Genomic DNA, 68,524 nt, shown 5'->3' with positions numbered 1-68,524 from the left:
AAATCTGATTTAGGAGCTCAGAGTTCGAGCTCTGCAGGAACTGATGGATAAGGAAAATAAATTTAAATTTGGCAGCTGACTGTGCATGTAATATTCTTTTTTTTTAAACGTTACCCACAGTGGTTTAATACCCCAGTGTTAGTCTGGGTCTGCAGTGTAATGGCGTCCCCTGCTTGGACAGGCTTTTTCAGATGGGCGGAGACCTGGAGGACTTAGAGGCGGCCCTTAACAAAAGCAGCCTATCGAGAACACTGGGCTCTGGATCGTGTTCTGCCCTCATCAAGCTCCTACCAGGCAACAGAGAGCTGCTAGTCTCCCACGTCACCTGGAACAACTACCAGTCCATGCTGAGGATCATGAAGAAGTACTCCTTTGCCTTCAGGAAGTCCCCACAAGGTGCCGCCACTGGGGTGATGGTGATCTGTCCATCTCTCCGTCCGATTCCAAATCACTTCTTTCAGTTCGGGGCTGCAGGGGAGCCGTAGTCTGTCCTGGCAAGCAATGGGTGTGAAGCGTGGTGCACCCTGAGCCCTAATGCACGGTGACGCTCACTCACACTCGCACCATGGCCAGTTACCCTTCTAGCACATCTTTGGACTGTGGGAGGAAACCCACGTGAACATACGACCACCACGCAGACAGCACCCTCACCTCAGGTCTGTAAGTGAGCCCAGGGCCCCAGTGCTGTGAGGATGAACACTGCACCGCTGTGAAAACAAGTCCTTTATTTAGTGTGTGCGGTGGTGAACACTAGATCCCGTCACACAAGCGCTTAAACACCATCGCACCAAACCCAGCCACGATGACGGTGACTCCTCTCTCAGCCCAAACTTACCGAATCCAATTAGCACCAACTAGAAATACAAAACGAGTATTTTTCCTGATAAGTGCTGCCACACGATTCAGCTTAATCATACCGGGCCATTTTCAGATGTGTGCGAAGTGGGGTCTGTATCAAGAGGTTGAAATGTTTAGCGTTTTTCTTGGAAAGCTTAAATGTTTATGACTGTAAAAGGAAACTGTAACTTTTTTTTTTGTAATAATGTGACATTAGAAATCTTAATGCGAGTCACAGTTTGGGGGGGGGGGGGACCACCCAATAAGGATTTTGTTTTCAGAAATATGCAATTTTCTCTGACAAGATGTCTTCTTTTTTGTCCAGTTGAAGATCCTATTCCTGGTGGGACACAAGCGTTCTCCTCTTATCCTGGCTCCATCTTTTCTGGAGATGACTTCTACATTCTGAGCAGTGGACTGGTGAGTCCCTAGGTGGAGGAGGAAACCGGGTGCGAGCTATCTGTACCATGTGGTCTGTGGATGTTGTCATATGCTGTTGCCATCTTCTCCATGGTTACTAGTACTGTGTGTAGTGGCGCAAGCGTCCGCTTCTTCCACTCGAGTGTCGCAGGGGAGCTGGGGTCTGTCCCAGGCTGCAGCCTGAATGGGACACCAGTCTATCCTGGGGCGCACACCGACACCAGTGACCGTTTTCCCAGAAGCCACAGTTCTTGGAGTGTGGGAGGAAACCGGAGCACCTGGAGGAAACCCACCTGAACAGGGGGAGAACACGGAAGCTCCCGGCAGATTGTGCCCCAGGAAAGGAGCCCAGGGCCCCAGCTCCATGAGGCAGCAATGCCAACCACTCCACCACCCTGCCGGCCATGTTACTAGCGTCTTAATCGCTGAAACAAAGTCGAGGCATAATTCAGGAGGCTGTCCGGCCGGTGACAGCAGAGCTGGCCAATGAGCTTCTGTTCTCCGTCTGTCCCCGTCAGGTCACCATGGAGACGACCATTGGCAACAGTAACCCTGCCCTGTGGAAGTACGTGATGCCTGAGGGGGCGGTGATGGAGTGGCTGCGCAATATGGTGGCCAATCGGCTGGCGAGGAATGGCTCGCACTGGGCTGCGGTCTTCAGCAAGTTCAACAGTGGGACGTAAGAAAGCTTTTCAGAAAACCTGCACTCGGAGAAGCAAAGCTTGTTCTCTGTGCTCTCCTTCTATCCCCGCCTTTTACTTGTGTGTTGGCTCAGCGCACGTTTTGCAGTATTGAGGTAAACGCTTACTTTTGAGTACAGGGCCTGTATACAAACAAACGTTCCCTCCAAGAGTTCTTTGTGATTTCACAATTGGGCCACGGTGTGCATCTCTATAGGAAACGCATCAGTATATTTATTTCTTGTGTGAGAATTACATGAGGGTCCCCACTTGTTTTAATTTGGGTTGACTGATGTATTTCCCAGCGTTCGGTTTTAGGATGGTTACAAGTATTTTTTGTCATGAATCGGGTGATGCTAATGTCACCCTGTGTCATAACTCATCTTGAATTGCCCCACTTTATGATTTACTCTTCCACTGAAGAGAATAAAATATCCCAGATATCTGTTGCCATATTTTTCTGCAGCTGCCAGATGCAAGAGATTAGTGATGAGTGTCACACAATCAATTTGTCAAATCCAGTTCTGTCCTGTGCCCATGTTCCCATTCTTTACACAGGTACAATAACCAGTGGATGATTGTAGATTACAGTCACTTCACCCCTGGGAAAACGGACAAAGAGAATCTCTTAACAGTTCTGGAGCAGATTCCGTAAGTGTGTCCTTGGTCTAAAATAAGAGCTTTAGTCCCTTTTAAGTTGCAGTCATGTCGTGAAAGCTCTGTGGTTAAAATTAATGAAAATGTTAGCAATAAACTGACTGGTTATCAGGGTATAATGGATTCTCAAGTAGGCTCTCTGTGGTTTCCCAGGGTGCAATTCTTATTGCTCATCTTTTGTTTCTGCAGAGGTCTGATTGTGACTGAGGACAAAACCAAAGAGTTACTCCAGAAGAGTTACTGGGCCAGCTATAACATCCCGTAAGTACCCCGCAATATGCATGAATTAAAGTAACGTCTTGCAGAAATGGAGGACTGACACTCTACATAAAATAAACATGTCTGCTTTATGGCTCAGTGAAACGGCACCATGAGCAAAGCTTCATACTGGGCAGTTCCAGTCTGAGGAACCCTTTTCAATTTCCAAGCACGTTGTGGACCATTGCATGGAACTCTGATATTTTTTCTCTCTGGTATTTAGAGGAATTATCCTTGTAATTACCTTGTTATTATCAGACTTCTTTTTTTAAAGGAAATCGATATCCATTTTGTGTTCTGCAGCTACTTTGAGAAGGTGTTCAATGCCAGTGGCTGCCCAGCTCTGGTCCAGAAGTATGGAGACTGGTTCTCCTTTGACAAGAACCCACGGGCTCAGATCTTCCAGCGGAACCACAGCCTTGTGGTCGACATGGACTCCATGATCCGCCTCATGAGGTGTGTGTGTATGTGCTGGAGGTGCCAGACTGAACAGGATCAGATTATAGGTTCATATTGGAACCTTTAGAATTAGGAGTGACCCAGAAAGAGTTTCCTTTACAAACAAAACACATGGGTGATCCATGCCCTTATTATTAAAGGGGAACTGCAGCCCCAATTTCTCAGTTATTAAGTCTCGGTAACAATGAATTAATTGATGTTGTAGAAAAAAATTACAGATTTCAAATTAAGCACAAAGTCGTGAACTTGGTGGAAGTTCTGTAAGTTGCTATGTTACAAACTCGCATTCAGGTTTGCACTACTTGTGACGTGATGTTGCCCTTCCTGCTTACTAGTTTCTGTAATCACTGATGTCATGTGATGTACGAGCGACTACAGGTTGTGCAGCAGACACTTCACTGGAGAAATGTTCCCGCATAATCTGCATGTAGAGTTAACAAGTCGCCTTTGTTGGCAAACCCGTCTTGAAGTCGAGAGCAATAGTTCTATTGCATATAAGATTAGATCACTTTATGAGCCATATACAATTTCTTGCATTAGGAATTTATTTATCGCATACCCCAGCTTGCTCTCCATGAGACACACAGACAGGGAGAGAAGTTTGGGGTCAGGGCACAGGGTTAGCCATTTATACGGCGCCCCTGGAGCAGTTGGGGTTAAGGGCCTTGCTCAGGGGCCCAACAGAGTAGGATTCCTCTGCCGGCCGCAGGATACGAACCAGCAGCCCTCCAGCCACAGGCGCAGATCCTGAGCCACAGAGCCACCGCACCGCCCCGGCTGTATTCACAAGCCTGCTTGTTCACAATGTAGTAAGGCTGCATTACATCGCCAGAAGTCTTGTTGCCTCATTCTGAAGCGCAGGACACAGCCCTGCGCATACCTGGAAATTTAATCTATTTTGTGATGTAGAAGTGATGCACAGATGAAAATGAATTGCATAGTATAACATAACAGGCCCTTTTAGTGTAAATGACACTTAAGCCTAAAGAATGAGGGATGAGTAATCCATCAAGTGACCTTCTGTTTTTGCTGAAGCACCAGCAAGAACAAAAGGAGAAACTGAGCTTGCAAAACAGGTAAAGCAGTTCCTCAATAAAGTCTTGAGCTCAACTGAGAAAGCATATTGACTCCAAATGAATGAAATGGCAGGAAGGTTAATTAAAAGAGAAATTGGTAAGCTTTCTTATGATGGCGATGCTCGGTAAAGCTTAATGAAAAAGTTTATTTAATCGTGTTGATATGCGTGTCAGTTGTGCTGAACTGCTTGCTCCTGAGGTCGGAGCAGTGGTCTGTGGCAGTCAGGTGAGCCCAGGCGCAGGTGAAGCTGACAGGACAGAGGACAGACCAACAAAACCGAAAAACAAAACGGAAGTTCATAGCCGGAGGTAGACGGTAGAATGCCCAGGGGACGAACCTAGGCAAAGTCAAAACATAGCGAAGTCAAGAACCAGAGGACAACTAGAACAGAACCAAAGAAAACACAGAGGAGCGCCAGGATGATCTTCGAAGTCCGGTGGTGAATCCGGGTGGAATAGATCTTCTCCCGGAGCGTGTATTGACAGTGCTAGATGAGGGGGTGTCAGTTGCCGTGGTAACTAACGCGCCTCGTGGTGTTCTGGCGTGAGCGAGCGTTGCAGGTTGAAGTTGGTCACGATGGCGAAGGGCTCTGTTCTTCCTGCTGCCTTCCCAGGTACAATAACTTCAGGGAGGATCCCCTGTCTCGATGCCAGGGCTGTGACCCCCCCAGCAATGGAGAGAATGCCATCTCCGCCCGGTCGGACCTCAACCCCGCCAACGGCACGTATCCCTTCGGGGCCCTGAGGCAGAGGCCTCACGGCAGCACCGACATGAAGGTGAGTCTCGAACCCTTCTTCGCGGGCTCTGGTGTACAAGCTGAGACACACCGAGCACACAAGATGGCTGAACGCCGTAGGAAGGGTGGTTTGTCCTCAGTGCGACTCTCAATGGGGTGAACGCATCTGGGTGACTTGAACAGGGTCGTTTTAGTAAATCGGTGAGAGAAGGACCACATAGGCAGTACGATCAGTATTTTTGGCGTAAACGATGCCTCTGGTAGTCCTACCATAAAAAGATAAGCACATTTTGAATTATGATCAATGTGTTATATTTATTCAATTTGAGAAACAAGCGGATTATAACTGCATGAAATTCTATTTTTTATATAACATAAAGCGATCATTTTAGCACAACAAGCTGTAAATATATTAGCCAGTAAGACGCAGCAAGACCTGGGTATCTGCAAGGGTTTGGTGCCTTGAAGTCTCAGCAGATGGGGATTTTGAGTTTGTTTCCCTTATAGGGAGATTGAGTGTGGTTCAGTGGCTGATTAGTCATATATTTGCTGTAACGGTTAACTATTTCAGAAATAGTGCTGGTATTAGTAGTTAGTATTTTAAATGACAATTGAAGACTGGAAAATGGATACCATAGTTTTCCCCCATGTAAGTTCAGGTAATTGCATTTATTAACTTGCAAACAGAGATTTTACTGTGTAATGAAAACTGAGCTGTAGTTGGCTTTTCCTTTTCACCAAACTCATCTCCTTTTTTAAGCACATACTCCTGGTCAGGGTGGTAGTGGTACTGGTTAACAGCGTATATCTGACGTACCGTTGCTGCAGTTCTAGGGAATGCTGTACAAGACGTGATATACACCTTTTATTAGTTCAGGTGGGGAGCTGCGTCAGCATGCGTAGGCTGCAAAGGAACAAGTAATAGGTTAATTCCATGCTGAAAAAAAAGAAAGAAAACACAACATTTCAGCCGTGGTGCCTTCTTCAGGTGTCAATCATCTTTTATTGCTAACTTCTCTCTTATTCTCCTCGGACTCCAGATAATCCCAAATGGCCCTCAACAGATTTGCGTGAGAATCTTGTGATTGGCTGTTCCAAGTACTTTCAGCACACCAGCTTCTACTATCTAAATACTAATTAGACTCTAAGTGGCTTTTGGATCATGGTGTCCAAGTTCAATACGTCTGCAGAGAGGTACTTCTGTTTTGCATGACCAGAATGGCTGTGGGTGGTTTCTGTTAGCGTGGCTGTCCAGGCGGACCATACCATCCCAATGTCGTCAGCTAGACAAGTCAGGGAGTCTTGGTCCTACACCCCTGTGGTTAGGAGCAGTGGAGAATGTAAAGCTCTGATCTCTCTCCTGCTGCCCACAGGTGACGTCCTACGCCATGTTCAGGGATTACAAGCTGCTGGCGGCCAGTGGCCCCACGTGGGATCAGGTGCCTGCCTTTCAGTGGAGCAAGTCTCCCTACAGCGGGCTGCTGCACATGGGACACCCTGATCTGTGGGCCTTCCCCACCGTGCCAGTCGGCTGGAGCTGAGAGTGCCGCGACGGCACCGTCTTCTCTCTGGGCGGGCGAGCGAGCGAGCGAGCAGGATTCCCTCTCCGTCTCTCTCTGGGTCACACCTGGGTGGCTTGGTTCAACTGGACACCCTAGAACAGGGAGGAGGGGACTGAATTTAAAAAAATGCAAAGTACAAGAGATTTCAGAATTTCTTAGTTTACCCTTAATTACGTGTCCTATGAGGACTATATGTGGCTGTGTGACTCCGATTTGTTTTTATGTAAAACATCTATAAGTGATTCATTCACTTGTAGGTGTTTTTTAAGTATACGTATTCACTTTTAGATGCTTTTTAGTATACTCACTCCCCTTCCTCACTCTCTGGTTTGTTTTTAGCAATTCCAGTTTTTGAATGAACGTCAAAAACACAAATTTCATTATGAGTAATTGTTGCCATGGTGGAAACTAATGTTTTTGATATCAATTGCTATAAACATTGCTATAAATCTCATGTTACAAATTTGTCACATCATCACAAGCAATTAAACTGTTATTGCAGAATTGCAATCAATTATCCACCAGCCTATTTTAAGAGTTACAAATAAATTCCTGAAAGTAGCAGATCAGCTTAGGTTTGATCTGGAGTGGTGTTACTATGTTGCTCCAGTAACCTAAGCTCATAAATGGCTGAATGATGATAAATTGCAATCTTGGATCAAAGGCATGCCAGGGATAAATTGCATTGGGGCTATTTTCTTTGACTTGTGTTTGGTGGTAGGTGAAATGTACTGACTGCCAGCTCCCAAGAGAAACACAGGAAACGTGCTGCCACTGGATGGCAGTATTTTTCCACCATCTTCCATCAAGATATTAAAATGCTTCTTTGATCAGTCTGTCTCCTGTGTCTGTCCATACAGGCCTAGTACAGGCCTGCTGCTCCCTCTGTATCTGTGAAGGAACTGGCCAGCTGCCATCACTGTGGTCTGAAGGCCTAGTTTCTCTCTTACCAGGCTGGAGGTCTTTCTGTGCCCTGATATGAAATGCTTAGCCAGGACGCCCCTACTCTTTTCAAGAAACACCCTGGGATTTTTAATGACCACACGGAGTCAGGACCTTCCTTTTACATCTCATCCAAAGGACAGTGCCTGTTCCATTCAATTAATGTGCTTTGAGACTTTTATTTTTTTAAAATAAATAAATTGGAATTTAATAAAATGGAATATATGATTGTATGCAGATATTTAGTAGGGAAAATCAGGACTCTTCAAATCAAGCTCTTCATGTTTGTTTCATTCATTTCAGGTTGGTAAAGTCCAGAGTGAGGTATGTTTAGCACAGAGGAGGTAGACGGCAGATCTTGATGTCCCTCAAGGATCGTCACAGACTTTGTTAATTAACAAAGTTAACAACACCAGCAGCCATATCACCCTGCAACTCACAGCTGGACCCCCACTGAAGCTCAGCAGGTGTGAGCCTGGTCAGTACCTGGATGGGAGACCTCCTGGGAAAAACTAAGGTTGCTGCTGGAAGAGGTGTTAGTGGGTGCTCACCCTGCGGTCCATGTAGGTTCTAATGCCCCAGTATAGCTTATTTCAGTATAGTGATGGGGACTCTCTATGTTCATTTAAAATCCCAGGGTGTGTCTCAAAAAGACCTGTGCCAAATCCTGGCCAAATTTCCCATTGGCCCTTACCAATCATGGCCTCCTAATAATCCCCCTCTGCGAATTGGCTACATTACTCTGCTCATAGCTGATGTGTGGGGAGCGTTCTGGCGCACTATGGCAACCATAGTGCACCAATTCATACAGGGGGGATTATGGGAAATTTAGCCAGGATGCCCCTAGAGTCCAAAGGACAACTCTTGTTGCGGTCTGCCGAGGTGTGACGCAGTGGTGGCTGGGCATGGGTGCATTGGCTGGGTGGGTGTGTGATGGGTTCTGGCTGCTGTGGGCGTTGGGTAGTGTGTGGGGGTTCTGGGGGCTGTGGGGTGTGTGGGCATTGGGCAATGTGTGGTGTTCGTGTGTGTGCAGATGGGGCTCTGGCCTGGCAGGTTCGGACTGTGGACCCTGTTGGCCCCACTAACACCTCTTCCAGCAGCAACCTTAGTTTTTCCCAGGAGTCTTCCATCCAGGTACTAACCAGGCTCACACCTGCTTAGCTTCAGTGGGCTGCCAGTTGTGAGTTGCAGGGTGATGCGGCTGCTGGCTATTTCTTAACTTTGCACTAATATTGTGTAATATTTGTACAATATTGTGCCATATCGTTTAAAAAAGGTGGTTATATTTGTTAATCAGTTTTAATTCATTAAAAAACGTAATGCAAAAGCTTATTTCAGAGCAGTACGATCCATTAAGAAAAGGGAAAATAATATTCATTCCCTGACCGGGAATCGAACCCGGGCCGCGGCGGTGAGAGCGCCGAATCCTAACCACTAGACCACCAGGGACGTTGGTAATAGCTTTATGAACAACGTCAACGACCAGTGCACCTACCTCGGCCCCTCCCTGCAGAAGTGATCCGTCCGACACAGAGCATCATGATGGTCAATGGTTTCGGCTGTTAATGAAAAGCGCCTAGAGGTTTCTGCTAGCGGCGGCGAGTAAGATTCGGGGTGTGACCGACTGTCTTCTTTCTGCGCTCAACAATGCAAGCAGCGACGTCCCGGGTTCGTTTCCAGGTCAGGGAATGCCTCCTTTTTCAGAGGGACCACGAACATTTGGTGGACCTGACGTACTAATGTATCGCGACATACAGCGAATGAAAAAAAAAGGTTTTTGGTTGTAAATGACAACTACATCGAGGTTTCTGCTAGTGGCGGCCAGCGAGTCTGAAGATGTGACTAACGGTTTTCCCTCGGTGACAAACAGCACCGGCACCGACAGAAGAAGGAACGAAACAAGTAAGATGTGACAGTAGCACCTTTAGCTGTTGCTCTAAGAGAATGCAAAAGGTGCTTTTATCTCGTATGAAGAGAAAGTAAAAGGGTCAGAGGTTCCACCGAGATTTGAACTCGGATCGCTGGATTCAAAGTCCAGAGTGCTAACCATTACACCATGGAACCACGACACTCGTTTCTTCAGTCCACAATTTCCCACTGGAGCACCTTCAACGTGTTTTATGATCAGTCCACAACTTGCTTACCACGCAGAGCAACTTGCCTTTGAATAACGCCCTTCGTCTTACGACTTCTAAAACACTTCTGACAAAATAAAAAGTTCTCCTCAGAGGGACATATGTTGCGCACAAAGTTTCCAGGTGAGGGCGTCAGGGCGACTGTGGCGCACTGCACAGAGAGGCGCACCGGCTGCATCATGATCTGCCCGACTTGGGAAATCTCTTAAGAAGCGAGTCCACGACACACCAGATTCGGGGTAACCGGTCGCCCCCACACACCTGTTGACATCTAATAGCAGGGCTAATGCTTACAGCTTCCCTGGTGGTCTAGTGGTTAGGATTCGGCGCTCTCACCGCCGCGGCCCGGGTTCGATTCCCGGTCAGGGAATGTATACTTTTTCATGTGCACTACGTTGCTATTGGATAATGTACATATTGACGTATCACTACGCATAGTCAACGAAAAAGAACAACGCCTGTTCCACGGACGCAGACATAACCTGCTCTTCTCACAGGAGTATTCCGCCTATCCAGTACAGTATGTCCTGACGTTACATGTTTTTCGCCGGATGGATACGGATAATGTTAGATACTGATGACATTGTGGGTAATGACTGTTTATGCATTAAAAGCACACATATAAAGAGCAAACTTTAGAAGATTACCCAAAAAGGCTGTATCACTTCTATACAAGGCATAACAGTCGTAAGCGCCCTCAATTTCTACAATATACTGACTTGTTCACTGATGAGAATACTTAGAAAATGCAAGCGAACACTAGGCAATTTATCACAGAACATTTAAATATCGATTTTATATGAAGATCTAATATCTCGTTGAATTGCGAATGAATTAGGTTAAGATGTGCGTTTACAAACAAAAAACCTCAGGTTCCACCGAGATTTGAACTCGGATCGCTGGATTCAGAGTCCAGAGTGCTAACCATTACACCATGGAACCGCTGTGCAACTCCGCCTGAAACTGCTGATCTGTAAAGAGTCTAGTACTAGCACTGTCTTCACTTTCTTAGAACATTTCAATGACATTACTATCGTCCCAAACCATCCTTGGAAACAGCTTAACCGACTCTTCATTTTCGAAACCGACTGTAAAGTATACAATTATTAACATCAGCTCCCAGTGAGCAGATACCTTACAAGACACGCAGCACTACTAGTTATGGTATATAGCCCCTTCAAAGAATGCAATACGAGTTTTAGAGGTCAAAATATGACCGACTCTTCAATACAACTACAATTTTTTAAAAAATTATACCGTGCAAAGTTCATCATGAAACCTCGAGAAACGGATGAAGCCGTGCAATGAACATGATCACTGCTGTTTTATCGAAGTTTTACTTTTTCTGTGGTTTGTGCTGGTTGTTCATTGGGTATGATTTTATTTGGGAATTACTGTCGATATATTGCACATTTTTGTACAAGCATAGTTTGACAACTACACCTCGGACACGTCAGAGAGCTCCCAGCGAAAAGCCAGTGTGTCGCCTAATAATCCCTCCGTGCGGAAACAGGGCGGGGCTCTACAGTTCCTTGAATTTCCTACCAGAGATAATGGCGTCTCCCTGTGCAGTGTTGAAGGCAGATGAGAGAACTTTGCCCTTAGTAAAGGGATGTGAAACTGCATGATAGTTCTCACTCAACATGAATAGCATGTTCTTGTATGGATGATCTTCTGGCTCAAGAAATTTGGATGCACCTTTATTTATCCGCTTCAAGATCACGGGCCGAACATTACGCACGGGAATTTACGGAATTCACAGACACGTAATAGTTTTTATGTTAAACCAGCTTGTCAGGTTTTGTTTGTATCTTGCCTGAGTTCAAAACATATGGTAATTTATTTTCAGATACTGGAGGCCTATCTTTGCAGAAACACAGAATTTAAAATAGAAAAATTAACTGTGTATTTTGCCTTTAATTTTAAAGATTAAGTTTTTGCACGGAGGTTATACTGTTATCAATTGCAATACGAGCTTTAGCTAGTCTGATTGAACGATACTATTTTGTCCGCTTTGCTAGAAACTGCCGGAGTTATTCGTGTTTCCAGTTTATTTTAGGGTGTGGGGACGCTTAGTCATTATATTTTCTTGTAGGAAAACATTACCCTTGAGATTAAATACGGTGTTTTTCGCCTCTCCATTTCCTGAATCCTGTAAGCACTTCGAAGTAAACATTACAGTTTGGTTCACTGATGTACTGTAAGTCCAAAAAAGGGCATCAAGAGGGAGGGACACAGGAGAAACTATGATAAAATAAATCTCTAAAATATCCGAAAAGATAGATAAACCTTTAAGCACGTTCACTTAAACTCAGTTAAGTAGTAAATTAAACTGAAAAGACTGGTTTGTCTTGTTTTTGGGTGGATGCTCTGTCTTGGTAGTTGCGTTGTAGCACCATAGTTGTAGCAAGAAAGAATCCTGTGCCTGTGGTCAGATTTGCTGGTCTTCCCTTATTCTCAGCTATCATTAGACATAAAAGACATAAACAGTCTACTGTCACGGCATGGAAGCTAAACGGTGTATGCACAGGGTTCAAGGGTATCGACACTGTGCTTACTCGCCACGCAACACTGTTTCGGAAGTTTGAAGGAGTGTTGTTCACCTTATCCAGGTCCGTAATACTCGGATCTTAACTATATAGTACTCAGCTGTGTGATTTTCGTGATCTGTCAATTAGCAGACCCCCAGTGACGGCGTCCCCAGTGGGTGGAGAGCTGTGGCTGTGTGTGATTCTGAGTGTGACAGAGTGACAGCTGGGGGGAGCTGTGACCGGTGTCTTTGTCGGGGTCGGTGTGTTCCTTTTCTCTTTGTCTGTCTGCTTCCCTTCTCTTTTAATCAAGGCCCCCAAGCCTTCCTGGTGCAAACAGCAGGATAATTCTCAATCAACGAATACTGAACGCCACATTGACGCTCATTAATTACCACACAGTTGCTGAACAGATGTAACTCGACCAGGGACAGAGAAGAAGCTCTAGAACAAAGGAGGATGGGACGTTGTGGTGTTACTACTGTGTAGTGGAAGTCAATACACCCCCCAAAACCTGCCCTACACCCACATGTGCTCCTTGATGATTCCATGGTGTAATTGGGGATAAGAGGCACATTACCACCCAGGAACATCTCACAGCAGTGTTGTTGGCCTGTGTTCTGTTGACAGGTGGCTGTGCCTGTTGCCATGGTAGCATGGCAGCCCTTTGGGAATCTCCGGAGATGTACGGAGGACCAGCCACCAGTTGTCATCTTCTTCCTCTGCCTCCTCTCATTGGCTGTGACGTTCATCGGCTTTGGAGCTTACGCCCGATCACACGAGGTCAAGAACCCTGACATTGTCCAGGTCAGCCTTGCTCAACCCCCCTCTCACTATAGAAACAGTGGGTTTGTACTATGAGTACGCAGGACATGCATCTGTCACATTACTCCCTTTACACCTTTCTCTGCATGTGCTTTTTAAAAATATGTTTAACGTTTAAGGGTTTTGATTAAACAAGTTGAGAGCAAGACAACACACAGAACAATCAAACTTTATAATGTTGCTTGCTATGTTTGTGTTTTTTTACATTTGGGGAAAAAAATGGCCATCTATATTATATATCATTCCGAGTTTGGAACTGTCTGTAGTTTAATCCTCAGCTCTGCAGTGTATGAGGGCCTACAGACATGCTGCTCTGACGTGCCCACCCGTCAGAGCGACTTATTCATGCGTGGCTGTTCCACAAGGTCCACACTGCCTTGCGGGAGAGACGATACTGATTGGAGGAGTGGCACGAGTCTCGCTGACATCGCTGCACGCTTGCAGGCTTGCGGGCACAAGGGTTTTCACAAGAGTGGGAGCAGAGGTTAGCACTGCTGCCTGACAGCGCTGGGGCCCCGAGTTCAATTTGAGTCCTGGGGTGTTATCTGGATGGAGTTTGTCTGTTCTCCCAGTGTTTGCATGGGTTTCCCCCAGGTGCTCCAGCTTCCTCCCACTGGTAAGACATACTGGTAAGGCAGTTGGCCTCTGGGAGAACTGGCCCTGGTGTGAGTTTGAGCGTGCCTGTGTGTCTGCTCTGAGATGGACTGGCGGCCCTGTCCCGGGTGCATTCTGCCTTGTGCCCATTGCTTGCTGGGATGGGCTCTGACTCCTCTGTGACCCTGTATTGGATAATGGTTTAGTCCACAAAAGGAAGAGGTGCGATCCATTTCTCTGGTGTATGATTTTTTTAAACCCCTGCAGGACTGGAACCAGGTGTTGGGCTCTCTTGCAAAGCTGCGGTTCTGTGTGCTGGAGAACGGGACAGACATCTCGACGGCGCCTCTGGTCACTGGGGAGACACACGCCTCTGCCCCTTTGGTGCAACACGAGACGCATGATGGGCATGTAGGCAACCCCTCCAGCGATCCCTTGACTTTGACCCATCTGTCCATCCTCGGTCAGCTGGACTGGGCCCCACAGAGACGGGACCAAGACCCCGTCTACCTCTGGGCCACTCTCTGGGGAAAGCAGCTTGACTTTAAGGGTGATTATCCATCTCCGCTCCATCAGCTGCTTCTGGCCTCTGAATCACAACACCGTGCATGAAGTTAGTAAACGTGTAATTAAGTCACAGGAAGGAGTACACTGATGTGTATATACAGTACCTCAATCACCACCCTTTTGTAGGTTCCAGTGCTCTTCATTAGGAACATGAGTGGATACTTCTTAAGATAAAAGAAATTTGGAAATAAAATAACAATTAAGGGAGCAGGAATCATTAATCTTGATGTCGTCCTACTAGAAGGTTCTTGTTTGTGTGAAACTCGTGATGGCAGTGTGCAGTTACTGTAGGTGCAGCTCTGACCCCTGGCAGATATTCAGATTCGGAGATCAGTCAGCTGCAGCTTTCGCATCAACCCAGCACCACCTCACAGAAGCATGAGTCATTGGCATTACAAAGCAGGGGCTGAGGGAGCCATGCAGTTTTGTGGATTGCCTGTTTTTAAAACATACACTTTGCCTCTGTGTTATGGTACAATTGCAGGTGCTTTTGGATGGTATTGTTGACATACTAAGATTCTGGTACAAATCTAGGTAGATTATTTTACATGAAATGCATGACTTAAACATTGTATTTGTTATTCTGTTTCTTGTGGCATTTAATGACAAGAAAATGCATTAGAGATAATATCTTACCTATTTCCGTTTATCCGTCATTTCTGGTGCTTAATAATTAGCTGTTGCTGCAATATTTAAGATATGAGAGCAAGCATTCTACACAACTGGAGCACAATGTAATTATTTATTTTGCACTGTTCAAAGTCTGGTACCCCATCACCTGCAGCATTTAGATCACCCCAAAGAAATTAATATTAACATTCTCCTATCAACCATAGTCATGTTTGATCAGTAGCTCAAGAACAACAAATCATTTTCTGGGAAAGACTTGATTATTCTAGTCTCCCTTTTTAGCATTTTGTCTAGGTGTAAAGAATTACATGCGGAAAAAATAAATAAATGATGTACTTTCCACAACAGACACAAAGTAGACACTGCAACCTGGAAAACGTCTGCGACTCCTGAGTCGGTCTTGTTAAACGTCAGTGAAATGAAAAGGTCCAGTGCGAATGTGATGGTTTGCTTGCCTTGCGCTTCGTGTCTCAGCTGCACCGTCGTGACTGTTTGCTCTTTGTGTCTCTGTGTGAAGGCTCTGCAGAAAAGACGGCCCTGAATATATCGTTCATCCTACCCTCGTGGTCTCAGCTGGCTGGCAACGGGTCCGAGCGCCAGTCAGGTCCTAGCCGGACTTGTATCGGCTTCAGCGCCCCGGCACGCCTCCTGCCCGACACCCCGTGAGTCCGCTGGGAAACTGGCAGCGCAGCGCTGCTGGCCGGCCAGTCAGGGAGCGACGCTCCTCCGGTGTAAATGAAGACATTAGAGATGCAAGTCTATTAAGATTAAAAGATACGAATGAGAAATTGACTTACTTCCCTTAAACTGCTCTTTCCTCTTAGAAAAGCTGAAGAGAAATGCATCTTTCCTGCACATACTTTATTAGTTTTTGATTCCTTTTGTATATTTGCCAGCTCTAAGGATCGATCTCTTCTGCAGTACTAATTCTGTGACTATATCGCAACCTTACTGTATGAGTTTGCTTTGCGTTAATGTTGTCATGTACAGATGTTATCAGAATCAAGAAGGTCACATCTTATTCACTGAGGACCTGAAGCAAAGCCCTTAAATGTTTAAATATTTACAGCAGGATGCCTGTTAATCTACAACATATATACAAATAATCCAAGCAGGGTTACAGTACAAAAGCATATAAAGTTTCAGCAGCATCTCAGCCAGGATTAGAAAGAGGTGACTGTACAAAAAATACATATCATGATGGCTGCTACAGATGAATGGAGACTCGGAAAGCAGATGGGTTTTATGTTCCGATTGTGTTAAATGATTCCCTGGATAGGTTTATAATTAGTCTCATCTGATTAAAAAAGGATTAACAAAATCTCTGCCTGACCTGCAAGATTAAACCTGTAGTGTAGGAATTACTAACATGAATCCAGGCTCTGTCTGCCGGTCCCTGTGCACTGGATTGATTATTACCTGCAGGCTGGGCTGGACTCCTGGGAGAGGACTGGGCAGGACCACATGGTAATTGTGCAAGCTGTGCCTTGTCTCCCAAGAGGCACATTAGCTTGGGTTCAGTTCGATGATGGGGCCAGCCCCCTGGGTAAAAAGCATTGACTTACCCTAAGGGATATTGATTAGAGAAGTAGATGTTTTAGAGATGGGCAAGAATAAACTTCTGGCTGATTTAGCTCATGTGCCTGCTGTTGCCTAATTGACCTGAGGATCTCATCCAGCCATTTCTTGAGAGTGTGGGCTGTGACATTGTTGCTACCTCACTCGTTCCAGATTCCACTACCCTTTGTGTAGAAAGTGTCTCCCTTTATGAGTTCTAAATGTTCCACCTTTTAGTTTCTAGTTGTGTCCTTTGCTTAATGTTTTTTGTCTATCACTGCACATGCTTTTCGCATGCTAGTGTATTGGCTATACAACAGATCAACGTGGTTAGTCAGTAGATGGACAAGTACAATAACCAGGAATATTTACTATTTGAGAAACAGTAAGTGGGGGAGAAATATCTGTTCATTTGATATTTAACAGAAAATTGATGTTTCTTGTTTAACTTAAGTCACCCCCAGGAGTGTCCGATTGGCATGGACAGTAACTCTGAGCATCCTTCAGTGAGAGCTGTTGTCTCACCTCTGAGCTCCCAGGAGCCCCAGAATGCACTTGGCTGCTACAGCACTGTGTTCACCTCTGATCCCAAACTCACGGTTATGCTGTCGAAGGTGAGTCCTGCACAGGTCCAAATGGCTTCCTTTAACAAGTAATTTGAAAGACTGCAATATAATGAAGTGCAGGTTTAATTGTAACATTATGGGTTATACTTCTTGTACTTTGGTACTCTTGTTATACTTCACACGCAGTTAGCTAGCACTGACAACAGAAGTGACTTTGTCATCCTTGGAACCAGGCAAGTCCTCCTATTGTAAAAAAAACTGTAACTTGGTTGACAAGCCTTTCAAATTCAGTATAATCGTTCTTTATTTTTTTTAACTAAAGCATTCAGTAAAATAAGCAGAAGTCCACTCCAAATGCTTCCACTGCTTTCTGGGATTAGGATCAGACGTTGCTGGACTGTTTGATCAGCTGCCTGGGACAAGCTGTGACTCAGCCAGTGAACAACCAGTTTTTCTGCTCTGTTGATTTCAGGAGGACAGGGCTCTTGCTTGGCATCATTTGCTGGTGGTGAGTGTTTTTCTGCTGGCGCTGTGTGGCGTGCTTTGCTGTGCTGGGACCCTGTCGTGCTCCAAAGCCCGCAGGCACAAGAGCAGCGGACTGGACCTGCAGCAGAAGGTAACACAAGACCTCCAGGGTGTAACTGTGAAGCACTGAAATTGTCTTGAGAACAGTTCTGGAACACAAAGTAAATCCTTGACGCTTATATACACCAGGTGCACACGTTTTATTGAGACACATGTATGTGGTATCTACGCCACACAAGTAAGGAAGAGCAACAAAAAATGTTTTTTTTTTAATCCATGCATTGATGTGAATTCTGTGGCCATGTTTAAATGTTCTTTTCACTGGCTTCAGGTAGCATTTATTCCCTTTTTTATATATTGTGAGTGAGGCCAGGCTGGAGCATTTTCCCCATGTGCTGATTAGACATTCCTGATGTGTTCCACGTGTCCTGGGGTGCTTGAAAAAGAAGCCAAGCCTCAGCGGTCTTCTAAGAACAGCTGTGACTCCACGGACGTTGCTTTGACAGCTTCTTAGTGCCGTGTCTGACTCTGCAGTCTTACGCTTTGACCTCGTGATTTTCAAGTGCCTTCGTTTGTCGTTTGCAGGAACCCTTGCTTGACTCTTGAGTCCGACATCGTGAATCTGCTCTTGCTGTGGTCAGGTGTGGCATGGCAGCCTGGGGACGCCTCAGCGGAAATAAGTCTCCATTGTCTGTCTGTCTTCCTCTGGCTCCAATTACCAGTCAGCACTGTGCAGGAAAGCCACAGTGGGCGGAGGTATCTGTGCCTGTCCAGCCTGGATCACCTTTACAGATCTGATTATCAAATTATTTATAAAAGTTGTAGAGCAGCTGAAGATACTGTTCCAGTTTAAGGGCCACCTGTTGAAAGGATTCATATCAATATCATAAGAAATAAAAAGGGTTTTAGCAAATGAATCTATTGCTTTTTGAGAGACCCATTGCAAGTAGTCAATTGTTTTTCATGTTTTATAATAGTTGAGATGTTTTTGTAGTCTTCATAGCTAGCATTGCTTGCTGAAGATCATCTGAGGAGGGAGACTTCCAGACCTGGGGTGCCGTCTGTGTGGAGTTTTGTATGTTCTTCCTGGGTTTCCTCCCACAGTCCAAAGAGACTTTGTTGGATAAAGTGATGAGAAGATGGATGGATGGATGGATGGATTTAGAAAAAATAAATCAGCTGTAAATGTGGTCAGGAAATTAAAAAAATACAAATGTAAGCAAAGTGTGTGAGGCAGCATGATGTAAATGTTCCATAAACCTCACAAGCCTGTCCTTGGTGTCAGTGTAAAACAAGGTATCATCTTGCCAGCAAAGAGTTGTGAGACGATTTTCAGTCTTGTGGTCATGACTTAATCAATAAATCATGAAACAGCCATGTGTCTGAATAGAGGTTTTTAATCCACTGGGTTTGGATCCACCACACTTCTGTGAAATGCAGGGGATTTGGTGAAGAAATGATATAATCAAAAGCAGGTCATCATGGAATGTCCATCAGTTTTTGGCTGAGCTGCACTATGCAGGTACAGCTGTAGGACTGTGCACTGGATTTGACAGCACTGGAGACTGCAGCCTGGGCCTCAACTCACATCAGTGCCCAGACTCTCCAGGCCATGACAGATTCATTAGTTGAAGACTTTCAATGTTGAAGGCATTTTGGTTAGAAATCGTTCAGTTTGATTTGTACAGATGATCACTGAAGTTCACCCAGAGAACAAAACCCAACATCAACCAAGGACCAGGAGCTCAACCTGGAGCCCCTGAGGACTGGAGCTTGACAACCTGTGGGCTAGAAATGGCTGTCTTCAGTTGTAAAGAGGGCACAGGGTCACTGTAGTCTTTGTATAGAACATCATTTGGATTTAAAAAAAAATGTGTAGAGAAGAGGATTGGACAAGGTAATGGTTAATTCTTGCCTGATCAAGTCAGATCCCAGAACAGAAGCCAGGTTGGATCTGGTCTGAAAGAAGATTGTGCTGTAGGTGGTGCTGCGGGACCAGTAGGTGGGACTCCTCCCCTGGGATCAGAAATTCTAAAACAGTGACGCTCTACTGCAGGAGGTGCCATCCTTTGGATGAGACATTAAAGTGAGGTCCTGACTACTTGGTCATATACATAGTGCTACTGTATAGCGATGGATTAACTGGTGCATAGTTGGTCACCCAGGTGCGACGCGCCGGTTGGAGTATTCTCGGTTGCATTTAATGGCAACGTCATCTCAAAGATTTGGTTCAAACCACCAAATGGAGACGGGCGTGCCGACTAGCGGACCCTGCTGATGCAGGATTAACGCTAGGATGAGAGAGAGTTGGTCACCCAGGTGGATCCAGCACTTCAGTGGTGGAAAAAGTGGATCCTCTTCCATGTGTAACACACTTTTTGGCTGAAAAGCCTGATGTTAATATGAATGAAAGAAACATGGCATTCAAACTTTCTCCAGTCCGTGGAGTTTCTACAGTGTAACACTGCTCAAGCTAGGATCAGCTTTCACCTGCAATGGTTGAGTTAACTAACCTGATGGTCTGCCCGATATTATATTAACTGTGTCAGTACACAAACCTGATAAATACTCTTCTGGGTATCCAGGGCTAACCATTAAAAATAATATTGGAAAGGGAGGTGAATAATTCATTAACATAATTTGAATTAAGAAAATATGAAATAGTTTCAGTGGTGTGGTGGCTCTGTGGCTCAGGATCTGCGCCTGTGGCTGCAGGGTTGCAGGTTCATATCCCACGGCTGGCAGAGGAATCCTACTCTGTTGGGCCCCTGAGCAAGGCCCTTCACCCCAGCTGCTCCAGGGGCACCATATAAATGGCTGACCCTGCACTCTGACCCCCAGCTTCTCTCCCTGTCTGCGTGTCTCATGGAGAGCAAGCTGGGGTCTGCGAAAAGAAATTCCTAATGCAAGAAATTGTATATGGCCAATAAAGTGATCTTAATATTACTGACATTATTTATCCAATTTTGTTCCATGGTGTAACTAAGAGTGTTGCACAGAAATGACCTGCAAGGTGCAACTCAAATCACAGATCACTTTTTTAAACTTGGGAGCCTAAACAATTGTAAATTCCATTGATTTTTTTTTTGTGTCTAGTATGTCTAAGCCCTTTGGCATGCTTTTTAAACAAACGTGCTCTAGAGCTTCATAGTTTTCTTAATTCCAAGTTTGAAGATGTTACACCTAGATGTTCAGGTGGGTAGCTGCGTCAGCATGCGTAGGCTGCAAAGGAACAAGTAATAGGTTTATTCCATGCTGAAAAAAAGAAGAAAGAGAACACAACGTTTCGGCCGTGGAGCCTTCTTCAGGTGTGAAGAACTGGTGTACCTGAACTAATGTACTGGTACTTGTATTTTTCTATCCTTATCTATGTGCAGATATTTTACAGACTTCAACGAAATAATGTAAGTAAATTACTGTTATTTGCGACTATAGGAAAAAATTTCGACCGGTTTGAGCGCTTTGTTGCATTGAATTGGTATGAACTGTTTCAAAGCCTCGGATTTCATAATGTACTACATGTACCAGAAGCCCTTGCGAGGCCAAATGGGCGGGGCTTGTGCGGGGTGGGGTGGGGAGGGGAGGGGCCGGGTGGCCGCAGCTTGTCATATGACCTGTAGCAGTCAAAGATGGCTTTCGTGGGTGTAGCGGGTCGGAGCTGCTGGAATCCCCCGGCAATGTCTGGCTGCGTTGCGGTATTCCTGATGTTAATCTTTATGGAATACATTAAAACAAATTGGACTGGAATGTGTTTTCTTCATTGGTATGGTACCTTTTTTCCCCTCAGATGTTTGTTCAGAAAACTGGATTCCAAAGTTTCTACTACCTAAAGCAGCCTCTGTCAATATCCCTACTTCCAACAAAATGCATTGAGTAGAATCAGCTTCACAGCACCAAGAGCTGTGACTTAATGACTTACTGAGCTAAAATCCATTCATTTCTTGAAGCACCCTCAGAAATGTACTGGTGGAGTTGGGTTGGTTGTTCCAGACATCCACACCTGTGTGTGGAGAACATGTTTTCTCATTCCTGAAAGCACTTTCTCGTAATTCCCACTTTTGTGAAGGAGCCAATGGGAAAGTTATCATCATGTTTTCTATCTGAACATTAAAACAAACATCTGATCTTAAAATAACATAAACGTCAACTCACCTTTATTTAAAGACAAAAGCTGGAAAACCATATTGTTAAAAGAAGCCTTTGACCATCCACTTTAATTTTACTAGAGTAATGTGACCCTGTGAATGAAGTTTTGAGTAATCTTCCCTTATTTTTCCACTATGTGCAATTAAATCAATTCACAATTATAGCTAGCATAGAGTTAAAGCTCCAAAGTATTACTGAGTACACTGTCCAATATGGCTCCTATTTTTAATTATTTACAAAAAGACATAGGATATCAGAGAAAGAAATGAATGCTACTGTATATCCTTTCCACACTTTATTTTGAGAGGCAGTACAAACTTGGCACGATGAATAACAAAAGACCATTCTTGAGGTTTAATGGCTTTTGATAAATTGTATTTCACAACTTTAAGCCAATCTTAGATATCCTGGAAAAAGTGAGGTTGTTTTTTTATAAGTGGTAGTGTTGGAGTACCCCAGAGTCCACAGTTGATCACCAGAGCTAACTGATCTGCTCACTGCTTTAGACTTCAACTCAGTAGTTGGTTCCAAAAATACCCTGAAATGCATTTTTTACCTTACCTTTGAAATTGCTAATTAATGATTTACTTCCTTATTTCTGACTAAACGGATCATGACAGCTGATAAATTGACGAACTGACAGGTTATACTGGACAATTCCCACAGTGGATAAGTTGCTTCATTCAGCTTAAATCCAAGCGGCTGTATTTATGTTAGTGCCCCTGAATGACAGCTGTCCTGAACCAAATTAGCACAGGGTCCATATCGATTCCAAGCTTCATTCACCTTTTTAATAACTTACAAGAAAGTTTTAACAAAGGCATCAAATAGAAAATTGTAACAAACTGACTTGTGATTAAGGACTAAGGTGAAGAATAAAGGTGAAACGGGACAGGGTCTGAGAAGCAATGCTACAGGCATTTTTTAACCAAGGCCTGAAGTAGAAAAAAAACAAGCCTACAATTACAGGAAGCAATTAACACTGCTGATTAAGGACCCAGCTGTAACAAAAGCCAGCAGACGTAAGGGGTATTCCAGCACTAAGAACACGGGTGCTCCCAAGGATTCATGAACATCCAGACCAGATTCTGCACAACTTATCTGCCACACGTAGCATCAAACATGTGATGGAAACATCTGAAGGTTCCTTAATGGCACACGATTTTAGGAGCTCACATACCATCTAAATCACAACTTCTTATTCTCCCCAACGCATTACATATTCCTATGCTGTGATACACTCTCCTATTACCTAATGGTAGCTGTTTCCTAAATCTACATTATTTGAAGCAGTTTAATCATTCCCATTGCTGCTTACATGAAATATGTGATTCATTGATTATGGGCTTTCCTGTGAATCTGTTCCAAGAAGTGTCACAATTCCTGACCACCATTTCCCTTCCCCAGGAACACTGGATATCAGTGCTGTTGGTTATCACCAATAACCATTCACATTGAAAACTCACAGATCTCTCCAAATTAGATATGCATCAGGTCAAGAACCTGTTTGTGCAGCAACAGAAAAAGATCCAGGTTATTACTTCATTGGCAGCTTAGAAGGCAATCACAGTAGGAGTTCATTCACGGATTGTCATTCACGGTTTTGTCGAGTTCAATGTGTTTTGATCGTCTGGAAACTCATTGTAAACGGGGGATTCTGCTTATGGGTGACATGGTGGCACAGCACTGGGGTGCTGGGTTCAATTCTGGACCCAGGATCTCCATGCTATCTGTGTGGAGTTTCTGTGTTTTCCCTGGATTTGTGTGGATTTCCTCACACAGTCCAACAACATACCGGTAGCTTAATTAGACTTGAAGAACTGGCCCTGGCATGAGTGCATTTGTGTCTGTGTCTGCCGTGGACTGGCATCCTGTCCAGGGAGTACCCTGCCTTGCGCCTGCTGCTTGCTGGGATAGACTCCAGCTCCCCTGGGACCCTGAATTGGAAGAAGTGACTAAAAAAGTGATGCATTATTTCTTGGATATAGAAAAATTAGTGATAGGTTAGCAAAAATAGTAATAATAATAATAATAATTGCTTACACTTATATAGCTCTTTTCTGGACACTCCACTCAAAGCGCTTTACAGGTAATGGGGATCCCCTCCACCACCACCAGCCATAGTGCGCCAGAACGCTCACCACACATCAGCTCTCAGTGGGGAGGAGAGCAGAGTGATGAAGCCAATTCATAGATGGGGATTATTAGGAGGCCATGACTGGTAAGGGCCAATGGGAAATTTGGCCAGGATACCAGGGTTATACCCCTACTCTTTTCGAGAAACACCCTGGGATTTTTAATGACCACAGAGAGTCAGGACCTCGGTTTTACGTCTCATCCGAAGGACGGCGCCTACAGTATAGTGTCCCCGTCACTGTACTGGGGCATTAGGACCCACATGGACCGCAGGGTGAGCGCCCCCTTCTGGCCCCACTAACACCTCTTCCAGCAGCAACCTTAGTTTTTCCCAGGAGGTCTCTTATCCAGGTACTGACCAGGCTCACACCTGCTGAGCTTCAGTGGGCTACTAGTTGTGAGTTGCAGGGTGATATGGCTGCTGACTAATGTCAGCTGATGTCATGAAAATGAAAAATGTTTTCCTATCATCTGTACATGACATAATGAAAATGGTTTTTAAGGAGCGTTTCTGTAAAAAGAATCTGCTTAAAGAAATGTTAAGTAAGATGTTCTCAAAATGCACATGATGTAATTGGAGAAATTTATAAGATTACATCATTTAAAAACATTACTAAATTAAGTGTATCCTAAGTAGCAATCTTGAAACATGAGTTTCACAAGGGTTTTGAAACAGAGGTCTGAAGAAACATCTTGGGACTTATGGCACCCTTACAATGACTAGGTCTGATTCAATTTGATTTTCTCTTTCACTTGGCATCCTTACTGACAGGAACAGTTTTGATGTAAGGCCTCAGTGGGGTAAAAAGCTGCCTCACACCCATCACTGTGCAGACTGGGGGAACCCCAGAACCCCAGAAAGAGCAGCATCTGCTGCAAGAGTGACTCCCGAGGCAACCCCACGAACCTCCCAGTCCACCAGCCCCATCTCTGCACATCGAGAGCAATTTCTTCAGAAGTGCTCTTTCAGCTTTGAACCAGCTGCAACGACTCAAATGATAAAACTAACTGGAATTCCACTGAAAACGTCTCTGAACTGATTTAATCGTGTGCCGTTTTCTTTACAATTTACACAAAGTTTTTTTTTTGTTGAAATCCAAGCTCTTTATTGCAAAACAGCCACATTTCTCAACTGTGAGGCTGCTCTCCCACGGGAAGAAACCTGCATGTTATCATCTCATTATTCCCGGTTCTGTGAAGCATCACCGTACAAAACATGGCGGCCATTTCGTGCTCAGCTCCTGCACATTTTTAACATGGCAACCTAGCGAGGACCTCTGCTGCAGGTCTCTATACAGCAGCCATATTGTTTTTGCACATTGAAGCCCCGCGTTTAAAGCCGTAATGACGAATACAAAAGTATAGGATAAAGATACAATGCAGACGACGTTTATATCTTTAATTGCAATGGTTCTTTCAAGATCATAATCTTCGAGGTAAGTGACCATGCTTTGCGTAATGCTTCAAGCGAAACGCGCATGTACACGAGCACGATCTGACACCATCTTTACAAACTCGTTTCGTTATTATTACCAACGTACCGACAGGATTCTAATAGCCCATGCAATTCGATTAGCTCCCTTCTGCAATGAAGACCACAGCCTATGGCATCGGAGCTCGTAACACAAAGTCGAAAAAACGTCTGCAGGCTTGTCCCTCTAACATCACTTACCGTACAGTGCTACGAGGCGCTTCCTTATGTACCTGTAGTCTATAATCAGACACATCGCTAGTTACTGCACATTTGAAAAGTAAAACGCTCATTAGAATGAAGTAAGGCACGTCTGACACATAAAACTACCCTTATTTAAAAAGTGGCGATAAGCCCTTATTTTGCATTCAATTCGTTCACTTCTTTCCCAAAATATGGCCTCTTGAATTTCTCCTTGGGCCGTCAGACTGAGCTGCAGCGAGAGCGTGGTGGTACAGCAACATCATTGCTTTTCGGGGGTAATAAAAAAGGCGGTTCGACCAATTAAGAGTAGCCGCCTTTCGTTTTTTGTTTTCATCGTGTAAGGCCAAAAAAAAAAGAGGGTTCCGGCTTAGCTCTGAGCGCAGATGCAGCTACAGCAGAGCCTGCTGAGAAGCACAGCTCACTCTCACCCGGACTGAAGCTGTGGGAATGCACCCTGGTCACATGGCCAAGAACTGTGCGCTTCTCCCCCGGCACGTGATCAACGGGACAGCCAATCAGACGTCGGGAAGGTCGGCGCGGTATCGTCCGATTGGCTGATCCTCTCCGGGAAGGGGGCGGGCTCGGGGGGCGCTCGGCAAGACTTTTGTTTCTGTGTGGAGGAACCCAGGAGGTGCAGTTGGAGGGTTTTTTTTTTCCGCGGCCTTCGGAGGTGTCTGCTTTCCGTCTCATAGAAAATATTAATAATAGGAACTCAAACTCTTCTAAGTTGGCCGTGGACGGAAGCAAACGCAATCTGGAAGCGGAGACGAAGGGCATTTAAGCGGCTTGCAACAGGACGGCAGGGATATCGCCCAATGACCACTGCCAGGTACACACTTGAGGAAGATTTGGGAGATAGAGAGGGGGGAGCTTTGAGATCAGTTAAAAACGGGGAGACAGGGGGCTGTAACTGAGGGCTGGGGGGGGTTGTCTAAAGCTGTCGTGTCGTACGGGTGCCAGTGGAAGCGGGTGGGTGTTTTGCTGGACAAGTTCAGACGAAGCCCAGCCTCCGGAGGGCCTCCCACGTGAGGGATCCGAGCTGCGGCGCCAGCAGCGCCAGGAGGGGAGTGCGCCCCCGTCTGCAGGCAGCCGCGACCCCCCGGACTGGGGCGGGGGCGGGGGGTTCGGAATCGGCGCCGCAACTTACCGGTAAGGAGGTGGAAAGCGAGTGAAACGCCTCCTGGCGATACAGCCCTGTGCGTGCAAGATCGCGTGGTGGGCGCTGACTGACCGACGCGACGGCCGTAATGGAGGCGCAGCGCTGTGTTTACGAGTCTCGTTCCAGGAGTGAGGGCAGCGTCGGAGCATGTTGCAGTGCTGAACCGGCCGCTTGAATACACACTGGTGCATGAGCAGGTTTGAGGAGTTCCTTGGAGAAGGATGGTTTTAAGGTCACTCTTTTTTTTTTACTTGCAGGGAAGAAAGGATGACGGACGTGTCTGCTAGAGCGTTTCTGGGCTGACCTTGCATCGCCTGCAGAGCTGGTTGAGATTTCCGCTCAGGAGGGTCGCAGAGTTTTGTAGCCCCCCAGCAGGGGCTGACGCTCTGGGGAGCATGGCCTTCACCAACTACAGCAGCCTGAACCGGGCGCAGCTCACGTTTGAGTACCTGCACACAAACTCGTAAGTATCTGATGGCGTGGACCATCTGTAACGCTGTCGAACCATTTGAGGTGCATTGCAGTTTTTTTTGGGGGGGGCTCCTGCCCATTCTGTGATCTCCACCTGTTGATCGGTTGGGTTGCTGTTTCGTCCCTGGTGTGGCTCAGGAAGGGCTGATGATGAAGACAGTCCAGGCTTTCGTTCAGAGTGCACTCCTGTCAGAACTGCACACAGCGCGTGGCGCGTGTCCCAGATTGCCGTACAGGAGTGTTCAGTGATCAGCGGAGTGATATAGTTTTCACTGGCAATGCTGAAAGCTCACGTGCAAATCCCAGGTGTTGTGGTCTTGTGTCAAGTCAGCTCGAGCCCACCCACCTCCTGGCGTGTAGCTAATTGTGTGTTGATGCTTGGGAGACCCCAGTCGCAGGTGGCTAATTACACAGCCCCGGTTTGTGGTGGTATTGTTCCTGATCATCAAGCTCAGCCTGTGGGCAGAGCAAGTGTCTTGGCAGGTTGAGGCACCCAAGAGCCCCTTGTTGGAGTTTTTTAAAGGACATACAGTTAATATGTGGAGTAACATGTTTTTTTAATCATGCAGATGTTGAGAATATTCTTAAGAATACAGCAACGAAATATGAATGAATTATAGACCCCCCCTCGTTCCCGAGCCTCAGGCAGCTCATGTTGCCCTGCCTGAGTGAGGCTGAGCTGTGGGTCTGCCGCTCTGTGTCCTGTCATGCTCAGTGGCTGTTGCCCCAGTTTTTTGTGGCAGGTCAGTCGTGACCCCTCTTCAGCCCTGTTTGCACAGATCCAAAACCTTGGAGTGGTGAATCCCACGACTGTAAGCTCGGAAAAACCTGACCTGGGACTGGTCTCCATACTGCCTAGAATTTCCCACAGTGCTTGAGTGCAGTCCACCCCTCAGTCCTTGTCCTTATGGCGAATTGTCAACGTAAAAAGAATAAGGAGCTGTTATTGCACAGGTCTGCAGTGGATCTGAGTTGGTGAGACTGCAAGCTAAGCAGCCTGGCTCTGAAGTGTTGCAGTCATGTTTTGTGTTAAATTGTTTTTGTATAATCAGTATTTGTGTTGGGATCTTACTTTCGGCATAGTCTTATTGCTTGGTGCTGTACTTTCTAATGTTGATAAATAACCAGTGTGAAGAGGAAGTTATTTTTAATTAGGTAAAACAGTAGCTATTTCTGAGGAGATGATAAAATTTGTCTTATAACATATACATCAAAGAGATGAAAGTGTAGTACCACGGACAAAAAATGTTTTGTATTGTGAAGTCAGAATTGTTTTCTGTGTATCTTCAGTGTAACACTTGTTGCGGTGTTTGTGTTGAACCGTGTTTGGCGTGAAATCTTTTCTTCGTTTTGTTCCCATGAAGAGGGAATTAAACGAGGACCTGCATGTCCTGTGTCCTCAGTGCCACGCAGTGCAAGAGGTGATGTTTTCTGTGAGGAGGCCCTCTTGAGCTATTTGTATACAGAACTGTAGTGCTGGGAGAAGCCCCCATCCTGTGAATTGTAAATGACAGGTATTTTCACTCATGTTTGGATTTTGGGACTGTAGGAATGACAAGTGATTGCTCTGCTTCTAGCCTACAGTTTGCCATGTGAAGGAGACGTTGAATACCAGCCACTCCAGCACAGACAATCCTGCAGAGGCTAAATAAAGAAACTTCCGGAGTCTTTTGTAGGAGTTTACTACTTCAGCGTGTTCTTAAAGCTCTGCGTGTGTTTGTTAGTGTTTGAGTGACCAAGGATGTGGTCTTATTAAAAAGTCGAAAAGGTCATTAATGAGTCAAAAGGCTTATTAATGTGTGCTTGGACTGCTGCCTTTTCTAGTTGACAGAGGTTGAGAATTCTTGTTTCTGACAAAGAACATTTCCCTTGTTATATTTGGATGGTTCTCCTGTTCACGGTGGTTTTTATTGCATGAAAGAGGGAGGTGGACAGGCTTGTGTGTCTGTTGCTGTTCGTATAGCCATCTGCTTCATTTTATTCTCTGTGATGCTCAAATGATAAAGTTCCTGAATGTGTGTCATGCTGCCATGTAACACAGCTGTTGACCCTTGACCCGTCTTCTGCGCTCTTAAAAGAGATCTTCATTATTTGAAATCCTTCTGATTGTCTCTGGACACAAAGATTTGAGCTCCATCTTCAAGGGGCGGTGCGGTGGCTCTGCGCCTGTGGCTGGAAGGTTGCCGGTTCGAATCCTGTGGCCGGCAGAGGAATCCTACTCCGTTGGGCCCCTGAGCAAGGCCCTTAACCCCACCTGCTCCAGGGGTGCCATAAAAATGACTGACACTGCGCTTTGACCCCCAGCTTCTCTCTCCCTGTCTGTGTGTCTCATGGAGAGCAAGCTGGGGTATGCGAAAGACGAATTCCTAATGCAAGAAATTGTATATGACCAATAAATTGATCTTATCTAGTTGTTTTCAAGTGTGTGTTGAAGTGGCAGGGCTTTCTGCAACAGACCTGGTAGCAGCATAGTGGTGACCACCACCCTTGGGTGTGTTAAATGTGGTTTGGTAAATTTAGTATGGACAACAAGTGTTTTTCACCTCTTTGACTTTAACTATTAACATAAATGGGCTCTGTGACTGCTGGTCTCGTTTCATTTTGTTTAAAATGTCCTCATATCAGATAACAGTTACACCTTTGCAGTTTATACCCTTAAGCGCTACATTTCTGGGGAGTATAACTCTGCACTGAATTTGTTTACCATTTCATGTTGTAGTTACACCCTGGAAAGATAATTGGTATTAGAGGCTAGCTTAATTTGACATGTTTGTATAATCCTTTTGTTTGCAGACTTTTATTTTGAGATGCTAATATAAGTTACCCTCATCCCCATATCAGTCTGAAGCTGCAGGTTTTTGTTTTTTTCGTGCAATTTACCATGTCCAAAGGAATAAAAGTGTCGCTTACACATAAAAGTAGATCAAATTCCAGCTTTAAATTAATAGGAAAAATAAGGCGTTCAGAAGGCTGAATAAATTAAGGGGTCAGAAAGATACCAAAATGTCTAGATCGTTCAAGAGAAATATTATTTGTTTGCTAGCATAATTTCTTTAAAGATGGAGACAACATTGATATAGAGTAACTTCAAGAACCTGTTCAGAAATGAAGACCCTGGGTTTTTAGAAGAATAAGAATTGGAGGAATGCAGTGCCCTTCACTGATTGCACGTTATGTGTGCAGTAGTTTGTACTGCTGTGTTACAATGAAGACTATTACAACAACCCTACCTCATGCACTGGGACTCACAGACAGCTGAAGCTGGAAGGCTGTGGAGCCCTACATGCTGGCTGAGTGTGACTAGGGTGAGAGGTGACAAGGAGCAGCATGACCATAGCCTAGCCATAGAAACTCTTCAACTCGGGCAGACCTGGCTACCGAGAAAGGACATGCTACTCTCCTGCCTGCAGGGAGAAGCAGTGATGAAGTCATCTGGCATTAGAAAGCCATCCTTCCTCAGAATAACACCTCCAATCCCAGCATTTCCACACCTGGTAGAATTGGAACAGCCCTTGATCCTACTGGAGGAAGGGGCTGGTGATTCAGCAAGTGGTATCTCTGTATGTGAGCCAGAGGAACAGAGGAACTTAAGCCTCTCAAGTAATATTATTGTATTGTCATTAATGTTTGTGTGGTTATTAATTTTTACTGCTTTGACAATACTAATTTGTCATGCCAATAAAGTTATTTGATTTTGAAGTAACTTTGACATAATTTCTTCCCTCTGGGACACTCTCAGTTTCTGAGTTTTCCTTGCTCTAGCTGTGAGAGCACCAAGCAAGAGGCTCTTGGTGTGTTCTTGAGATCTGTCAACTACAATGTGACTGTGCCTGCAGCTGAGCAGCAAGTCACAAAGCACCTTAACATACTGTCTCACTTGTTTGTTGGGTCACATCAGTACAGTTCTTGGTACAGGGATTGTAATAGGTTGGGCAAAATAATTGGGACAAGTCAAATCAACTCTCCAGACGAGGGGTGGTCTAGAAGACCGAATGTGTTACGGATTGTGTCACACCCCCTCTATTGTGAACTTGCACTACTCCCATCTGGGAGACATCTCTGTGTCCCCAGGTGTAGAAGTAGCAGACTCAGGAAATCTTTCATCGCCACAGCTATATCGCTCTCAAACAACATGAGGTTACTCTCATGTCCTGTTACACTTACTGTCTTCTTTGTCTTGTTGTGTTAGACTGTGCTGTGAAAACAGATTTAAATGAACTGTCAGCCAGGGATCCTCTTACTTACCCAAACCACTATGAGGGGAGTTGTTCATCGTTCATCATTTTTGGAAGTGGGAGAGTTGCAGGAGGCCTTATGAATCACAGATCATAATAAAGGAAACGGAGACGGTTGAGGCTGGCTTCATAAATTACCATAAACAATATTGTAATAATAAAAGTCGTTATTTACCATAAATAAATAATAACACAGAAGTATCTTGTTACCCATTAAAGTTTAAAGACATTGTTGTGCTTGGTGCTCTGTGCCAGTCTATTGCTTGTATTGACCACATAAGCTCTTACAGATGAAACAGCAGGGCCACTGTATGCACAGGGTTAAACATTCTGAGACGCAGAACTGAGCTCTGGCTTCACGCATGTCCCAGATGAGTTTGGTACACCTTCAATCAGTATGAAGACGATTTCTCACTGTTCTTGGAGGGAAACGTACCTTGTTCAGTGTGCCTTGAACTTCTGATGAGTACATCTTCATGCAGTGTCCCTGGTGATACCCATTTGATTAGCCTGCTGTCTTTGGGGTCTCTTTCTCAGTGTCATTCACAACATCATCGCTTGCCTTTGTGAGTTTGGCAAGTCTTTGTGTAACAACGATCACCTGTAGATGAGTAAAAAAGTAAGTTGTGAAGTTGTGTGCATGTCACATCTCTCTCTTCTTTCATCGAGCCTGCGTCTTGTAGCCCTTGTGTCTTTGTAAATGTCTGCAAGGCTGGGGGTTGTGTTTCTCATGTCTGACTTCCTTTCCGGGCCCTGATGACTGCTGACAGTGTCGGGCTTCACTTGCTGTAGCTCTGAAATGTACACTATTGTGTTGCAGGGAAAAAGGAAAGAAACATCCGTTTTAAAAGCTAAATGGCTTTTTGTTTACACTAAAGCAAATTGAGAGCGCAGTGCTTCTTCACCTCTGAGTTTTTGGACAATGTGAGACATTCAGCACATTCAGTGATGTCTGTGGTTGGCGCTTTGAGGTCTTGCTCTCCTTAATTCCTTCTAAGAGCAGCGGGTGGCTGAATTCCTGTCCTAAAGCTGTCGGGGGTTGGTGCATACACTCACACGTTTTATGCGTTTTTGGCAAAACCTGAAATTTGCTGTGGATCCAGTCAGGCTGAATGGCTTCCTGTTTGGCTGACTTGGGACTGGAACACACTGCACTTCTCGGCTCTAGTGTCTCGAGTTTGATTCTGTCTTGACGTGCTCTCCGTGTAGCATTTACAGTTTTTTTCTCTTGGCCATGTGGAAGCTTCAGGTGATAGATAGATACTTTATTGATCCCGTGAGGGAAATTGCAGTGGAACAGCAGCTTCATACAGTCAACACAGCACAGTGTAACGAATGATACAATAATAATACAATACATACAATACAGTCAGTACAGTCAGTGAGTGAGGTGCTCCAGTTACCTTCCGTAGTGGAATGTAGGAATGTTGTCTGAGGCTACCGGGTAACTCTAAATGGTCCGTCCTCTGCCTGAGTGAATGTGTATCCCATCCATTATCTACACATTATCTATACCACTACAGGACCACACTGCATTGTGGTCCTGTATTGGTATAAACGGTCCCGAAAATGACCATGTGGTTGTCTGGACTATCAAGATGTCTCCTGCACAGCCCCCAGTGTCAGTGCAGTTACAGTGGGCCTTGGCTGCCCCCTGTTCGGCTAATGCAGTTTGCTGTTCCACCTAGACAAGTTATTATTTTAAAAAACTCAGTATCGTTGTCGCATAATTTGAGTCAGTCATTTCTTTTCACTCTTTCAGGACCACTCACGAGTTCCTGTTTGGAGCCCTAGCTGAGCTTGTGGACAACGCAAGGTACAAATCCTCTTTCTAGCCCGCTTTCTTCCTTTCATCCTGGCTCGCTGTTTGTGTAGATGTTCAGCTTAGCGCAAGGTTCTCAAAGGGAAGGTAGGTATGTTAAGCTTTGTTAAGTTTAGTTCCATTCATAAATCAGTTGAGGTAGTGCAGAAACTGTCATTTGTAACCACAGAATATCTATCTGCTGCCTCTTCCACTTCCCACAGATCATATCTAATGTTGTTTTCTCTTTGCAGGGATGCGGATGCTACAAGAATAGACATCTACACAGGTAGTTTTCACATACTGCGCTCAACCATCTGTTTCTGGTACTGTGTCTTCAAACAGTATGGTCCGTTTGTCTGACAGCTGAGTATGGCGGTTACTCTGACTTCTGATCTGAACCGAGAGGAAGGTGTTTTGGTGTTTTTATGTTTCCTCAGGCGCTAGCTGTGCTGTAGTTATTATGAGGACCGCCGCTGCTTGCAGAAAGAGCAGAGTAATGTGATGTGTTCATGAAAGAGCTCTCAGCAAAGGGAACAGTTGCAGAAGTACAGGAGCCCTGAGTGCGAAAACCGTATTTGCAGATTTTTTGTCGAAAATATTTCCAAAATAGTTTCTTCTATGCCTCTTTTAAGTTTGTGGCCACTTATCTTAGCAAGCAGTAGGAAGGGTTCTGACTAATAAATGGAAAGTATGTTGTCAGGACATAAGCCTCCATCTGTTTGTAATGTGGAATCGCCTGTTACTGTCACCATCTTCTTCATGCCTCATTTCATCAGGTTAATTTAGAAATATAAAGCTCAGCGGCTCACAGTCTTGAACCTTAGCAATTTGGTAGGTTTATGTTTTTGCTGTGCATACCTTAGCAAATTAAAACTCTCACTCTCACTCTCAATGGATTTTAAACCCAATTTTGCTCTTGCCAATCTTTTTATTGTTCTGGCCAGATTGTGGGGTGCTTCTATGTTTTATTTTAAACTGACTTTGAAGTCACCTGTTGACTTTTGTTCTGTATATATTGCTCCATTTAATCACGTTTGGATAGATTCATCCGCGTTTCCAAATGAGGCAGAGGGTTCATAATTTTTTATGAAAATATTTAATTTGCAAGTCTTAATGTATCTTTCTTATGAGTTTTCGAAAGTGGGTAACGTATTTTAAATTGCTAGGTGCTCACCTTCTGAGTAGCTGAACTGGCTAAAACAAGCAAGTTCACATAAAAGGCCAGAATCGTAGGTCATTTTCGGTACGTGTATGTCAAAAGTGGGTAAGCCTCATCCGTAAGCTCCTCATGCTGTCAGGAGTGTCTGTCTCTGTAGAGCAGGGCGGTGTTATCTCTCTGGCCCACTTTCTGTCCTCTCCTCTCCAGAGAAGAAGCCGGAGCTGCGTGGTGGGTTCATGCTGTGTTTCCTTGACGATGGGACTGGAATGGACCCCAGTGAGTACAAGCCTTGCTGTGGATTTAATCCTCTGTTTGTGTGTAAAACAGTTACCTGTCAGCATTCATAATGGATGTTAATTGCATGAAAATCTGCACATATACAAATATGTTCAACTAAGTAGCTGCATCAGCAAATAAACCTTTACTTGTTCCATATTCAAATATGTCATGGATATCCCAGTGACGCAGTTTTTAGTATTGATGCCTCATAGCACGTGGGTTTCCTCTGGGTGCTCCATTTTCCTCCCACAGTCCAAAGACATGCTGGTTGGTTCATTGGATTCTGGGAGAATTGTCGCTTGGCATGAGTGTGTGTGAGTGTCCTGTGATGGACTGGCGACCTGTCCAGGGTGTGCCTTGTCTTGCACCCGCTGCTTGCTGGGAAAGACTCCGGCTCCTCTCTGACCCTGTACTGGATAGATCGGTTAGAAAAGGGGGGGATAGGTGGAAACATGCCACATGCCACATGCTAATTTCTCTTGTGAGGTTTGCCGCATTCGTTTTCGGTTGCAATGTTGTGTTTTGTCAGTTCATTGCAAGTGTCTGCTATTTGCATTCTGCATTCCAAAAAGCCCAAACGCATCTGTGAAGCAAAGTCAGAACAGCGTTTCTTTGTTTGAAAACGAGATGTGCAGCATGACCCAGAATGTTTGGGAACAGCAGTGGCTGCGGTAATGTTTTAGCTTCTTGGATAACTAGATCACAAGGCCTTCCTGATGGCTTTCAGGAGACTCGGCTGGCCTTTACACTTGCATTCTAAAAAAATCTGAAGCTTGCACATCTCAAGGCAATGCAGGTGTGTAATGAGCAGTTAAATATGGACCTGTGGCTTTCAAAGGATGGAAACGTGTTAGTGTTTGTCTTTGGCCGCTGATCAGGCTCTCTGTCTGTTTTTGCCAGGTGAAGCTACACATGTGATACAGTTTGGAAAATCCAGCAAAAGATCCCCAGAGTCAACGCAAATCGGGCAATATGGCAACGGGCTGAAGTCGTAAGACCCTTTTTCACATCCTGTGGTTCGAAGAGGGACCGGGCAAAGCGACTGCAGTGGTACAGCTGATGTGTTTAGCTGACGCAGCTGTTTCCCTCTTGATATCTGTGCTCCAGCTTAGAAGCCCCGCTGCTAGCATTCCAGAATCCAGGCATGAGGAATGCAGATAGCTCCGCGATGCACAAGTGTCTGAGCGCTGGTGCTGTGCTTATCTGTTCCAGGACGGGGTGGGGTTGCAGCAGTAAAGCTGTCCTGAAGTCCTAAATTAATCTGAATTAGGCAGTATGAAGGGGGAAGTGAGGAAAGTTTTGCGATGGTGATTTTTCAGACGTGAGGTGAGCTTGATTCTGAGAAAGGGCGCCTTGTCTGTGTTCCAGAGGCTCCATGCGAATCGGGAAGGATTTCATCCTTTTCACCAAGAAAGAGGACAAACTGACCTGCTTGTTCTTGTCGCGAACCTTTCACGAGGAAGAGGGCATAGATGAGGTGAGTGCGACAGTGAATCAGGGTGTTAAGCAGAGCATTTCCCTGTTTCAGTGCTAAAAGCAGACAGATCATCATCTGAATCCTGGCCAGGTGCTTCACTGAACATATAAAGGTGTTGTGAGACCTAAGCTTTAGCTTTCTGAGAGGTGTTTTACTGTGCTTTGTGCATTTGTAAGTTAAGAGGGTAAAATATGCAACAGTTTAAAAAGAAACACGTGTTTTACCTCAGGTGATCGTGCCCCTGCCTACATGGGATAACAAAACCAAGCAGCCAGTCACAGACAACCCTGAGAAGTTTGCCATCGAGACGGAGCTCATCTACAAGTACTCTCCGTTTAAGACAGAAGCACAGCTCATGGAGCAGTTTGGCAAGATTGAAGGGGACAGTGGTAAGGATCTGTGGCTCCATACCTTTGCACGTGGACACGGAGGACCCCAGGATCCATTGAGATTATCTGCTAGTGGCCATCTGTTGACCTGTTGTTAAGCGGCTTCTTGCCGGGAGCTGGGTTTCGCACGGTCTCACTGCTGGCTGGTGTGTTTGCCGTCTGTCCAGGGACTCTGGTCATCATCTACAACCTGAAGCTGATGGACACCCGGGAGCCAGAGCTGGACGTGGAGACGGACTCGCGGGACATCCTGATGTCGGGGACCCCCCCAGAGGGAGTGTGAGTGCCTGTTTGGGTGGGGGGTGACTCTGATCCACAGTTCATACAGAACAGGTGAAATAGTGAAATGAAAAGAACTTGAAGGGACTTTGCTTGTGTTTTTTTAGGGTCTCTCTCTCTCTCCTGTGAAGAGACCTGACAGCATTAGAATAGAAGAGTTTGCATTATAATCATTTACACACAGACAGGTTGACGTTTTTCACTCCAGAACAGAGATTCCACTTTCAGATCAAATTCTGCTGAAATACAAAGCAGGGGAGAAGGACGGCACACTTTTCCTGCTGTGTTGTGCCACTGTTTTTGAGAAGAGAATTGAGTCTTCGTACTCCAGTCTTTTTATTTTCGTACAACGATCCGTTCATCTATTTTATCTCCGCTTCTTCCAGTCAGAGGATAGCCGGAGCCTATCCTGGTGGGCGCAAAGCAGCTTACGCCCTGGTCGGGACGCCAGTCCATCGCAGGACACACACAGACACACACTCACACCAGGGCCGGTTTTCCCAGAAGCCGCTTAACCCACCAGCATGTTTTTGGACAGTGGGAGGAAATTGAAGCGTGCAGAGGAAACCCACACAGACACACAGAGAACATATATACGTCGCTCAGATAGAGGAGCCCTGGGATGGAACGCAGCAGCGCTCGTCGCTGTGTCGCCCCAGACACAACCTGTGCCAGCTAGACTAGACTGTTATGGCCTTGGCTACGGCAGGGGGTGGGTTGAGCTGTGGGGCAGAAACATCTACTGAGTTATTTCAATGCAAGTTGTCCATGTCCACAGGAAACCAGAGAGGAGGTCGTTCAGAGCCTATGCTGCTGTGCTCTACATCGACCCCAGAATGAGAATCTTCATTCAGGGACACAAGGTCCGCACCAAGAGGCTCTCCTGCTGCCTCTACAAACCAAGGTACCTGTCACTGCAAGGCAGCAGAGTGACTCTAAAGCCTCAGAGATCCGTATTGAATTACATATATAATTAAGTTACAAAAACTAAACATTGAGGTTTTGCTATAAACTCTGCAGTAACAAACCAAAGCAACACAAATTTGGGACGAAACGCTAACATATTTGTTATTGTTATATTTGTTACTTCCAACCCATGTTCGCATGTTACAACCCTGACTTTGACATCTGCAGATCAAAGGTAGATTGACTTTTTGAAGTTCCGTTTTTTATTTGTTCAAATATGTTACATTGTTTTTTGGTTAAAGGTTTGATTGGCCCTGTTCATTTAGCTGGAAGTTTAAAATGACTTAATTTTGTTTATAATGTGCGACTTCTTGCATTCTCCTTAGAAAACTCTTTATATGTGTGCATATCGCCGTTAATTCTCTCGCTACTAGTACTGCTGTTGGGGTTTTAGGTGCACATCAATTCTGCATGCTTCTTTTGCATTTAGTGCAAATGCTCTGCATCTGTGTACAGTGGAATTTATCATCACTGCTTTATGACATTATAAACACATGCCAGTTACTCTTGAATTCCTGCACCAAACCACCTGGAATTCTGCAAAGTTTTCTGAACTTCCTTTCCCCCTCGTTCTTTCCCCAGAATGTACAGATACACATCGACACGTTTTAAAACGAGGGCAGAGCAGGAAGTGAAGAAGGCTGACCACTTGGCCAAAATAGGTAGGCTGGGCCCGGTAACCTCAGTTTTTTTTGCTATGTTATTTCTCTGTGTCGATCCTTTTAATGGGTCGGTGCTCTTCTTGCAGCTGAGGAGAAGGCGAGGGAGGCGGAAAGCAAGAGTTTGGCGCTGGAGGTGAAACTGGGAGCTGACCTCACCAGGGAGGCGCGGGTAGGAAGCTGTTCTTGCTCAGACAGTGCTCGCTCTTCGAATGAGGAATGGGACTCTGTCCTGAAGCACGTAAACGCAGGGCTGCCATTCGACCGTTGCGCAGTTTGGGAGCAGGGGTTGGGGGGCTGTATTTCCTTCCACGCCCTCCCACATCCTCCTGATACAGCTCTGCTCTTGTTTCAGGTCGTGCTGCGCAAATCGCAGGACTCTGCTCTGATGCTGCGCAGGGAGGCGGAGGTGAAGAGGAAGATCCATGAGGCCAAGCAGAGGTGAGATGCAGAAACCATAAATGCATAGAAATAAATGTCCAGGATCACCTCTGAGAAGGTTCAGGAGTGTGTGAATCAGATGAGTTTGCTTTGGCTCCTCAGCTCAGTCTAGGGGTGGAGCCTAATGGGATAATACAGCTCTATGTCACCAGCGCAATGTGCCTTCTCTTCCATATCCTGTACGTTGTATCTGCAGTCCACACTTTTCTCACGTCTCTCACTCTCGTGATGTCCTCCTCCTCAGAGCCCTGAAGGAGCCCAAGGAGCTCTGCTTTATTTTCGGCGTGAATATCGACCAGCGGGACCTCGATGGCATGTTCGTGTACAACTGCAGCCGGCTCATCAAGATGTATGAGAAAGTCGGGCCGCAGCTTGAAGGAGGAATGTGAGTCACATCTGTGCTCTGCTCTGCACCACGCAGCACCTCTAATGGCTGTTTCTGCAGAAGTGTGTTAGTGGCCAAGTGGCATTTTTATTTGGCTCTGTGAGCTGTGATGCTAGATTTTCTAATTTGTCAGGGAATGGAATACAGAGGGGCTTACTTATGGTGGTCAAAAGCTTTCATAAAGTAAAATGTTTGATTTTAAAATACTGCGGTGTGATCTGCTAGTGCCACTAGCTATTGTTGCTTTTGCAATTGAGCTGTAGGGATAAATGTGTTCACATAATCATGATAATAACTGCTTACCCTTATATAGCACTTTTCTGGACACTCCACTCAAAGAGCTTTACAGGTAATAGGGACCCCCCCCACCAAGATTCGTGTGTAGCCCCCATCTGGATGATGTGCCAGTACGCTCACCACACACCAGTGGGGAGGAGAACAGAGTTCATAGAGTTTGATCCAAAAGCTCAGAACCCAATAATAATCAGTGCCCAGAAGTTATGTTCCAGTTCAAAGGTAATGATGAGACTCCAGTGTGCTTCAAAGATCACTGCTGGCAGAATTGAGTTTCGGGGTGTCACTCTTCCCTGTGCAGGGCATGTGGGGGTGTGGTGGGGGTGGTGGACGTGCCGTATCTGGTGCTGGAGCCCACCCACAATAAACAGGACTTCGCTGACGCCAAGGAGTACCGCCACCTCCTGAAAGCCATGGGAGAACACCTGGCACAGTACTGGAGGGACATTGCCATTGGTGAGAACTGCAGTCTGCCTCCTTTCTTTCCCTCATCTTCCTCACTGGTTTAGTCTGAGCCACCCCCACTTGTGAGATGTCAGATTTAAAGACTTCAGATTTAATTGTTTGCCCTGTAGTTCCAGCGGGACGCAGTGAAACCAGTGCGGTTTTAAACACCGCAGGGTGTGGATCCTGACATTTTCAGTCATGTTTCAGTTACGCAGGCCTAACAGAAACCTGAAAGTTGATTTACTTAGGCATGACGAATCTAAGGGGGGAAAAAAACAGGATAGTGACAAAAATAACAAAGGAAATAACATGTGTTGAATAAATTTAGCATTCTGGAATATTGGTTACCATTCTCATAATTTTAAAATCACATTGTTGTATGAAATACTCTTGAGCTTCAAATGCTTGCTTCTGATTGCACCAAGAAATCCATTCATGGTGGTTTCTATATTTAGTGGATAAGGCCTTAAATCCTACTTCTCTGCAACTGAAAGTTTCTTCGGAGACCAGATATCTTTTTGGCTGCGTCCGCAGCTGAGGGCTGACCCCTGTCCTCTGCTCCTTGCAGCCCAGAAGGGGATAGTGAAGTTTTGGGATGAGTTTGGCTACCTGTCGGCCAGCTGGACCCAGCCTCCGTCAAGCGAGATGCGGTACAAGAGGCGCCGGGCCATGGAGATTCCCATCACCATCCAGTGCGGTAAGATCCCGCTGTCTGCGCTGACCTCTTCGCAGACGGGTGCTTTGTGCCAGCGGGCCTCTGCCTGGCTCTGCGCCAGCCGGGTGATGAGGCGCAGAGTCTGCACTGTCCTCGCAGAGGTGTAGCGGAGGCACGAGTGGTGGCTGTGCCAGAAGGAAGTTGTCTTTGAATAATAAAATGTTTTCTAACCCAGTACTTATTCAGGTTCCCTTTTCTCTCTATTGATTGATCATAGGCAAATGCTGAGAGTTATTCAGAGCGTACTAAGAGGTCTGAAACGGAGACAAGAGATTTACTGGCTCCTTTCAAGCACCTTCTTTTTGCTTTTAACACTGTTGTGTCTGTGAAATGGACGGTCTCTGCATGTCTTGTTTAAAGGTTTGCCCTTTACATATGGGGAAAGGGGTAAATCTGATGGCATATAACTTATACGCAGCCGTTCTTTTGGACGTATCAAACCGTCTAGAAATCTCAGCAGGGGCCCACACCAGCCCTTTATTGTGAATTTTACTTTTAAAAGCAAATAAAAACGTAAAGTTTGCCATTAACAGGAGACAGCTCAGCTCATCTGGCTTGTATGGATTTTACTAGCTAGTTGACCTTTTCCTTAAAAGAAGCATGGGTATTGCCTAGACAGGGTGTTCCACACTTTAATGGCCTTCCCCGTGTTCTCCCTCTTCCACAGACAAGTGTCTGCGGTGGCGCACTCTTCCATTCCAGATGGAGTCCGTAGATAAGCAGTACCCTGACAACTGGGTCTGCTCCATGAACCCTGACAGCACACAAAACAGGTGACCACGAAGATGCCGTGCTGCATATACGGGGCCCTGCCACATGAAACGGGTAGCCATTACACAGCATCAAGGAAAATCTGAATTGCACATGAGCACAGCAGTGTGTGATGGCTTGTAGAGGGCCTGTGTTTGTACTGTCAGTGATGTAGAAAGGTTTGAAAACTCCACAGCAGTGCTAAGCTGATGGGGAGGCATGCATGTTTAATTGCGGTGTGCCAAAAATGAATTGTGCAAAGGCTGTGAGCCATTCTTTGTTGCCCATTAGAGGTGACAGTGAAGGAATGTACCCCACAAAGATGCCCATGTGTCCCACAGGAGGCAGATTTTCCCCGAAAAAAACGAAACAAAGCGCAAAAATACATTGCATGAAATCATTTGAAATCTGCCGAGATGATTGCTCCGACGTGGTTGTACCTCTCTAAAAAATAAAGAAGTCCCAGCGGACCCAAACGTCAAGTCTTTTAATAACAAGTTTTTCCTGCGTGGCGACTTTGTAGGTGCGAGACTCCCGAGCAGAAGCAGAACCTGCCTGTAGGAGTCATGCGCAAGGAGGCGAAGACGACGGAGGACAAGCAGAAGCAGCTCTCGGAGAGGATCCGCCAGCAGCAGGAGAAGCTGGACGCCCTGCAGGTGATGGGTCTGGGAAATGAACGGGCCCGGCAGCTCCTCAAACAGTCCAAACTGAGCCTGATTTCCGAACCACCCCCTCAGCCTGTTACACTAGGCGGTGTAAATAACACATTTACAATGCAGAAAGACAGCAGTAAAGCAAGTATCTGTCAAAAAAGAAAACAACTCAGCTGATGAGTTAGAACTACCCATGATTTTGTACTCCTGTCTCCTTTAGTGTTGCACATTTGGTCATACCTTATTTGTTATGTGTTCATAAAATGTGATTTCACAGAATCTAAATTAAAGAGTTGGTTTAATGTATGACCACGGTGTTAGACTGATCATCTGGGGGACTCGAGCAGGTGGAGTGGTACGCTGTCAAATCTTCCCATGGCAGGATGTCTTCTGTTTTCTGGTGTGTCCACTACTAAAGCACTCTTGGAAAGGCATCTCCTGCTAATTCGCTTGAGTTGGAAGGATAAGTAAAGAAAAAATAATTAAGCTGCCTAAAACTGGTCCTGATCGTGTAATTGACGTTTAACTCGGGGAACGTTTTTTTTTTGCTCCACTAGAAAACCACAGTGGTGAAATCCCAGGCAGACCTGAAAACCCTGCCTCTTGAGGTCAGCATGAAACCTGCAGTTGAGAGCAGCTCTCAGGTAATAAAGCAGCCCAAGACCCATATTGACTTTAAGACTGTGTGTGAACTGTGTTCCTGCCTGAGAAAAGTATAATAAAGTGGAAGATCCTAGATTGATGAGCTCTTCTACGAGATTTTCATGAAAAGTCACTCCGGCATACGACTTCTTGTGTTACTGGTATTGCCAGTATTTTGCTCTGACTTGGGAACCAGCAAGTTTTGTCCAAATGTGTTGGTTCCCTCAAGTATAGTCATAACCGTACGGGAATGTCCTGCGGTTATTGTGTCCTGTAGAGCTGACAGCAGGCTGCCGGCTGACAGTGCTTCGTTTTCTACCCGACAGGCGACCAGGTCCTCCGAGAGGGTGCAGCGCCCTCGCTCCCCGCCACTGCCCGCCATGATCAAAAACGCCCCCAGCCGGCCGCCCCTCGTCAAGCCTCCACCCCTGAGCAAGAAACCCCCCACGCCCACCCGCACGACCAAGCCAGCCACCCCCCCGCCCGTCCGGAAAGACGCCCGGGCCAGCGCCGCCCGGACCCCCGCGCCCAAACCTCCCGCCCGGACCCCCGCCCCCAGCAAGGCGGCGGCCAGCCGGTCTGCCCGGGTACGAGCACACTCCACCCCGCACGTCTGGAGCGAGGGACGCTGTGTGGGGAGACCTCGCGAAATCAAACCTTTTCTCCCATTTTGGAAGTTTGTTAAATTCGCCTGAGTTATCTTTATACAAAATACCAAATATGTCAAAAATAACTCTGGATAATCGAAACGGCAAAAGCACATCAGATTTACTGAGTGCTCCTTGGGTGTTTAAGAAGTATGTGTTGTAGTGAGGGTGTTAAGGGGGTCAGCTCAGTGGCTTGTTACGACAGCAGGTGATTGTGACGGCTCTGACACACTGCGGCGTACAAGCTGAGTACGAGCCTGCTCATGCAGAGGGGGAGCGTTCCCGCTGACGGCCAGCTGCTGTCGGCTCCCGAGCAAAGAGGTATGAGCCTTGTATGAGCCCTTCTCCCCTCTTCTCCCTCCGCCGCACAGAGCACAGCAAAGCAGGCAACGCCCGCAGGGAGCCAGCGCAAGAGAGGCCCCCCCCAGGCAGAGAACAGCGAGGAGGAGGAGGAGCCGCAGCCCAAGAAGACGAAGGTGACCGGCTCGGCACCTGCGGTGAATCAGAAGAGTGGGAGAGTGACGGAGCTCAGGGCGCAGACGGCGGAGGGCAGCGTGGTGGTGGAGGTACTGTACTGCGCTCTTCTTCGACTCTGCTCACACCCCCTTGCTCCGCAGGCACGCGCCCCCCTGTGGCCAACAGGCAAACAACCACGACCCAGGATTCCTTTGAACTAAAATAAACCTTGTGCATCACAAAGGCTGGGAAAATTGGGTACATTTACAAACAGAGAGAAGGACTGCATGGATAGTAGCAATAATTGCATTTATATAGCGATTTACATGTTTCCAGGAAACCCACTTTATCACCCACTGAAGTGCTGCACCTTCTTGGGTGATGCCTCTCGCCCTTTTTCAACACTATGCGGCAGATCAGGTAGAGATATGAGAACTCCCTTCTGTGGCATTAAGGGGATGTTTTAAGACTAAAGACTAAATTAAGAACACAAGATGACAGACTTTGGGCAAAGGAGCCCAGTCGTTGTTTGGTTTTAACTGGACTTTTGCTTAGTTTTCACCTGTGTCTTTTGGGGCGTGTTTCACTGTTCATTCTGATGGATTTATGGAAAAGGTTGAAAGCCAGAGTGAAATTTAGCTAGGACATCACGGGTAGCATCCCTGCTTTTAAGCACAGTGCCTCTGCATCTTTAATGACCAGCTCGTCGGGATGTCTGCTTAATATCTCATCTGAACGATGGACTTTCCTGCAGTGCGGTGTGCTTAACCAATGGAAATGTTAAAGGCGTCGCAGTTGGACCTTGAATAAGGATAATATTATATCAACGTGGGGAAGGTGAGGGCCTGAGGTTTCTGCACATCCCTAAGCTCCCCTGTCTGTTCTGGTGGCGGGTGTTGTATTGGACTGCCCCTTCTCCGGAGTCACGTGCGATGTGCTGTCCTTGAATCTGCAGAGCGCTGGGAAGCAGATGCCTGGCTCCAGACGGAGGACACTCCCTCCTGCTGAGAGCACGGAGGAGGAGGAGGAGGAGGAGGAGGAGGAGGAGGAGGAAGAAGAGAAAAGGCCAAGCTCTGGCAAAAACAGGCTGGCGGCTGCAATTGCGCCCCAGGTGTTCAGAGCAGTGGCCGAGCCAAAACGCGCGGCCGCGTCGCAGCCAAGCGCTCGGAGAGCCCAGAGCAGCGTGGTGGTGGAGGTACACTGATCCCCCGATGGGGCGCGGTTTCGAAAAGCCCTCTAGGCGGTAGCCTCCTTCCCCCAGCACAGACAGGCGGCGGTGTCTGGTCTCAGTCGCTGCAGCAGAGCCTGGCGCGTGGCTCGTCCTGCAGCCCTCTCTCTGGCAGGCAAGGCCCGCAATTCTGCAGTTCTGTGGGTCTCAAGCTGACGTCATGCGATACTGGAAACGTGGACGCGCTATCGCAGTTTTTTAGCCAAGATTGGCAATCATGTCGGTAGCTAAAACATTTCTGTTACAGCTTGGTGCACCTGACACTTTCCGTGTCCAGAGATGATGACATTTTATAGCTTTGCTTCGCAAATTTTCCTTTGTGATGATGACTCCTTATGATGAACCACTGCCTTTTGCCAAAATGATGTACTATACAGCAGTAAAAAAACATAAAGCCAGAAAGAAAAGATCTAGTTGGCTGTGGCAATTGTTTTGGGGAGCAAAACATCCCAAATACTACACATCCGGCACTACACATGCATCCGGCGCCCTGATAAATTATCTAGATATGATAAAGGTTCTTGGTATTCATATATCTGAGTATCCAGATTGTGGTGTATTTAGATAAAGAATTTGATGAATTCTTTGTGCTGGTGAGAGAACGCCAGCTTTCGCTTTCTCTAGCACGCGGTGTCCTATCCGAGCTCTGAGCTCTTGGTTATTTAATTGAACCTGAAGTTTAAACTAATTGAAGCTTTTGAGTACATTTCTGTTCATGAACGTCGGAAGATGGTAAGAACAAAAACAAAAGTAACTTGAAACCTGTACCCATTTGGAGTGCATTTAAAGGCATTTTTTAGCCCTCCTCTCCTCGTAGTCGACAGGATCTGATGAACCAAATTATTACCTTCACTTAGGGTTCAGTTAAGCAGCTGGAGAGCTCATCTGGAGTGGAAACCTGGAGGCTCTGGGGCTACGGTGGGACAAGATTTGCTCTGGCGTTTGAGACATCAGCTCGTGGTTTCATTTCCAGAGCCAGACCCTGCTGTGCTTAAAGCCAGGCTTGTCTCTTGTGTTGGCAGATCACGGACAGCAATGAAGAGGAAGAAGAAGCAGGAGTGGATCTCAAGGCAGCAAAGAAAGGTGAGCAGCTCTAAGGAGCTGTAGGAATCCACAGGAGGAATGTTAAGACACTGCAGCCCAGCCAGTGGGAGAGCCTGGCCAGAGTGACTCAGACCAGTAAACCTTTGCTTTAACTGAACATTAGATAGTGTAACATGTTCTTGTACAGCATACTTTTAAATAGATTTAAAAGCCATGAATGGCAATGGAGCAGGTAAAGGGTGGGCAAATTGCTCATGGTGGGTCTTGTTTGTGTTTCAGATGCTTTAACAATTTTTTAATACTCGTACGTTTTAAAAAGTAAATTCTAAAATAATGCTAATTATGTAAAAAAATGATCTGTAAGATGCATACATAATAAAACAAGGTAAAAATAAATACTACATAGATTTAAAATTCAGGAATACCAATGGAGCCCTAATGACAATAATAAACTTTATGTTATATCACTCCCTTACAATTGGCTTGTCAAAGCGCTTTACAGAAAAACAATGAGAGGAAAAGCAGAATTACACAAGCTACAATGAGGGATTAGAATACAGCAAAGGGGCACACAGAGCCTAGTTAAATAAAGTTGCTTACACGGGTGTTAGTTGTGTGTTGTATATGTATTTTTTGTCATAGCATATTTTGAGAAAAAAATGAAAAAACATCATTCATGATTAAGCAGACATTTGGCAATAACAGACACCTCTTCTCATTTATTAGTCCACTGAGCTGAGGGTGTACTGTAATATAAGAATTCTGCCTCCACTGCGGCATCCTCGTTTGGACCGTGCGTGATTGTGCTCGCAGAGGTGAAGGGCGTGAGTCATTGCAGGGTCGCTCTTTCAGGCCGCCTACAGTGTCCCCTTTGTCTGCAGATAGAGGCTTACTAGTGGAAGTGAAGGTGAACAAGGAGTGGTTCACCGGCCGCGTCTCGTCTGTGCAAGCTGGCAAGCAGGGCGTTCTCTGGAAAGTGAAGTTTGACTACGTGCCCACTGCCATCACCCCTCGTAGCAGGTGGTAAGTATCCTTTTCCCTTCGGGAAGGCTTTCCCGAGTTCCTTACAATATGGTTGGAGTAAACCAGCAGGTAGACGGAACAGTGTCGGATTGCCATCTCCGATTTCAGGGATTTCTTCAAGGTTTTTCCGCAGAGCACTGGTTCACAGTAGGGGAAATGGTAAAAAATGACCTGTTCCGAGGTTAACCCTGAAATATTTTAACCCTGCTGTGGAACGTTTTGGAGGCCACGCACACAAAGCAATGCATTGTCACTTCACACAAATAGAAGCAGCAGGCAATGGTGTGGAGTTCATTCTCATGGCACACTTTCTTTGACCTTTTTGCACACTTCTTTGAATAATTGAATTCTTTCCATTTCTATAAAATAGTCATGCTGGTTACATTAATCAAGGTCTTTTTGACAAGGGTAATGTAAGCAACACAGTGCTTTCTGTAATATGTCCATAACAATTACTAATCCAGTTGGAAAGGTTTTAGAATAACCTGATATTCTAGTTTTCTGTGGTGTACAGATGAGGTGTACGTGAAAAGTGATGTAAACATGCTGCCATGTTGAGGCTAGATATGCAACCACGATCCTGAGGATAGGCAACGCTGATCTAGCTGATCCTGCTCGCCAGGCGTCGATCGGCAACCCTGATCTCGCTGATCCTGCTCGCCAGGCGTCGATCGGCAACCCTGATCTCGCTGATCCTGCTCGCCAGGCGTCGATCGGCAACCCTGATCTACCTGATCCTGCTCGCCAGGCGTCGATAGGCAACCCTGATCTAGCTGATCCTGCTCGCCAGGCGTCGATCGGCAACCCTGATCTCGCTGATCCTGCTCGCCAGGCGTCGATCGGCAACCCTGATCTAGCTGATCCTGCTCGCCAGGCGTCGATCGGCAACCCTGATCTAGCTGATCCTGCTCGCCAGGCGTCGATCGGCAACCCTGATCTAGCTGATCCTGCTCGCCAGGCGTCGATCGGCAACCCTGATCTAGCTGATCCTGCTCGCCAGGCGTCGATAGGCAACCCTGATCTAGCTGATCCTGCTCGCCAGGCGTTGATCGGCAACCCTGAGCCTGCTCACTAGGAATTGTCTAAGGCAAGGTGCAATTGGTGGACAGACAATTTGCAATAAAACGGAACGTGTCTTGGCGGCAGCAACAGCACAACTGTCTTGAATGTACTTGAGCTGCCTGCCTTCCAAAGCGGGGTATGAAATAGCCAAAGAAAAGAAGTGGTTACCAGTCCTCCAGAGCCCAGGGATGTTGTCCGTGATGCTGCTGCTGCCCTTCTCACGGTTGGTGTGTGTGTGCACATGCGTCTTGCTGGCAGGGTGCTGAAGGGCAGTGATGATGTGCGGCTGATGCGTCCTCCAACGCCCGAGTCCCAGAGTCCCGACACCTTGGAGGACGTGGAGAAGGAGGAAGGAGCCCCCACCCGAATGGAGCCCGACACCACCCAGCCCACGGCCAGCCGGGAAGTCATCGAGAGCCTGGTTGTGATGATGAGGTAGGCCAGGGGCTGAGTAACGGGCTGCGGAGAGGGTATCCGACCGATCCCGGGGCTTCCAGACCTCTGTGGCATCCTCCCCTTTTCTAACCACTTTATCATCAGGGTCACAGGGCAGCTGGGGCCTATTTTGGCAGGCAGCAGGCAAAAGGTAGGGTACAGTCTGGACCCAGTCCATCGCAGGACACACACAGACACACACTCACACCAGGGCCAGTTGACCTACCAGTATGTCTCTGGACTGCGGGAGGAAAACCATGCAAACACTGGGAGAACATACAAACTCCACGCAGACAGCACTGTAGGAATTAAACCGGGGCAGCAATGCTAATGATAACCACGGAACAAGTAAAGGTTTATTCCATTCTTTACTTGTTCCTTTGCAGCCTATGCATGCTGTTGTAGCACCCTACTTGAAAGAATGATAACCATGCTGCCCCTTCAGTGGTTTTTTATTACTTTTATCCCCATCCGATTTGGAAGTGCCAGTAGTAATTTCTGCACTGTGCAGGACCCATGAGGAAGGACACGACGCCTGAATCGTCTGCACTCGGAGCATCTCTCTGTACCGGTTCAGCTGTGCAGGAGTGTCTGGCTCCCGTATATATAGAGATGTACAGTGCGATTGCAAAGTTAGTTCGCCTCTTCAAACACAGTTACCCTGCAGACTGTTCTGTGAAGCCTTGGTATTTCATACACCTACAAATGAGACCACTGGGGACTCGTGTTCTCAGGTAATCCACATTTTTTCAATGGACAAGTGAAAAGTGCTCTGATTATTCCAAGTTCGGAGAACCAAGTGTTTATATACTTTTCCTTCAGTCTTCTCCATAGCATATTAATATCTTTCCTGTACTTTAAAGATTCTTATGGTTGCAGACACAATTCTGTAACATATTTCCCTTTGTCTTAATCCTTCCAGGACGTTGCTACGGTACTTTTTCCCTCCGGATTTCCAGATCCCTAAGGATGATGTCAACACCATGACTGCAGAGGAGCTGGTGGCTTTCCCAATGGTAGGGAGCACTCTGGGATTGAGCAGAGAGCCTGCTGACACAAGGCTGCCGTTAGATAACCATTCATCAACAGGGCATGGGGGGACGTCCAGGGTTCACCAGGGAACACTGGAAGACAGCGTTGTTGGTTATATAATTGACTAGCGGTTATTAAACCTTCTTACATATTCTAAATATCAAAACTCTAGAAAGTTGAATTTAACACATAAATATTTGTGTTTGTGAGGAAATTGTAAGCATAAGTTAGATATTATATCTTAATACGCGACGGTCTCGGGTGGGGCAGCTGGGCTGACGCCTGCGCCGTGCCCTGCCTCCACAGAAGGAGTATTTCCAGCAATACGAGCTGGGGCTGCAGACGCTGTGCAATTCCTACCAGAGCCGCGCAGACGCGCGGGCCCGGGCCGTGGAGGAGAAGAGCAACAGCGCCGAAGCCAGGCTCCGCGAGACGGAGGAGAAGCTGCAGAAACTGCGCACCAACATCGTGGCTCTGCTGCAGAAAGTGCAGGAGGTGAGAGCAGCGCTGCAGCCAGGGCTGGGCTCCCACGCGCTGTTCACTCGCTGCCTGGACAGGGGACAGCTCGTAAGAATTATCAGGCCACTGCTGGGAAAGTGGCACCCACTGTATCCAAGGTTTAGACCTATTCAGTTGGCGTGAAGCACCTTGGATATATCTTTCAGGCTGTCCAGCTGAATTACCTTGCTGGGGCAAATGCTACTGCTTTTAAAGTAAATAATAGTTTTATTTTCTTTGTTCATCGAATGTTGTTAGCAAGCACACGTTTCTGAAATCCCTAAAGGATATTTTCTCCCTTTACGAGACGCACCAGACTGTACTCTTGACTGTCAGATCCGATACTTTTGTTTGGAAGTGACTCTTTTCACTTCACGTTACGAATTCAAATGTAGATTTTCAGCAGTTCCGCTATAATTTTTGGCTGCAATGTGCCGAATAGCAGGCACCACAGCTTTGGCTTAATTTAATCCTCTACCTTGCAGGACATCGATATCAACACGGATGATGAGCTGGACGCCTACATTGAAGATCTGCTTACTAAGGGAGATTAAGAAACGCCTACTTCTTACGTCAGCCAAAGGGACTGATCACAGACAGCACAGCTGGCTTGGGCCCGTTTACCCTGTTCCACTTCCTGGAGTCGTCTGTTCTTCTCTTACATTGTTCTGCATTCCTAGAGACCAAGGCGTTTGTGGGCAGTGGCACTGGAGGGTCCAGGAGAAGGGGGCATCGCAGTGGTGGGTCAGTGGCTGGTTGCAGCAGCACTTTGGAAGCAAAGGAGCAGAAAGACTGCTTTTTTTTTTGCAGAAGCTCTCTCCTGCAGGGAACAGGGCTGGCACCACCCTCCCTGTGTGGGCAGTGCTCACCAACCCACCCCGAGCCTGAAAGCGAATCTGCTTTCGCTAATCTGTGGCTAAGCGGGGATGGAGGAATAACGCTAAATGGCATTAATTGTACCAAGGTAACAAAAACTACACTGCATTCAACTTTTAAGGACAGCCAAGTGAAAGGGCAGAGGAGGCTGAAGGATGCTGTTTGGTTGTGGACCAAAGTAACCTACGGAGATTGAGCTGAGCTGGGAGAACCGTCTTCTGCTTCCAAAGAAACTAAGATACCTTGCCTGGATGGCTGTGGTGTTCTCCTGGACCCAGGGAAAATGTGACTTTTACAGCTGAGCTCCAGTCTGTTAACATATTTCTGTTGGACGACTGTTTATGAAAAGCGCATCACCTTCCCCACTGTTTTTAAATTCCTAATTTTTAGTTATCACAGTTCAAAATTTCTACATTTTACCTAAAATAACGCAAGCTTTCTTTGGACTGTTTGTTGTTGTCTGTGACAACTTCACGTCAGGTTTTGCTCAGACTAAAGCTAAACCAGTAATGACCATTGTCAGAAAGTCACTATCGCACTCCCATTGTTGCATCTGCTGTTAAAAAAACAGATTTTCAAAGTAAGGTAAGACTGCTTTGTATATACCACAGGGTTTTTAAATAGCCATACAAAAACAGAGCAGGTAATAACTGCGAACTAATCATTCTGGATTTTTTCAACTAGCTGATTTCAAGGATGTTAGCCATCATAGTCTACTGTGATGATGTGCATAAGATAACAGGGTTTCTTTGAGGCTGTCGTCTTGTGAAATACCGTCTGTACTCTGATTTTTATTCTTGATGCAGTCACCTGTTCTCCAAATTAAATCCAAACTTTTAAATGCAGGGTGCAATTTCCCGCTGGTTTTTTGACTGCTGTTTTCCGTTTGTCAGAAGCTTTTACTCCTCACTGCGGAAAGCAGCCTTCGATCTAGATGGGGAAACGTCTGTGAACAGGTGGATTGAAGTCTGGGTTTAATACAGGAAACTTCTACACAGTTTTGTGCTATAAATTCACTTGCAGATGAAAGGATCATTGTTAGTTTCCCAGCTTTAAATTATAGTTTTTCTGGCTACGTTTGAGCACAGCAGGATCAGATTTTGCTCTTTTGGGGTTTGTTAAAGGCACAAGAAATAGTGCCACGATTGTTCCCTTAACAAGATTAGAGCATGTATATGAATAGGTCAGGAAATAATACTATCTGTAAAGTGTAAACTGTAAAACTAGTGTTTACAGTCCATCTTTGTTGTTGCCTGTTCTCAGTTTTGATTACAGCCTGTTAACCGTTGTAATCCAGCCTGACTGACCCATATACATTTCTTGGGTTCTGTGATTTGCAGCCTGAACATTCTGCCTGCTGGGATCTGTTAACTGTCCATGTTCATGTTGAGAGGACAGTTCAACACCTTCAAAAGAAATACAGTGTATCAACCAAAAGTGTGGGCTACCTCCACAGGGACGCCCTCAAGCCAATGTGTTCACTGGATTATCAGTATGTTTTTTTTTTAGTCCATGAATCTGATTAATACACCAAATTCCAACTCATGGTTGTGTTCAACACATTGAAGGAGGATCATTTCAATTTCAGATTACCCAGAAACAGGCTGATGTGCATACATTTCAGTATACAATTTTTTCTGATCCTCTGCCTTCTCTGAAACAACAGGTTTTGTTTTTTTTAGAATTATTTTAATGTTAAAGAAGAAATAAGTGTTTTATAAAAATGGTGGATTGATTTTTTTTTAGATACTGTGATGGACAGATTATTGGAAACGCTGAGCTGTAAAAGTTAAAACCCTAAACCTAAAAACTCTAAGGAGGGAGAATCAGTTTCATGTGTGATTTCTTAGTGTTTCAGTATAACAGCTCACCTGTCTTCACTTTTAAAAATTAAATATGTTCATTGTTTTATGATTTTCCTTAAAAAGACAACTCTGTACATTCTGAGAAGACATTTTATTGGATAAAAATAGGCTTTAGTTTTTGTGAGAAAGGAAAGGTGACTGCCAGAGCACCAGAGGTATTTTAGACAGCTTCAGGGTTGGCAGGAACCTGTTTCTGTTTTACAAGTGATTATGCATCTTACAAATCTTAATTACAGCTCTGAAAACAAAAGCAGAGGGCATGTGTCCTGCACAAGGTAGTCTTTACATTTTCAGTAATTCTGTTTCTGGATATGAAATGCACATGGAAAACTACTGTAGAAGGAACAGAAAGGAGCTTCTATCCATGTGCAAACATGTTCCAGACATGGAATGTACTGAAGTTGAGAACATAACTCAATTTAGAATGATTATTAAAGGGATGACAACAAAAAAACATTTAACAACATAAAATAAATATGGTGAAACAGTTCAAATGTGCATGAAAAAAAGTTCAGAGGCACAGGTATTTCTATTATTTGATGCAAGCATTTTAAAGTATAGGGTGACAATTCCAAAAGACACGGCACGAGAGAATAAGAATTTATTGTTAATACACATTCATATCGGTTCTTCATGTGCTTTATTCAAAACTTCATGTCACCAGTAAACATCACAAGCACTACGCAGACTGCTTGTACACAACACAAGGACTTGTGCTAGTGGCTTTGTTTACTGAACACAATCATTGTGAACCCACTTCACCCACCCCCCACTCCCCCAGAAAGTTGCACGAGTATCTTCCGTATACCTCCTCATTTTTTAGCCCTGCTGAAACTGCACACAGCAGCCTGCGGCAGCTGGAGATTAATTCAGAAAGCACTAGTATGCTTACACTGTAACTTGTTCCAAAATACAAGTAGTTGGTTAATAGTTATTTGTTCTTGTACCACTATGGTTACAAGGGTTGTGATGCACTGCTTTCCTTTCTAGATTTCATAGTTGCTAGAGTCCCAGCTGCCTGAAGTTATGTTTTCAGGCAGTGCTGCCAAGCACTCTATCGTCATGAATTTGGGTTGAGATAGTGGCTGTTTTCACGAGAACATTACATTTATTCCAGAGGCTCTTGAGGCCCTGGAGTCTGGGACCCATAGGTGGGGTAGGCGATTGTCCTCTGATCGCTTACCAAATTGTTATAAAATAATCATTTTCCCACCCACGGTCGGGCCTGTTAAGTTACATAACTTGAGTACATACGTGGGATAAAGTTAAGGAACACCAATAACACAGAGCTTACACTCAGAGACAGACTTTAACAGGACATCACAGTCTAATACCAATACCAGCTTCATAAGAAAAGGCACCGAGGTGGAAGGTCCCGACTTCATTATTTATACGCAAAGGCGCTTGAGGAAAGACAAAAAAAATCAGAAATGTCAAACTTTCTCTACTCCACTACAAACAAAATAATTTAGACATGTTCTTCTATTGAGCACCCTGATTCATTTTAAAAAGTACAAGAAAGAGGCTGCTGAAATGAGACTAGAAGAATTGATGACCTGTTCCTTAAATTACAGACCTGTCTCTTAGTTTTACTTGAGTGCTGTAATACTTGCATTCCACCACAAGAGGGAAGCATTGGTTATTTTTGGTTACAATCAAATAACAGTTCTTGAATACTGCACTTCAAACTCAGGTTAAAGCTCTGCGTTGTATAAATATGGCACTTCACTACACGTATCAGACTGCTGTTGAAAGAGGGTTTTTTTCTACACCCACTCCCCTTGTCTCTATAACTCCAAAAGATCTAGAAATCGTCGCACCAGTACAATTACCTGGGTTTACAAAGCAAACCCTTTTTTCCCCAGAGCATGTTTTACTTCCCCTCTGCCCTGGGAATGAAGCAATTCTGATTATTTAAAGGCCGGTTTAGGTTAAGCAGCCAAAAGACTCCTGTGCTTCACAGTCGACAAACAAAAACAATAAATATGCGGCTAAGATCATGTAGGATTCAACTGACGATAATTCAGAGAAAAATGAAAAAAGGTGCAAAGATGTAGGTACCTGAGTAGTAACCACTCTTAAGTATTGCTTAAGACTTCCAGCGCTTAAATATTCATAACTAAGTAGGAAACAAAATACTCATCTTTATTGGTGTGTCACAGAGAAAGCAAGCAGGCAGGTACAACTGTAGAATGAACTACTGGTACCTCACAGCTGACACTTTCCTAATTAAAACATGTTCAACGTGCAGCAAATGCAGCCTCTGAGAAAACAAATTTGTCAATGAGACCTCTCTGAGTTTACTGAACAGTGCTACCCTAGTGTAGCAGGACCCCTCAGGCCTGCTTCAGAGTGCCTGCCCGATCCACCACAGAGAAGCATCCCCCTGCGCCGGCCCTTCACGAGGAAAACCTATTGAGTTACCCTGCACCCTGGTACAGCTGTGTTCTTGGCAATGGACTGAAGATAAAACACTGGTGTTTGCAAAAGTCCCAGCTGAAGGGCTGGTCGCCAAAACCTAACACTTCGAGACAGAAGCCAGAAATCAAACCGTGTTACTTGGTTTCCTGTTTTCCACAGAACTGTTACAATAAGGTCTCAAACACCAAAGCCTTGAACTTCAGCCCAGTAATTTGTAAACCCATTTTACCAAAAGTAATACCTGGGGTTGAAGTTTCAGAAGCGAACATCCAGACGCCCAGGCAGGCCACGCCCCTGAAGCTAGCTCTGACTCGGGGGCTCTGTGCATGTGAAGTTCAGGGGGACCTTGGCCTGGATTTCCTCCACCTGCGTCTGCACTGCCTGCACCCACCGCGCCAGGTCTGCCTGCAGGGCCTGCGCCCCCTCCGCCAGCTGCTCCTGCCGGCTCGCCACCTCCGCCAGGAGCTGCCGGTTCTTCCTGGCCCTCCGAAGCCCCTCGCAATCCGTCTCCGCGTCCCGCGGGGCCGCGCGCTTGCCCTGCATGTACCCCTCGAACTCCTCAGCGCTCAGGTTCAGGGCCGGGCCGTCCAGCTTCTCGATGAAGGCCACAGCGCAGCACTGCCGGGAGAGCAGAGACCTGGCTTCAGTTTTAAACAGTTTCTGGGTGAACAGACAGGACGCAACACAGACATATGATACACAAGATGATAAAAGGAACGTCAAATGGTTAATTTTTACAGGACTTGCTTACAGTACACATGTGGTTCATTAATTTTTAGTTTCTTGTTGCATATACAGTCTCGTGAAAAGCATTCACCCCTTCCTGCATTTTCTTCCTATGGAATATTGACAGTGCTTCATGTGGGTCCTAATGATGTATACAGACAGTCTGAGTGAACAAATAACACCAACATTTTGTACTTGTTTCATTAATTTCAGGAACAGTCATCCAACTTCCAGTGTCCCTGTGTGTAAAAGTCCCCCCTAGTTCAATCAATTCAACTAAAAGGCATAACTAAGGCGGTCTGTGTGAATACTTGATTAAGTAACCGGGGCTTATTTGCATCAGCCCTGCTCGGTGTAAAAGAAACTCAGCTGTTCATCATCGTCATCGTCACCAGTGAAGCCCCACCCATACAGACCCTCAGAGCCACGCCACGCCCCGTTCAAAAAAGATTCCTGAAGGTCGTCGCGGGAGTGCGCCAGTCTGGGGACGCTCTGGGGAAGCTCTGGGCCCCAGAGGCCCGCGGTCCCGCAGCTGGACTCACCAGGTTGGTGAAGTAGTAGCCGGACGCCCCGGCCATGAGGCTGTGCGGCAGGCCGAAGCGGGTGATGTACTGCGTGTTGGAGTGCAGCCGGGGCGGGTTGGCCTTCAGCACCACCAGGATCATGCCGGACAGGAAGTCGTCGGCGCTCGCCGGCTCCGAGCTGGAGGAGGCCAGCACCCGGAAGACACTCTGGCTGCACTTGGAGACGCAGGCCAGCTTGTCCTGCGGCGCTCGCCGGGCGTCCATCTCGATTATCGCTGCCGAGAGCAGGGGGCGAAACGCCTTCATCGTACGGCCACTGGGGTTCGGGAAGTTTCAGAATCTCTCTTCATCCACTAATGTTCTAATCGCTGCTTCCAATTCAGAGTCACAGGAGGAGCTGGAGTCTATTCCAGCAAGGAACAGGCACAGGGCAAGATACAGCCTGGACCGGACACGCACATACTCACAACTGGGCCAGCATTCCCAGAAGCCCGTTAACCTGCCAATGTCTTTGGACTGTGGAAGGAAACTGGAGCACCCAGAGGAAACCCAAGAGAGCATGGGCAGAGCATGCAAACTCCACACAGACAGCACCCCAGGCCTGTAATTGAACCCAGGGCCCCAGCATTGTGACGCAGCAATGCTGACCATTGGTAGAATATAAGAGTAATTCAATTCAAGGTGCTTTATTAGCATGACCAATGGGTACAATCAGTGTTGCCAAAGAGTATCGAACTAGCTACAGCCCTGTGTAGGACAGTGACAAGTGTTGACAAGATAGGTGATCCTGGTGTTCAGGACTATTACACATTCAAGGCATAGGTACATTTGAAGGCGTTCCAGGAAGTGAGTTTAATCAGGACTCTTGAGCACAGATCGCTTATGTGCTCAATGAAAAGTCATGCTCAGTGGCCTGGCCAGACATGATGCCCTGATCCTGTCTGACACTGGTAGAGAGCCACTGGGGTCACTGGGTTCCATGAACGTGCAGGCCTTCAAATGGTCGTCTATCAAGGACTATTATACAAAGCTGTCTGGTTTTGTGTGCACTTTACCCTGTTGTTCTTCAAAAATAAATTCAAAAGAGCACAATGGAACGTACCAGCTGAACGAAATAATTAAAAAAGCCTAAGATATCGAACGGAGATGGTGAGGACAGAACAGCATAAGGCATAGCATCTACATACATTTCAGAGCACAACAACAGAGCCATATTCTGTTATTAATCAGTGAGAAATTAAAAGATACTTTCTAAAAAAAAACTCACCTGTGATGGCAGGCAGGAGGGGGTCACTGTTGACCTCTAACCTCTCCTCTTTAATGGGAACATGAAGCATCTGAGGGGTCACCCAGCTGAGAGATCTGTGGAAATAGCAGTGGCAAAGATCAGCTTAGTAACTAGTTAGGCAGTGTAGATGTAATAGTAAAAGGCTGCTTCAGACATTCCTAAACCCAATACAGAAGGAAAGACCTCTGTCCAATTATAGTCCACCTCATTAGAAAAACTCATGTGGTGATTTTCTGGACTCTGGGCCTAACCTTCAGTGGTTTAGCAGGTATGCAATCTGAGATACAAATTTTGTTTTAACCCACATGGCCTAAGGAATGATATCTTGCCTTCCTACACCCTGTAAGCCTGAATGAGATTTTGACTTTAAGGAATAATTATAGCCTATTTGTGTAAATTTCCTCCAGAGGATTAGCTGTCCACTTGGTGATGTATTCTGGGATTTTCAGCATCTGTTATGAACAACAGCCTATAAAAGGATGACTGTTACTGAGCTGTACTCAGCGGGCTTCCAGGTCTGTGGTCCGAGTCTCACCGGATCCTCCTCTGCAGGGCCAGGTCTTTCTGCTCATCGTCAGAGCTGTCGTGGCAGAACACCCACTTGTGCAGACGCGTCATGATCAGCTTTTCAATGTGCTCCATCATCTGCACCGTCTGCTCCTCGGAGAGGCCTGCAGGACAGAGGGGGGGCACCAGCTCGAGCCCGAGGGAATCCCACACCCTTCCTCCAGCTCACTGCATGTGCACAACCAAGCCACAGCCAAGCGCTCTTTCAGGCGTGCAACAGGCATTCCTCTCACACGTATCGGTTCTGTGCTCCACAGAACCTTTGGGTTCAATCGGTCAGTCTCTCTCTATGGGTACAGGCAACACGGCAGACTAGAACAGCACGAAAAAGACTTCTATCCCTTTCTTGACCAGAACAAATCCCAGATCTCAACTGTACCGAAAACTGTGTAACAAACTGTTTCAGCAAAGGTCTGGATCCAACACATCCAGCCCAATTTGCTGCAAAATCTGGCCCTTGCGTCACTACGCTACTGACAATCAACCAAACAAGACAGTTTATACATAAGGCCATTCAGTCCCGTCAGACACACAGCACATGAGACCATTCAGTTGTTCTTTAGTTAAATAATGGGGGCCAACCATAAGATACACAAGTTCATACAAAATTGTATTATACACCTCCAACTGCTTTTTACTCACTGCTGAAGTGTCCGGCGATACTCTGATAAAAATCCTGCACCAGATCCGACTGTTTCTGTACCGGCAGATCCTACAAAGAGACAGACGGGGGATCAGCCAATGCCCAGTTCTTCCAGGTTCTAAGCTCTTCATCTCAGCGACACTAGAAAGAGGTCTGCTGCCTCACCTTCTCAGAGAAGCAGTGTGAGAGGGCACTGGACAAAGCGTTAGCAGACCTGGGGCACAGTGGGCTAGAGGAGGAAGGAGAGAGTGGGGAGGGTGAGATTTGGCAGGAGACAGGCTGTGAGTGACAGGCAGTCTGGGAGCAGAAATACAGATGGGAGACTGGCAGAGACTTGGACAGAGACAGGTAGTCGGTGAGAGGGGCTATTACATGGTAGGCCTCCATGGTGTTGACAAAGGCCGTGCAGCGCGACTGCAGGCTCTGGGAGAACGGCTTGCGCAGCAGCTTGAGGAAATTAGTAAAGTCTCCAGGCTGGAGGCTCTGAAACGCCTTTAGGGCAGCAGACTGGCTCTCTGTGGGCTCTGGGGACAGAGAGGAGACAGATATTAGTAAAACCAAAAACCCTGCAAGGGGATGAAGGAGCTTGACTGGTAAAGCCCAGGCTCAGAGAGCCGCCCATTGATAAAAACAGAACAGCACAACTGACACTCACTTCAGAGCCAAACTAGATTTCACAGGAAATCTGTGAAACAACCACTGGCCTTAGTTTACTAGTCAGGTGATGGGTGAATTTAAAAGCCTGTGGCTCATTTTGAGAAAATGACGCCTTTGTGTTTTGAGCTATGTAGAGGACCATCTCACCGTTGGGTTTCTTCGGAGAGGAAGAAGGGCCCCAGAAAAGCCTCTTCATGGTGTTGACTCGTCGCCCCTTTTCTGTGCTCTTCTTCTCCTCGAACTTGGAGAAGGTGATGGCTGAGCCCCCTTCCACACCGGGGCTAGGGCTGCGGACACAAAACAGCAACCCCACACACGCTTAGCCATCGCAGAGCGAAGATCTACACACCCCAGGGCACACCGGCCACGGGAAGTCAGAAAGCAACGAGCGCATCCTAAACAAACGGGAATCTTTTTAAAAGAGAAGACGACGAGGGGAATAGATGCACATTCATTGCTGTAAAGTACTGGCAAGATCTAGGCAGGAAACTAATTCAGGGCAAACCAAACCAGCAAAATAAGTATCGGAGAACAAGAAGAAAGGGTGGAAGGTATTTGGAACAGAGAACCTAGCCATATACATGAAACAGATTCCCTGGCATCTTTTAAAAAAGGGCTGAATGAGATGATGTTCAATGCTGTACTAGCAACCAAACAAATGATGAGCCCAATGGTCTCTTTTCACTTGTCACCTTGTACCAAAAGCACATGCTTTCTTCAAATGTACACAGGCTGCGCACTGAAGCTCACATGTACACACAATCAATTAGTGCACACGTGAACCCCAATCTCTCTAATGCACAAGAGATAAATACACTCCTTATAAGAACACGGCACTGGAGGGATACAGAATTATGTCATCTTTCTCCAATACAGGGTTGAGGGGGAGCCGGAGCCTATCCTGTCAAGCAACAAATGCAAGTCAGGTCGCCAGTCCACCACACAGACACAAACACGCACTCACACCAGGGCCCGTTTTCCCAGAAGCCTAGCAGCTTGTCCTAGCAGCAGGACTTTGGACTGTGGGAGGAAACCGGAGCAGCTGGAGGAAACCCACAAGAACGCAGGCAGGGCAAACTCCACAAAGAAGCTCTCCTTGAATCGAACCCAGGGCCCCAGCTCTGCGAGGCAACAATGCTGACCACTGCACCACCCTGCCGTCCAAACGTACATTCAAGATATATACAAGCTAACAGACGTGCTTGAAAAACACTTGAAAAGGTCAACACAAAAATCTTGTTCTGGGGATAAGTAGGGTCAACACAGGTGGAAAATTAGGAGAGGACAAGTAAGAACTGCTTACACATAAATGTAGCTTATCGCAAAAAAAAATATCCCTGTGTTCTCTCCTGTGCCTTAGGTGTTTCCATATCATTTAGAAATGAAAATGTAAGCCAGTGTGGCAAAGTACATGATCACATTTAAACCCAGAGCTGCTGTACTGGTTTCATGGCTCCATGAAACTGATAAAAAATTGCAAAGGTAGCTGCATGCTCTCATCTGGAGGATTTCAGCGTACAAACGCGTACATTTCTTTACTAAAAACCTAGAGGGGAGCAGGGATAATATCAAATATCCAAGACCGTCCAGCTATATATGTGAGAGACCGTAATTAATATATCTTAACGATGACCCACATAATAGTTCACTGGACTGAATAATTCAACTATTCTCTATTTCTTCACACTGTACTAAGAACGGGATCAGCTGGTCTCCAACCTTGTTCCACAGGTTTTTTTGTTGCACTTGAGTGTGCAGCTGGGGATGGTGCCGAGACTGTACCATACCAGTAATACTCAACTTAGTACGCAGCTCTGTAACAAATCTACAAGTTCACTGCGATTGACCTATTTTTCTTTTTTTTTTAAGTGAATGTGAGATGCAATTCCATAGGAAACACTTAAGCTCAGTATTTAACCAACATTTGTACATTTAAAACAATCACCAAGCCCTGAAGAATGAACAGATCCCACCAAATACCATCTGCACAATCCAGTTAGTCCACATCGTGTGCACATATTGTGCCAAGAATTTGGGAGCAGCTGCAGGTGGTCAACAGCATCGCAGCTGAGGAAAAGCAGCATTTTTTTTTATCACGAGCTTTAGAATGTTTTCACAAGAACACAGAAACATGCAAGAAGGACGGTGATACACCACTGAAAGCTTCCTGAAAACGACTTTTTGAATCGTGCGACGCAGTTATTAAAGGCAGGGCTCGGGGACACGGCCCCGGGACGTGTACTCAGGCAGGGCGGTCCGCCGTGGGCCCTACCTGCTGTCCTGCCTGCAGGCCTGCGCCCTGCGAGACCTCTCTCGCCAGCACTTGGAGCAGCAGCCCTGCCACGCGGGGTTGCCATAGTAACCACAGCCATCTTTGCACAGCAGCTCCGACTGGTCCACGTGAATTCCCCTGGGTTCTGCCCACATTCCTCCTGGCCTGGAAACAGGGGTCACGGCTTGTTAATGTCACAGCGAACTGTAGTTTCACAAGTGGCAAGCTTTGTCCTCAGATAAATAAACTGAATTGAATCAAAACTAAAATCCAGAACAAAAACACCAAGTTATGGGTTAAGTAACACATGGGAAGCTTAAATGTTGAGCGTACAGTGTACTATAAGTAGGGCAATACCTAGAGCATTACTGCGTCACGGGACAGCCTGAAGTCATGCCTTGCTCGCTAGATGCCTCAGATTTACAGGAAGAGAGGACAAGAAATGTAACAATACTCATATAAGGAATCTTTGTAAACCCCATCTTATCCCTTCTGGTTTATCTTTTTGGAATGCAATATTTCAAAATATAAACTGGAAGTTAGTTTGGACAACTCCTGATAGATATTGGGATATTTATTTGATAGGTATTACAAATAAAGTTAGAGATATTGTTTAAAATTGTTCATAAGTTTTATTCAGTTAAATTAGTGCTCTCTAAATTTAAACCTGAGCAGGATGATCTGTGTGTTTTTTGTCGGGTTGAAAGGGAATCTTTTGTGCACTTATTTGTAAGGTGTGTGTTTGTGAAGTTGTTTTGGACGGACTTGTAGAGTTTTGTTTGCAGGCAGTTAAAGGTGTTTTTTAGATTTAAGGATTTTGATATTTTATTGTACTGTTTAATAGAAAATTTGGAAAAAGAGCATTTATTTATAGTCAATTTATTAGTCATTTCACATCCATAAATCAAAATGGTCTAATAATCCCCTTTTTAGTACTTTTGAGGTGGAGCTGAAACACTATTTAAATTCTATACAAAATTTGAGAAATAATAAAGCAAGGAAAACATATGATATATGTAAAAAATACAATTTGATCACACAATTTACTTCATTACCTCTGGCGGTTGAATGTTTTTTTTTCTGTTTGGGTTTTTTTCTATTGTACCTTTTTTTGATCCTCTGGTTGTACTTGTATTTGTAAATTCTTTATAAGTTTAATAAAAAAATTATGAAAAAATATTTATTACAGGAAGAGAGATGAGTTTTAGAAAAAAAAACTAAAGCGACTCAAACTCCACCTTGGTGTAGGCCTACTTGCCAATAAATCCCGGATTCGTTTAATCACCAGATTCTAGCAGGTTAAAGATGAACGTCACTCTCTTACAAGTACTTTGAATTTCACAAATTAACCTGCTGCGTCATATTTTTCATAAATCAGTGAAGGAAAGCTGCCCGCACTGATCTCTGAACGCCTTTCCTCCGCACATCAGTGTTGATAAGGGTTTCATCTCTGGATAGTGGCAGCACTCTGGAAACGTGTCAGCAATGCAATTTTCTTAATGCAATAAAAGTCATCAACGAACAAAGACAGCAACGCGTATAATCGTTACTTCAACGAAAATTCCTAAAAGTTCGAAAATCGAAGATATAAAATACTCATCAAAAAATATATTTTCGTTGTAAATTACCTGCACAAAGCTGAAGCTAAGATTACACCAATCGCCACCCGTATGCAATCTCGTTGTAGGAGACGAGTTATATACTAGACTAGTTATCTTTATTTAAGTTTTCCATATTTAACTAGTTTTCAAATAGGCTTTATATCCGCCGCCCTAGGCACCGAAAGTGAGTGATGCCCTGTTGTTGTACAATCATTTTAATAACTTAGAAAATAAAATCGATCAAACCCAGACATTTTCTCCCCCGGATCTCAAATGCAAACTTAAGAGAAAAACAGCCTGTTTTTTCTTGGAGTCTTTTTTTCCGGCGTTTTACTGCTATCAGCCCAGACAACTTTTGCTTGTTTCCCGGAGTTTCCGCAAATGCCGGTGCGTGATGTCTTGATGTTTACAGAGGCTGTCAGATCCGATTTCAGGAAACTCACAATCTCCTATTTCCCACCCCACTGCCCCAAACACAGCAAAAAGAGGGTTAAAGGGCAACTCACCGGGCTGGACGGCAGCAGTACCTACACTTTACTGCAACACCGGTGTATAAACGAAGCTGACAGATAAATCAAGTTCGAGATAAAGTACGATTCACCCTCTTCTGTCTCTTGGTGCTTCGTCCGTAACCCGGAAATGCTACACTAAGCGTCACGAATGAGCCGGAAGTGTATGCAAATAGCCGAATTTCAATCAAAGTAGAAGACTTTCAGCTACCACAGTAGCATATGAGGAGTATAGCAACATTAAGCAAGTGACAACCAGCTGAAACACCTGCTTTGTTATTTCTTCATGGTTAACTGTAATTCCTTGAACATTCAGCTAAAATTTGAGAGGGTCCTTTTTTTCATTTTAAATCGCCTCCACTAATCTCCACGTTTGACAAATCTAAGATGATTCATTTTTTATTAATTTTACAGCACCTTTCTTCCATTTATACTACTGTAAAAATTGTCATCGCTATATTTTTCATAGAAATGTTTTTTTTTCTGTTCAGTGAAAAGGGTTTAAGATGCAAGCTTTTAAAGGAGCTGTATCTGAAATGTGTTATTAAATCAAATTCTTTATTATATTTAAATTCAATCGTTTTTTTTAACTATAACCAGGGACAAAAACTTTTTTGCACCACCAAAAGTGGTGAGACATACAATGTTAAGACAGTCAGCCAATAGCAAATCACCCTTCTTTATTCCGTTTTAAGTCTTTATTAATATTTTTGGTCTGGGTGGATCACCTCTAGAAAAACTGCAGTGCAGAATTGGATGGGGAAAATTTGTGCCTCTCCACAGGTGGATGGAATCTATTGCACAGACCCTCAGCTAATAGTAAATCACCTTGTTTTTGGCAGCTAGGTGTCTCTGTCAAAACTGCTGGGGTTTATAGAGCACCTCCTATTCCCAGACTGGGACTGTGCAGCGATGGGCAGGGAGCAGTCTCACTCCCCTCCCAGCCAAACAAAAATTTGTGCCTCTTCAAAAATATTTCAGATCTACTCTACAGATCCTCAGCTAATTTAGTACATCACCATGGTTTTCTCAGATAAGTGTCTCTGCTAAAGCTGCTGGGGTTTATAAGACCACTTGCTGTTCCCAGACTGGGACCACGCAGTGATGGACAGGGAAAACTGTCAACAACATCCGTGATCCCAACCAAAGTAATGCTGACACTGAAGATCATAGTATTGCGACCAAAACCATAGCTGTGACACGGAGTAACCATACAATAAAAAAACAGTTCTTAGACACAGAGTGGATGACTGGCAATGTTTTGAAAAGGCAGAAACCGTTATGCATCTAAATCACCCAACCGCCAAAAAAAACAAAGGTGGAGTGCGATGCTTGCACTGAGCGGCTTAACTTTGTGTAGGTATGAAACAGAATGACAGAGATACTGAATCTGTAGGGTTTCTGTGTTGCTCAGAAAATTGTGATGTTAAAGCCATGGCATTAAAAACTGGGTTCACTTTAATGAACAAATGTGAAGCACTCAGCAGTTTAATACATAATAAGTCAGATGTAACCAAAAAAAAAGTAAAATTGATGTGTCACATGTCAGCATTGGTGCTCAAACAGCGCTGGATTATCTCAGTTTTGGGGCTTATTGTGGTAAGACAAACAAACAAATGGTAGTTCAGGTGGGTAGCTGCGTCAGCATGCGTAGGCTGCAAAGGAACAAGTAATTGTTTTCTTTCTTTTTTCCCCAGCATGGAATAAACCTACGTTTCGACCGTGGAGCCTTCTTCAGGTGTTAACAGATGGTGTCCAGCGGGGTCAGTGCTGGGGGTCACACTGCCCTGAGGTGTCCAGGGGGGTCAGTACACTGGACCACAGTCCCCTGCCGCAGGGAACACCTGGCCTGGATCGGACTGCTGCGTACTTGGAATCTACAAATCAACAACCTACATAGTGAAGTTTTAACGCAGTGAAACTAAAAAACAAGCGAGAATTACGCCACTTCCTCGGCACGTCCTACACTGCCACCCTGCGCCCTGAGGCAGCTTCGCTCTTGCAACAGTAAAGACAGAGATCCGTCTTTAACACAAACACCTGTACGCGTAACCACCTATCGCGTCCCGCCATGTGCGCCCCCCTCCCTCAGCCTTGCTCATGCATATTCATGCACCCGTCTCTGTGGGGGTGTGTGCGGATGGGGCTGTGGGGCTGTGGGGGTGTGTGCGGATGGGGCTGTGGGGGTGTGTGGTGGCTGTGTGGACGTTGGGCGGTGTGTGGGGGTTCTGGGGGCTCCTGGGTGCTGTGGGCGTTGGGCGGTGTGTGGGGGTTCTGGGGGCTGTGGGGTGTGGGCGTTGGGCAGTGTGTGGGGGTTCTGGGGGCTGTGGGGTGTGGGCGTTGGGCGGTGTGTGGGGGTTCTGGGGAGTGTGTGGGCAATGGGCGGTGTGTGGGGGTTCTGGGGGCTGTGGGGTGTGGGCGTTGGGCGGTGTGTGGGGGTTCTGGGGGCTGTGGGGTGTGGGCGTTGGGCGGTGTGTGGGGGTTCTGGGGAGTGTGTGGGCAATGGGCGGTGTGTGGGGGTTCTGGGGGCTGTGGGGTGTGGGCGTTGGGCGGTGTGTGGGGGTTCTGGGGGCTGTGGGGTGTGGGCGTTGGGCGGTGTGTGGGGGTTCTGGGGGCTGTGGGGTGTGGGTGTTGGGCGGTGTGTGGGGGTTCTGGGGGCTGTGGTATGTGAGGGCGTTGGGTGGTGTGTGGGGGTTCTGGGGGCTGTGGTGTGTGTGGGCATTGGGGCGGTGTGTGGGGGTTCTGGGGGCTGTGGGCGTTGGGCGTTGTGTGGGGGTTCTGGGGGCTGTGGGGGTGTTGGGCCTTGTGTGGGGGTTCTGGGGTGTGTGGGCTTTTGCGGTGTGTGGGGGTTCTGTGGGATGTGTTAGCGTTGGGTAGTGTGTGGGGTTTCTGGGGGCTGTGGGGTTATGACGCAGTGGTGGCCGGGCCTAGCGAGATGTGACGCAGTTGTGGCCGGGCACAGTGTGGTGCGCTGGCAGCTGCAGGGTGTGACGCAGTTGTGGCCGGGTGCAGTGTGGTGCGCTGGCAGCTGCAGGGTGTGACGCAGTTGTGGCCGGGCACGGTGAGGTGCGCTGGCAGCTGCAGGGTGTGACGCAGTGGTGGCCGGGTCTGGCGAGGTGTGACACAGTGGTGGCCGGGCAGGGCGAGGTGTGCCGGCAACTGTGTGACGCAGTGGTGGCTGGGCGTGGGAGGTGCGTTGGCTGTGTGGCAGTGAGGGTGTGTGCGGATGGGTTTGAGGGGGTTTGTGGGCTTTGGGGGTGTGTGATGGGTTTGTGGGGGCTGTGGGGTGTGCGGGAGTTCTGGCTGCTGTGGGCGTTGGGTAGTGTGTGGGGGTTCTGGGGGCTGTTGGGTGTGTGGGCATTGGGCGGTGTGTGGGGGCTGTGGGGTTTGTGGGGGTTCTGGGGGGTGTGTGGGCATTGGGCGGTGTGTGGGGGTTCTGGGGGGTGTGTGGGCGTTGGGCGGTGTGTCGGGGTTCTGGGGGGTGTGTGGGCGTTTGGGCGGTGTCCGGGGGTTCTGGGGGGTGTGTGGGCGTTGGGCGGTGTGTGGGGGCTGTGGGGTGTGTGGGCGTTGGGCGGTGTGTGGGGGTTCTGGGGGGTGTGTGGGCGTTGAGCGATGTGTGTGGGTTCGGGGGGGTGTGTCGGCGTTGGGCGGTGTGTGGTGTTGTGTGTGTGGGAGTTGGGGTGTGCGGATGGGGCTCTGGTCTGGCCCGGCCCGGTGGGTCCTGTCTGTGGTCTGGCCTGGTGGGACGGTTTCAGGCTGTGGTTTTTCACGGCTGGTTCGGACTGTGGTCTGGCCCGGCGGGTCTGCGCTCTGGTCTGCCCGGCGGGTGTGGGCTGTGGTCTGCCCCGGTGGGTTCGGACTGTGGTCTGGCCCGGCGGGTTTGGGCTCCGGTCTGGCCCGGCGGGTGTGGGCTCCGGTCTGGCCCGGCGGGTGTGGGCTGTGGTCTGACCCGGCGGGTCTTGGCTTGGTCTGGCCCGACGGGTGTGGGCTCTGGTCTGGCGCTGTGCAGGGGGCTGGCACCTCTGTCTTTGCCTCAGTGCTGCAATGATGTGGTTGGATTCTCTCTTCCTGATCGATCGTGAAGAAATTCCTTTACCAGATTCTGAGCAGCGCCGGGGCCTACTGGGCTCCAGTTCCACAGCAGTCGAGTCCGGGCCGGGTCTTACCAGAATGGGGTGTGTGCGGATGGGGCTGTGGGGGTGTGTGGTGGGTGTGTGGGCGTTGGGTGGTGTGTGGGGGTTCTGGGGGGGGTGTGGGCGTTGGGCGGTGTGTGGGGGTTCTGGGGTGCAGTGGGCGTTTGGCGGTGTGTGGGCGTTTGGGCGGTGTGTGGGGGTTCTGGGGGGTGTGTGGGTGTTGGGCGGTATGTGGGGGTTCTGGGGGCTGTGGGCGTTGGGCAGTGTGTGGGGGTTCTGGGGGGTGTGTGGGCGTTGGGCG

The 68,524-nt window shown here is 46.4% G+C and overlaps 4 protein-coding genes and 4 non-coding genes across 17 annotated transcripts in view; 4 read left to right on the top strand and 4 right to left on the bottom strand.

Moving 5' to 3' along the window:
• Window positions 1-7,518, top strand: part of plbd2 (phospholipase B domain containing 2) — an 11,671-nt gene extending 4,153 nt beyond the window's left edge. The window contains exons 5-12 of the mRNA XM_088935760.1: window positions 182-396; window positions 1,163-1,257; window positions 1,776-1,936; window positions 2,496-2,588; window positions 2,784-2,855; window positions 3,156-3,308; window positions 5,002-5,164; window positions 6,498-7,518. Of these exons, the coding sequence (XP_088791886.1) occupies window positions 182-396; window positions 1,163-1,257; window positions 1,776-1,936; window positions 2,496-2,588; window positions 2,784-2,855; window positions 3,156-3,308; window positions 5,002-5,164; window positions 6,498-6,665 (1,120 nt within the window). The 3' untranslated portion in view covers window positions 6,666-7,518. The remainder of the gene's footprint in view (window positions 1-181; window positions 397-1,162; window positions 1,258-1,775; window positions 1,937-2,495; window positions 2,589-2,783; window positions 2,856-3,155; window positions 3,309-5,001; window positions 5,165-6,497) is intronic.
• Window positions 7,519-9,005: 1,487 nt separating this feature from the next.
• trnae-cuc (transfer RNA glutamic acid (anticodon CUC)) lies at window positions 9,006-9,077 on the bottom strand. The gene has a single exon. It is a non-coding gene; the product is annotated as a tRNA-Glu (tRNA).
• Window positions 9,078-9,620: 543 nt separating this feature from the next.
• Window positions 9,621-9,692, bottom strand: trnaq-uug (transfer RNA glutamine (anticodon UUG)). The gene has a single exon. It is a non-coding gene; the product is annotated as a tRNA-Gln (tRNA).
• A 369-nt stretch (window positions 9,693-10,061) lies between these two features.
• trnae-cuc (transfer RNA glutamic acid (anticodon CUC)) lies at window positions 10,062-10,133 on the top strand. Its single transcript has one exon. It is a non-coding gene; the product is annotated as a tRNA-Glu (tRNA).
• A 500-nt stretch (window positions 10,134-10,633) lies between these two features.
• On the bottom strand, window positions 10,634-10,705 carry trnaq-cug (transfer RNA glutamine (anticodon CUG)). The gene has a single exon. It is a non-coding gene; the product is annotated as a tRNA-Gln (tRNA).
• Window positions 10,706-11,287: 582 nt separating this feature from the next.
• LOC148819292 (transmembrane protein 248) lies at window positions 11,288-18,932 on the top strand. 2 transcript variants are annotated; one of them, XM_088935785.1, is made up of 7 exons: window positions 11,288-11,529; window positions 12,922-13,098; window positions 13,978-14,260; window positions 15,425-15,569; window positions 16,919-17,078; window positions 17,503-17,646; window positions 18,141-18,932. In XM_088935785.1, exons 2-7 carry the CDS (start codon window positions 12,940-12,942, stop codon window positions 18,159-18,161), a joined length of 912 nt encoding a protein of 303 aa, XP_088791911.1. In that variant the 5' UTR covers window positions 11,288-11,529; window positions 12,922-12,939; the 3' UTR covers window positions 18,162-18,932. The 2 variants fall into 2 exon arrangements, with proteins under 2 accessions (XP_088791911.1, XP_088791912.1); XM_088935786.1 differs by lacking the exon at window positions 11,288-11,529 and adding an exon at window positions 11,592-12,375.
• Window positions 18,933-26,118: 7,186 nt separating this feature from the next.
• Window positions 26,119-51,861, top strand: morc2 (MORC family CW-type zinc finger 2). Of its 8 annotated transcripts, none has more exons than XR_016094355.1 (28): window positions 26,119-26,341; window positions 26,929-27,134; window positions 33,140-33,193; window positions 33,433-33,467; window positions 34,548-34,616; window positions 35,520-35,610; window positions 35,988-36,096; window positions 36,326-36,485; window positions 36,653-36,764; window positions 37,543-37,668; window positions 38,313-38,392; window positions 38,479-38,561; window positions 38,745-38,830; window positions 39,075-39,215; window positions 39,811-39,965; window positions 40,525-40,653; window positions 41,339-41,444; window positions 41,945-42,077; window positions 42,632-42,718; window positions 43,043-43,303; window positions 43,735-43,929; window positions 44,775-45,014; window positions 46,070-46,130; window positions 46,973-47,114; window positions 48,435-48,611; window positions 49,534-49,627; window positions 49,914-50,138; window positions 50,627-51,861. XR_016094355.1 is itself a non-coding variant. In XM_088936022.1 (28 exons), the coding sequence occupies exons 2-28, from the start codon at window positions 27,067-27,069 to the stop codon at window positions 50,693-50,695; spliced, it is 3,252 nt and encodes a 1,083-aa protein (XP_088792148.1). In that variant the 5' UTR covers window positions 26,119-26,341; window positions 26,929-27,066; the 3' UTR covers window positions 50,696-51,861. The 8 variants fall into 8 exon arrangements, 6 of the variants coding, with proteins under 6 accessions (XP_088792148.1, XP_088792152.1, XP_088792150.1 ...); XM_088936022.1 differs by having other exon boundaries at window positions 49,950-50,138; XR_016094356.1 differs by lacking the exon at window positions 44,775-45,014.
• Window positions 51,862-52,954: 1,093 nt separating this feature from the next.
• On the bottom strand, window positions 52,955-64,229 carry LOC148819290 (rab5 GDP/GTP exchange factor-like). Of its 2 annotated transcripts, none has more exons than XM_088936027.1 (9): window positions 64,088-64,229; window positions 61,981-62,145; window positions 59,856-59,995; window positions 59,424-59,575; window positions 59,051-59,120; window positions 58,377-58,512; window positions 57,821-57,915; window positions 56,572-56,828; window positions 52,955-55,921 (listed from the first exon to the last, which is right to left on the bottom strand). In XM_088936027.1, the coding sequence occupies exons 2-9, from the start codon at window positions 62,133-62,135 to the stop codon at window positions 55,604-55,606; spliced, it is 1,323 nt and encodes a 440-aa protein (XP_088792153.1). In that variant the 5' UTR covers window positions 62,136-62,145; window positions 64,088-64,229; the 3' UTR covers window positions 52,955-55,603. The 2 variants fall into 2 exon arrangements, with proteins under 2 accessions (XP_088792153.1, XP_088792154.1); XM_088936028.1 differs by lacking the exon at window positions 64,088-64,229 and adding an exon at window positions 63,609-64,066.
• Between the last annotated feature and the right edge of the window lie 4,295 nt (window positions 64,230-68,524).

The sequence above is a fragment of the Atractosteus spatula genome, chromosome 17, assembly GCF_055471065.1.
Source record: "Atractosteus spatula isolate fAtrSpa1 chromosome 17, fAtrSpa1.hap1, whole genome shotgun sequence".
Classification (NCBI taxonomy): domain Eukaryota; kingdom Metazoa; phylum Chordata; class Actinopteri; order Semionotiformes; family Lepisosteidae; genus Atractosteus; species Atractosteus spatula.
The sequence above is the reverse complement of the archived record's forward strand: the minus strand, read 5'-3'. Positions and strand labels throughout refer to the sequence as shown.

Coding starts and splice junctions, on each gene's coding strand:
- LOC148819292 (XM_088935785.1), top strand. CDS start 12,940: ATGGTAGCATGGCAGCCCTTTGGGAATCTCCGGAGATGTACGGAGGAC. Junction 14,261..15,424: donor AAAGCAGCTTGACTTTAAGG/GTGATTATCCAT, acceptor CTCTGTGTGAAG/GCTCTGCAGAAAAGACGGCC. Junction 17,079..17,502: donor TCACGGTTATGCTGTCGAAG/GTGAGTCCTGCA, acceptor TGTTGATTTCAG/GAGGACAGGGCTCTTGCTTG.
- LOC148819290 (XM_088936027.1), bottom strand. CDS start 62,135: ATGTGGGCAGAACCCAGGGGAATTCACGTGGACCAGTCGGAGCTGCTG. Junction 59,996..61,980: donor GCCTGCAGGCAGGACAGCAG/GTAGGGCCCACG, acceptor TTGTGTCCGCAG/CCCTAGCCCCGGTGTGGAAG. Junction 58,513..59,050: donor TATCGCCGGACACTTCAGCA/GTGAGTAAAAAG, acceptor TCTGTCCTGCAG/GCCTCTCCGAGGAGCAGACG.
- morc2 (XM_088936021.1), top strand. CDS start 27,067: ATGGCCTTCACCAACTACAGCAGCCTGAACCGGGCGCAGCTCACGTTT. Junction 43,304..43,734: donor CGGCCAGCCGGTCTGCCCGG/GTACGAGCACAC, acceptor TCCGCCGCACAG/AGCACAGCAAAGCAGGCAAC. Junction 49,628..49,949: donor AGCTGGTGGCTTTCCCAATG/GTAGGGAGCACT, acceptor CTGCCTCCACAG/AAGGAGTATTTCCAGCAATA.